This window comes from Mirounga leonina, unplaced genomic scaffold (genome assembly GCF_011800145.1).
Source record: "Mirounga leonina isolate KUSES-001 unplaced genomic scaffold, KU_Mleo_1.0 Mir_127, whole genome shotgun sequence".
Classification (NCBI taxonomy): Eukaryota; Metazoa; Chordata; class Mammalia; order Carnivora; family Phocidae; genus Mirounga; species Mirounga leonina.
Genome location: NW_023270316.1, coordinates 50,568,015 through 50,640,103, shown reverse-complemented (window position 1 = coordinate 50,640,103; position 72,089 = coordinate 50,568,015). Strand labels below are relative to the sequence as shown.

Genomic DNA, 72,089 nt, shown 5'->3' with positions numbered 1-72,089 from the left:
GGCCTAAAGCAACTTTCCAACAACTTTAACAAGGACATTGTTAAGGATATTTTCTATCAAAGTAGGAATTTCTGATTTCTGATCTTCCAGATTGGCTGAAGACCCATGAGAGAACTTACTAAAAATACTAACTCAGTCATTCTGTGGTGGGGACTGAAAAGATGTATTTCACAAACTGCCCCAGGTGATTTTTAATATGTAGCTGGGTTTGGGACCCACACGTTGTGTTCTCTATGAAGATCCTGAAGAGAAAATTTCTCAGTCTGCAGAATATAGGGAATATTATGCTTTTCCAAAGCATCGGCTGTGTTTTGATCTCATAGACATTATAAATCTCATAAATGATTGTTCTTCCCTTTTTGATTTGAACTGTCAGTAAGCTCAGAGCCAATTTTGACCCCTATTAGCTTCTGCGTTGGATGTTCTAGAATACATTTTTATATTCTATATACCCCTTCATTCTGGCTTTATTTTAGCATTTTTCTTTTTTTTTTTTTTTCACTCCGATACCTCTCTTTTCATTTAATTTCTATTTTATGGCATTTAAAAATATTTTTTGAAGTCATCATAAATCTCTTTTAGTATAAGGCATAGTATCGATAAATATCATAACCATTGCAAAAAGACTGTCAAATAGGTCATTAATGGAGTTATTTTAGCGAGCGTTATTTAGTAATCCTGAATAAACTGCTGTCGAACTTAGTACTCTGTTTTCCATATGCAATGCTTCTGTAACCATAAACTAGGATAGGAAAAAGAACAGTAAACCAGGTTTGCACAGTAAACCAGGTTAGGAAAAAACCAGGTCATAAATTATATGGAATTATATATTCTATATCCCACCTTGCAGGGTTTACAGTGCACATTACAGCTTAAAAACTCTGGAGAAAAACCTGCAATAAAGACATTTAAAGATCTTTTTAAAAATTTTTAAAAAGATTTTATTTATTTATTTGACAGAGAGACACAGCCAGAGAGAGAACACAAGCAGGGGGAGTGGGAGAGGGAGAAGCAGGCTTCCCGCAGAGCAGGGAGCCCGATGTGGGGCTCGATCCCAGGACCCTGGGATCATGACCTGAGCCAAAGGCAGATGCTTAATGACTGAGCCACCCGATGTTTAATCCAGTGCTTTCCAAACTTTTACAAACCAAATACTCCTTCTCTCCCTCCCCCCCAGAACACATGTTAACATTTCCGGAACAGTATTTAATATGGGAAGAACTGTATTATTGCTATGTTTGTAAGTGTTGAATGTCAATATGGATGAAATAAGGAAAGCCATTGTGTGGGGTGAACAGACATGACCAAGCGTAGCTGGTGGAAATTAACTTAGCTAAGTGAGTAAACGTTAGGAAAAGTATTCTATCAACTGGCACTTGTGAATAAACAGGTATAACAAGGAGAAAAAAAAAAGCCTATAGGATAGTTGTGTTCTTGCAAATGCAGAAGGAAAAGCATGAAAAATATACATTTGAAGTAGAACCAAGCAAAGAATAGATTTCCCAGCTGATCTGAACTGGGGTTCCATGGTCCAGGTGCTTGTGGCTCTATATTAAGATCCTACACACATGGGGCACCTGGATGGCTGAGTCGGTTAAGCACCAGACTCTTGATTTCGGCTCGGGTCATGATCTCAGGGTCATGAGATTGAGCTCTGTGCCAATCTCAGTGCTCAATGAGGAGTCTGCTCGAGATTCTCTCCCTCTCCCTCTGCTCCTTCCCCCACTTGCTCTCTCTCTCTAAATGGATAAATAAAGTAAAAAAAAGATATTATGCAAAGTAATAGCTGTTTAAAGTGAAACAACCTCCAATAACAGAGGGAAAGTGGGGGGTGAAGTGGGGAGGTCTGGGGAGAAATTTCAGTGAGTTTATGCGTCAGACAGAGGATAAAATCATAAAGAACTTGTGGATGTATGAAGAATTAAACTTATTTTGAGGGCCCAAGGTCTCCCTAGGTTTTGCAAGCATGTCGTACCTCCTGACGACCTTCGTAAGACTGTGAATTAATGGAATGTTTCATGTGTCCACACTACCTCAGCTTTGCCCATCTGTATTGCCAGGGGGTACAGGGAGAAATAGTTTTATTCTAGAGAAATTTTGCTCTATTGAAGGAAATGTTTTATAAGTGACATCCTATTAATTGGTTACTTAGTCGCCCCAACTCAGTTCACTTTACATGTTAAACATGATCTTTACTTTTGAATGAATAAAATTAAAGGGAGGTGGTGAGAAACCAACTTACTCTAGTTCATTTTGGAAACACCTAATGTGTGAAGGTGTATCCTAAATTATCCATGGAAATGAACACCAAGTCCAGCACCTACATCATTCAGGGTGGACCTAATGAGAGATGGTCATGAGCTTAGAAGGCCCGATACAGTCTGTCCTCAAGGAAACTGTTCATGGAAAGGACTCAGTTCCTGTAAGGAGATGCTATCTTCTTGTGTCCATAAGAGCAAAACCAGTCAATGCAAATTCTGTGGCCCAAAGAAGTGAGTGGGCTGAAACAGTTCTAGTAATTACTTGCAAAGCAATTTAAACTACTAACATCCCAAGAAGGTCAATTCCATGATTTCTGTGTCATCATTACATTGATCACCTAAACCCATTCTTTCTAGGTGGCTGTGTTTATTAACTGGGGATCTTCTCTGTCAACATTTCATTTCTACTTGAGAAAATCTGCTTCTTCTGAGACCTGTCAACTTCTCTCTCTTTAAATTAAATTAAATTTGTGGTAAAATTTTATCCAAATTGTATTTTTTCAAACGCAAACATCTGCCTTTGCTGTTATTGGACATGGAAATACTTTGTAACGGATAGTTTGGGATTTTTTTTTTTCATTTATACATTTATTTGGCATATGATTTTCAGAGAATGTCAGGGTTAACTTAATACCATAATTGTCAACACATTTTTCTCATTTTACATATACTTCTTACCTTCTTCTACCTTATATTTCAAATGTTGCCTGTGCTACTTTAAACTATTTTGGTATTTTTCTCTCATGATTTGGGAAGAGTAGAGATTTAATATCATGTTTAGACCAAACAAAACATTTTTATATTTCTTTTTCTTTTTGGTGACAACATTTAAGTTTTACTTTGTTAGCAAACTTCAATTATGTAATACAGTGTTATCAGCTGTAGTCACCATGTTATATATTAGATACTCAAAATTATTTGTCTTATAACTCAAAGTTTGAACCCTGTTACCAACCTCTCCCTATTTCTCTGCTTTTCTATTTTGTGTTTCTGTTTTCCTTTTTTTTTAAAAAGATTCTACATGTAAGTGATATCATGTGATATTTGTCTTTTTCTGTCTGGCTTATTTCACTTAGCATCGTACCCTCTGGGTTTATTCATGTTGTTGAAAATGATAGGATTTTATTCTTTTTTTATTTTTAAATTTTTTTCATCATGATAAATATACTTTTTAATCTCTATCCCCTTATTTCCCTCATCCCCCCCACCTCCCCTCTGGTAACCATCAGTTTGTTCTCTATAGTTAAGAGTTTGTTTGTTGGGGGCACCAGGGTGGCTCAGTCAGTTAAGCATCTGGCTTCAACTCTGGTCATGATCCCAGGATCCTGGGATTCAGCCTTGCATCAGGCTGCCTGCTCAGCAGGGAGTCTGCTTCTCCCTCTCCCTCTGCCCCTCCCCCCTCTTCACCACCTCCTTCCCTTTTCCCCCTCTTTCTAATAAATGAATACAATCTTAAAAAAAAAAGTTTGTTTCTTGGTCTGTCCTTTTTATCTTCTGCTCATTTGTTTTGTTTCTTAAAATCACATATGAGTGAGATCCTATGGTATTTGTCTATCTCTTAATTATTTCGCTTAACATTATACTCTCTAGTTTCATCCATGTTGCTGCAAATGGCAAGATTTCATTCTTTTTTATGGATGAATAATATTCCATCGTGTATATATACTACATCTTCTTTATCCATTTATCTCTCAGTGGGTACTTGGGCTGCTTCCATAGTTTGGCTATTGTAAACAATGCTCCAATAAACAAGGTGCATGTATCCCTTTGAGTTGTGTTTTTGTATTTTTTGGGTCAATACCCAGTAGTGTAACTCCTGGATTGTAGGGTAGTTCTACTTTTAATTTTTTGAGGAAACTCCATACTGTTTTCCACAATAGCTATACCAGTTTGCATTCCCATCAACAGTGCACGAGGGCTCCTTTTTCTCCACATCCTCACCAACACCTGTTATTTCTTGTGTTTTTTATTTTAGCCATTTAGGCAGGTGTGAAGTGGTATCTCACTGTGATTTTGATTTGCATTTCCCTGATGATGAGGGATGTTGAGCAACTTCTTATGTGACTGTCGGCCATTTGGATGTCTTTGGAGAAATGTCTGTTCATGTCTTCTGCCCATTTTTAATTGGATTATTTGTTTTTTGCTATTAAGTTGTATGAAGTCCTTTTATATTTTGGATATAAATCCCTTATCAGATATGCGGTTTACTAATATTTTCTCCTATTCCATACATTGCCTTTTCATTTGGTCGATAGTTTGCTGTACAGAAGCTTTTTAATTTGATGTAGTCCACTTGTTTATTTCTGCTTTTGTTGCCTTTACTTTTGGTATCAAATACAAAATATCACTGCCAAGACCAACGTCAAATTGCTTAACCCTATGTTTTCTTCTAGGAATTCTATAATTTCAGGTCTTATGGTCAGTCTTTAATGCATTTTGATTTGATTTTTATGTTTGGTGTAAGCTAGTAGTCCAGTATCATCCTGTTGCATGTGGCTGTCCAGTTTTACCAACACCATTTATTGAAGATACCATCTTTTTCCACTGCATATTCTTAGCTCCTTTATCAAAAATTAATTGACCATACATGCATGGACTTATTTCTAGGCTCTCTATTCTTTTCCATTGATCTATGTGTCTGTTTTTATGCCAATACCATACTGTTTTTATTACTAGAGCTCTGCAATATAGTTTGAAATCAGGAGGTGTGGTGCCTCCAACTTTGTTCTTTTTTTTTTTCCTCAAGATTGCCTTGGTTATTTGGGGTCTTTTCTTATCCCACACAAACTTCAGGAATTTTTTTTTTCTATTTCTGTGAAAAATACTATTGAAATTTCAATAAGGATTGTAATGAATCTGTAGATTACTTTGGGTAGTATGGACATTTTAACAATATTAATTCTTCCAGTCTATGAACAGGGAATAATTTTCCATTTATTTGTGTCCTCTTCAATTTCTTACATCAATGTCTTATAGTTTTCATCATACAGATCTTTCACCTCCTTGGTTAATTTACTCCAAAATATTTTATTCTTTTTGATGCTATTTTCAATAGCACTGTTTTCTCAATCTATCTTTCTGGTAATTAGATGTTGGTATATAGAAATGCAATTGATTTTTTTTTTTTTTTTTTTTTTAGATTTTACTTATTTATTTGACAGAGAGAGACAGCGAGAGAGGAAACACAAGCAGGGGGAGTGGGAGAGGGAGAAGCAGGCTTCCCGCGGAGCAGGGAGCCCGATGCGGGGCTCGATCCCAGGACCCCGGGATCATGACCTGAGCCGAAGGCAGATGCTTAACAACTGAGCCACTCAGGTGCCCCTGCAATTGATTTTTGATGTTGATTTAGTATCCTCAATTTTACTGAAATTGTGCATTAGTTCTAATAGTTTTTTTCTTTTCTGAACTCTTTAGGGTTTTCTATATATAATATCATGTCATCTGCAAATAGAAACAATTTTACTTCTTTCTGATTTGGATGCCTTTTACTTCTTTATGTTGCCTAATTGCTCAGGATAGGACTTCCAGTACCATTTTGAATAAAAGTGGTGAGTGGGCATTCTTGTCTTGTTCCTGACCTCAGACTCAGGATCCTCCTCTCACCTCCTCACAATCTTACAACTTGCATTCTTCTATATAAAAGAAAAATCATACACTGAAAAAAACATTTCCTAAAGAAATCTTCTTGGTTACCCCACTAGCCTACCTCAAGCCATTAGTGTAGCATTTAGTTTGCTGACTTAGGAATTTTTGTATGCAATCGGAATGATATATAGCTCCAGCTCTAAAATTTAAGTAGCTGAGGGAAGAGGAAACTTGAAGATCTGAGTTTACTGATTGTTGAAAGACTTGTCCAGGGTGGGAGCTGGGGTTGTGGTGTGGGTAAACTGTCCTAGCAGTGTGATGCCATTTCTCGCCCATCTGTTACCATTCAGGAAAAAAAGCAGGCACTGTAAAGGTAGGGAATGTGAGGTCAGGTGGTGTCATGGAAACAGAACTGGCCTGGGTCTCTGAAGAATTCATTTCTAACAGTAATAGTAGGAAATAGCAGTTAATTGAGTACTTCAAAAATTTTAGGATACTCTGGTATGCTTGCTGTATCTTAGCTCATTTAATCTTCATAATGACCCTTTCAAATGATCCTATTACCCCTACTCTATAGGAAACTTAGAGCTACACATATAGTAGTGATGGGACTGTAATTCAGACTCAGAATGCTGCATAGCCTCTAACTCTTGACTTTTATTGCTGCTGCTTCTTCTCTTTGCAGATGCCAGATAAGAAATGAAGTAAAGTAACTATGCAGCAGTGGGATGATTATAGTGGTCAGGGTGGGCTAAGTTATAATGCAGTTAACAGAATTCCCCAAATGGCAACATTTAAAATAACAAAGGCTTATTTCTTTTTTATTCTGCAGATCCCACTGTATGAGGGAGCTGAGACTTTCACGTCATGTCTTCATAGTCCTCCTCAGGGACTCAGGTTGGTGGGTTACATGTCAGTTCCAACTCAGTGGAAACTCAATGGAAAGAACAGGTATCATGGCCTATAGTCCTTAGCCATGCACCCAGGTGACAGGCTACCTGTCATTGCCAACCCAATGGGGAGAACCAGTTGCATCCCCCCTCCCCACCCCCCGGGCCAACCACAGGGAAAGCAAGAAGCACAATCCCACAAGTGCTTGGGAGGAGAGAGGAAGCAGATAGAGTGGAGCTGTCAAATGGTGGTCACAGCTGCCACCAGGCTTGGTTTCCTTTGATCAGTATGATGTCACTTTCCTCTTCACTGTGATCAGTCTCCTGTCACATCAACTATTTAGTACTCTTAGCTTGGGCTATGTGCAACTTTGTTTCCCTGCACAGATGGTCTCAGGCTCCGCCCTGCTCTGCTACCTGTGTTCTGGTAGATGAATTCCCTGACCTCTCCGGGCCTGGTTTTATCAACCGTAAAATAAGTAGTCAGATTAGGAAATCTTCAAGAGATCTGCCAAATGAAAATTTTTATGACTTCATGAAAAGCAAAATAAATCCTTCTTTGATTATCTTACACTGACCAGGCAGGTAACATAGGCTATATTTGGCTGTGGAGGCAAAATCCAGCAATAGAGAGATAAGCAAGCTGGTGCTGAGCCAGGAGAGAGATTAAGGATGAACTACTGAGGTAGACCTTAGGCTTCAATCTGAGAATTCAGAGATAGCTAAGAAACAGTGAGGAAATGATCAAATGTAGGATCCTCTGATTTTGTTTTTTAACTTGTTGTTTGCCATTAAATGGTAAGCCGTTTCATTTATATATAGGTATATGTAAAAAAAATATATAATACATATAATATGTATAATAATTATATATGTATATGTATAATTTATATGTATATGTATAATATATGTGTATATGTATAATATAATATATATAATATAAACATTTCACTTATATATGTATATGTATAATATGTATAGTATAATATAAAAATATAAAATATAATATATATGCATAATATATATGTATAATATATAATATATATGTATAACATGTATGTATTAATATATGTTGTACACATATACATATTATATACATATATACACACACATTTTTTTAAGGAAGACATTTAATGGTTATCTCCAAACTTTAAGCAAAGAGCCTCTTTTTTGAGATGTCAACAAGCTACACGAAGGCATATGTGTTTTGGTTTGCACAGTATAATCAAGATTGTTACAAATGTCTTTCACCCAGTGCCAAGGTAACCAAACTACAAGCATGAGGTTTCTGAAAGCTGAATAAGCCCCCATCCGTTGAATTAGGAAAACTGGATAAGTGACAGCAGTTGTTTTAGTAAGACATGTTTTCAAGAATTCAGACCATTTTCATTGTTCTAACATGCTTTTTTAACTATATCCATCCTTCTCGAATTATGGCTCGCTAAAATAAATACACCGGTTCATACATCTGGGTACATGGATTTGCAAAGAGAGGAAAGGCAAGAGCAAATGCGTGGGCCCGATGCACCATCTATCTACTTATCATCTGTCTACCTATCTGTCTCCTACTGGTTCAGTTTTTCTGGGGAACACTGACTGATACAAGCTCTTTCAAGTTATTTGCATGGTGGTGTAATTGACCAATAACGAGACTTAAAAGGGAAGGTGACCACCATTTGTGAAATAGTATCATTTTTTAAAAAGAGAAACTTAAATTGTCTTCATGGTGTAGCTCAAAGGTAGGTGCTGCCTATTCCCCCCTGTTCAAACTGCATCTCACCTGGTGTGAAATTTACACAATGAGAATTAGTGGCATCTATTGATGGAGTAATCCTAGATCTGGTCCAGAGTGTAAATGCCAAAAACTATTGGCTATCTCTTAAGTGCAGAAAAAACAAATAAAAAAACCCAAAAACCTTTCCAGGTAGAAAGCAGAACATTTGCATCTCAGAACGAAAAGGGATCCCAGCCATTGTTCAGTCCAACTTCCTGAGTTCGAAGGTGATGAAACAGGGGCCCAGGGAAAGTGAAGTGTGCTTTGCCAAGCCACAATCATAAGAATAACATGTTCTTAAACATTTGTTTTATCACTTGAAAATGTTTTAGTGTTTTTCGGCATTGCTAAGTACTTTGCTAAAGCACATTGTTTTGGCTAAATAGAGTATTCCGTCATGGATGTGCCGCATTAAGCTAAATACCTATTTGGTGCATTTAATTTATATTCATATATTCACTCAATAAATACCGCGAAAAAGACCCTGGTACACAAGTCTTTGTACACATGCTTATCACTCTTTTTTTTTTTTTTTTAAGATTTATTTATTTATTTGAGAGAGCGAGAATGAGAGAGAGTACATGAGAGGGGGGAGGGTCAGAGGGAGAAGCAGGCTCCTCACTGAGCAGGGAGCCCGATGCGGGACTCGATCCCGGGACTCCAGGATCATGACCTGAGCCGAAGGCAGTTGCTTAACCAACTGAGCCACCCAGGCGCCCCATGCTTATCACTCTTAAGGTTGAGTTTCAAGAGAAGGGATTTCTGGATCAAAGGGTATGTGTGTCCTGAAGTCTTTAATCCCACTTGCCAAATTGTTCTCCAGAGATGCTTACCAGTTTCCAACACTCAGCAGTGGATGAAGGTGCCTGTGTCCTGGCACCCTTAGCCACACTGGATATTTTCGTTAACAAACAATACAATGGACATTGAGTCTTGTCTTAATTCACATTATTTATTAGCAAGGTCAAACTTTTTTTCTAATTTTATTGGCAATTGCATTTTCTATATGCACTTCATGCCTTTCTTTATGCACCTCTACTTATTTTGGAGTTTACGTTTTATTAATTTGTAGAAATTTTTTAAAAACAACGAGATTGAGTCCACAAAACAATGCCCCGGTGAACGATGGGTGATATTATTATTATTACGGACGTTGTCCTTGTTTCACTATGGTTGTTGGTTTTATTGTGTCTGCTGCTGGGTGCCGGCTCATACTTAGAAACTGGGAAGGAGGCACTGCCTGGGGTCAAATAGGTAAAATATCTCTCTCTTTCATTGGGAAAAATTCGCCGAAACATATCCCAGTTATGCTGTTGGTTTTAAAGTCTTTCATCTGCATCCATTAGCCAGGCCCTTTTCTCCCTGGAATAAAGTAAAATGTGGTTTATGCTTCAGGCACATACATAATAGCATGCAAGCCACTCCACCTCTTTCGTTCTCCCTTTAACTAGGCACTGAGATTCTTTCTTTTTTGGGAAATTATGGCAATTGACCTCAGAGAATACATAAATTGCAAAGTGTCTCCCCTTTTTATATAGTATTTTACATTCCTCCTCTTATTTCCCCTTTAGAAAGTGTAAAATAACATATCTTAAAATGTTGAGATGTCAACAAGCTACACGAGCTTGGAATCTGTGTAGCAGTTTTTTATCTTGTTAAATATTTAGCAGTACCCAGTGTTTACTTTTTATGTTTTGTTCTTGAATATTGTGTTTTATAGAGGACTATCAGGGAATTTTCTTTTTCATTTGTATAGTAGGCCTCAAATTCTTGTGGGCTTGTGTTCATGCATTTCCGTGCTGCTGTGTTTGGACTCTTTCCCTAGGGAGAGGTGGCACTTGTGATGGGTAACCACATCACACAGCATTAGTGACGAAGGCTGGGTGATGATTTAGGGATATTTGGAATAATTCATTGTGAGGGACAGCTGAAAAAAATATATGTATCAGTTTTTTAATGGTTGCTTATAGAAGGTTTTACCCCCAGAAGTGAGGTAATATACATAACTTGATATCATGGTTCTTGACATGTAACAGATGCTCCAAAGATGTTTGTTGTCTTCTGTATCAATCAGAATTCTCTAGAAAAAGAGAACCAATAGGATACACACACAGATGCACGAATGTAGAGAGACTTATTTTAAGGAACTGGGAATTGGCTCATGTGATCGTAGGGCTGGTAAGTTTGAAATCTGAAGGGCAGGTCAGCAGAAGAAACTCAGGTAGGAGTTGATGTTGTAGTCTTGAGTCCAAAATCCGTAGGGTGAGCCTCACTTGGAAAGTCAGGCAGGATTTCTATGTTAGAGTCTTGAGACAGAGTTTCTTCTTCACCAGGAGACCCTAGTTTTTGTGTGTAAGGCATTCAGCTGATCAGATGAGGTTTATCCATATTCTTCAGGGTAATCTCTTTCACCTATAGTCAACTGATTATAGATGTTAATCATATCTACAAAATATCTTCACAGTAACATCTAGACTAGTGTTTGGCTGAGCAATTGAGCACCGTAGCCCACAAGTTGACACACAAAATTAACCATCACACCTCCTTTTACCCTCCTCCTTTCCTATGCATAAAAGGGAATAGGGCTCTGTCAGGAGACCAAGGGTCTTTCCTACCTATCTCAATTTCATGAAGTCACTGAATCCATTTACTAAACATAGATAGCAAGAAGCTTTGGGAACATGCTAGGGTAAGAGAAAGAAGAGTAAGAGAAAGAAGGAGGGAGTTTGTGTTGGTTGGGAAAGTAAGGGCAGCAGAGGAGAGGTAAAAGCATCCCAAGGAGGAGGCCATTGTTTTCCTGGTATGGCCTAGTTTTGTGTTTCTATGACTTTCCAGTAATAATGGAAATAGTGGGTCAGAGGGAGAGCAGAAAAAGGACGGGCTGCCTCAAAGCATAATGTTAGGGGACTTCCCTGCTACAAAGTGGAGGATGTCATGGACTGAGTGAGGGAAGGCATTCTGGATTCTCTAGAAGCATCCTCTATGAGTTCTCAAGAATGTCCAGATCCTTCTTCAATATAGCAGTATAGACACGGACCAGGGTGCTCTATGAGTCCAGGTGGAGGAGGGGCATGGGAGACACAATTACTACATAGAAGAGAATGGAGTTCATTCTCCAGGTGCAGAAGGAGAATGGGCTTGAATGAAACAAAAGAGTTCATCATGTGTTGCCGGTGAAGTTACTTAACCTTTCAGCTGCGCTAAGTATTTAGACATGTAGGAGGATAATAATATCAACCCACAAACCCATTTAATAGGGCAAATGAGTTAAAACTGTGATATGATTTTAAATTTATGTCAATCAGTAAATTCAAAGCACAGCACTATAATTAGAAACTCACAATTCCTGTAGAATATCCTTGTGGGCATAATTAATGCATATTGAAAATTTTTAGCAGTTATTTTAATCCCAAATAGAACCTGGTTCAGATGAGTTGATTTCTCTATTATGAGTATAAAGGGCTACCTACATGTAAGGTAAACTTTCTTACTCTTTTTCTTTCTTTCTTTCTTTCTTTTTTTTTTGGTAAACTTTCTTTAGTGATGGACTTTTCTGCTATTTCAGAAACTTGGTGCCAGTCTTTCCTAGGTGACCATTAACAGATTAAATCAGAAAACTTGGAAGTGACTGAGGGAGGTTTCCTAGGTGCAATTTGTTAATGGAGAACACAAATAAATGTTCTAGGGGACTGAGTTGGCCACTGGCTTATTAGATCATGCCACTTTATTGTATACTTACTTTATTGTATACTTTTGTAAGGCCCGTTCTGGTATCACAAATAAATATATATATATATATTTGGGCAGATTAACTGTTTTGAGCCAGATAAGCAGAAAGAAATCTAATAGCTGATCTTTAAGAAGGATTCTCTTAGAATTTGCATTTGGGTGGGAAATACATTTGCTAATACACTGGATTCATTGCTTTGTGAAATACTTTCTTTTTAATGCTTGTTTATTTGAGCAATAGAGAACAAATGCACAGTAATCCCCTTCTTTTCAATGGAGGCTTCTCTGTTTTTAGGCCAAGAATCCCAAGACACCCCTAAGCTTTCCTGTATTGGTGTTTACAAACAATGGTATAAAACACTTAAATGTTTCTTGGAGAGTTTACATAAGAGGCAATGATACAGTTTGGTAACAATGAGGGCAGTGAATTTTGGAAACTGGAAAGTCAGCTCTGTAAGTCATCTGTGGAAGGCTAAGCACTACATCTTTGCTTTGTTAGGCTGGTGTTTGTTTAATGTGATTTTTCAGAAAAAGTTATCAGAAAAGCTTCCCCTGTAAGCAGCCCTATGACCTCCAGGAGGCAGGTCAGAGAAATGGAACAGCCCTACTAGTTACAGTGTAGGTTATATCTTTGGCAGTGATCCAATTTTCTCTAGTCTTTATTTACTAGGGAGTAAAATTATTGCCTCATAAAACAAGAGAAATGTCCAGTTACTTCTTAAGTAGGGCCCTATTAACTTTACCACTGTCACCAGTTCCTTCCACAACATTAAAATCTTTCAGCCCTATGGCAGGGAGGATGTTCCATACCCAGATTTAGTGATCCAAGGACAATTATTTTGAAAACATACATTTCCTTGAAAGACACAATTTTGAAAGAACTAATTTTTAGAATGATGTTCCAATGAATCACTGGATTCATAACAGCATTTTTCTTTGGAAACCTTTTGCCTACGTCAAAAATATCAGCCAGGATCTAAAAAAAGTGAGTCTTAATGCTAAGGAAGATTGATTATTGAGAAAGAGAGTTTGATTATCAGAATGTATTACAATGTTTCACTGTAAAGTTGTTGAACTAAAGTTTCATTTATTTGAAGAATCTGGATAATTGTCTTCAGTTTCTATCTGATTATTGCTATTGTGTAGATTATCCTTTTAGTCCATACCAAGAGTCAGAATCCCATTTCTGCCTGGTATATAAATAAAGATGTTCTTCTTGCCTATGTTTTCTGGGTGAGAATAAGTTGGACCCATTTGAGGAGATGTGATGGTTTCTACAGAAGAGAGAGAGGCTCTTTCAGACTTTGCTCTAATCTGCCTTGGTTATATATTGTCAAGAACTGGCAAGGGACAAAGATCAGACTTAATCAGGGATGATGTTAGTTTCTGATACATGTCTGTTCCCTTTGGTTCTTAAGTTGAGCCTCTCATAACTAAACATTTGTATCCATTTGCACATTTCTAATTCCTTTCCTGGGATTTCTTGCATTCGGCCAAGTTGGATCTGGTGTTTGTAGAGCAGTATCTGAGCTGTTTTTGGCCAATCTGTAATCAGCTGATTTGGGTTAAGCTACATTATCTGTGGTGTGACTTCATAGTATGTTAGCTAGGTTCCTCCAAGAGTAGATGCGGAGACCAGGATTTTGGTGATTCTAGGAAGCTCACCTGGGGCTCAAGTCCACTGGAGATGTCTGAGAAACCAAGAGGAACGAACAGTCTCAGAATTGTCTTCTGGAAGGACAGGGACTATTTCTCATTAGTGGAGGATAACCTCAAAGAGTGCCAACCACCCCCTTGTACTGAGTTGTGTCTATGGTCTGCTGAGCAAGTTTCCATGGGGCCAGAGAAAGTCCTCAGTCAGAAAAGCTGAGAGACACAGGCTTTTGGGTGGGAAAATACCAAAACTGTAGGTAAACTCAGAGATGAGAGGCGCAAATGGGGAGGGGTTCCGGAAGTGTCTGCTACCAACAGTAAACTATAACAGTGCTTTGGAAGAGTGGAGGGCTCCTTCTTTCACATCAAAGAAATGCAGAGGTAGACTTATTTTGGAGTCTTCACAATCCTCAGATGCCCCAATTCTTCCCCGGCCACTGTTTTGCTATCTCTAGGATGGTTTGTCTTCAAAATCCAAAATGACAACAAAATCTAGTAATCATATTCATATATCCCAGGTAGTAGAATTTAGGATGGGACAAAGAAGGCCTGTCTTTCCCTTTTAAGGAGATATTCTAGAAATACAATGAACTATTTTTATCTATCCCTCATAACCCAGAACTTAGCTACTTAGTTATATGGCCACATTCTGCTATAAAACATTCTGAGAAATACAACCTTGATTGCATGTGGCCATATGTCTAACTAAAAATCATGGTCCTATTACTATGAATGGACGAGAGAGTAGGACATTGGCAACTAACCATCTCTGCACTGTAGGATCTTCATTAGTCAGGCTCGCATGGCTCTTGCAGTGGGAGAAATGGTAGAAGGAAGTAGAGTAGAATTATATTGACCCTGAAATTACTATGTCGTATTCCTTTGGTAAGACTGATCATCTTCACAAAACTTTAGATACGTGACCTTGTTAAAAAAAAAAAAAAGTTATAATGGATAATTTGATTTAAATGAAAAAATTCATCCACCTGTATTTTGCCTAGTTGTTTTGATAGTGAATCTGAGGTGTAATCCTATCAATGGCAATAGTGATTGTCTTAGTCTGCTCAGGCCACCGTAGCAAAATACCACAGCCTGGATGGTTTAAATGACAGATATTTATTTCTCCCAGTTCTGGAGGCTGAAAGTCCAGGATGAAAGTGGCGGCAGGTTTGGTTTGCCCTGAGGCCCCCCTTCTTGGCTTATAGTTGGTCACTTTCCCACTGTGTCCTCACATCGCCTTTTCTTTCTGTGGGCACCTCGCTCGTGTCTTAATACTCTTACGAGGAAACCAGTCCTAATAGATTAGAGCCCCACCCTGGTGATCTCATTTAACCTCAATTACCTCTTTAAAGGATCTACCTCCGAACATAGTCATATTGGGGGTTAAGGCTCCACATGTGAATTTGGCAAATGCACAGTTCACACCATAAGAGTGATAATAATAAATATTTATTTAATGTTTTTATGTATTGGGCCTGATGCTAAGTGCTTTACATAGATTCATTTATTTAACCTTCATAATAACACTGAGTAAGAGATTATACTACTCATTTTTAGAGAAGGTGACAGATTTAAGGAAACTGAAACATGCCTAAATTTGCCTGGGAACAAGTGAGGACAACAGGCTGACATCAGAGCCTGGGTTCATAAACCACCGTGAGATGGTGTTTGTCGTATGAAGCAGAAGACAGGGAGTCCCTCACTTGAGAGATGGACAAGCGTTGTTGGTCCCAGACAGAGAAGCAGTTACAAGCTGTAGGTGATATTGGGGGAGTTCTTTGAGGGGGCCCTTGCGAAGTCGAATCCCCCTCTGCCCCTGAACAACTGGAGATGTGTATCTAAGAATGGTTACAAGATCACTTTATTATTGGTAGACGCTGCAGGACGTGGCTCTGGGTCCATGGGCCAAATGAATCAGTGAATGAGGTTAGGCAGACACAGTTACCTGTGACAGCACTCTGGCCCAGGGCAGGCCTCCAGTCCTCCCGTGGGACAGATCCTCAGGAGGAGAAGTGGAAAGTCTGCCTGGGTAAATTTGAAGCTCCCAAAAGGAAGAACATTGGGAGAACCACACTGAGCAAGACTGTTAATTTTTCCAGGTCTAACAGAACCCCCTCCCCATCTCCTCAGCTGGTGCAGAGAGTTAAAAGGGCATATAGCTAAGGAAAAATCCTCTCCTTGGAAACCAGGCGTGAGAAAAAAAGTGTTCCCAAGCAATAGGGTATAGGGAAGTGCTCTTGAGCTTGCCTGGACAGCGGCGTTGTGTTTTCCCAGGTGTCAGCTTTGAGGCTGGGGCAATGGGGATGAAGTCTTTCCCTTTGTTATTTGTGAAAACTTGTTTATGGGATTAATTTTATATTGCTTGGGAGCAATACAAATCATTCAAATAATGTTATGAGGCAATCAGGCTTGGGATTGCATGTCAAGGAGTGGCTACGGTTTGGAAATAAATGGATGCCTTGGTAATACACGTAAGACATTACATTGTGAAGAATAGAAAAGACCAGTATGTAAATATGTAAATCTCCCCCAAAAGAATCCAGGAAATTTCACTTAGAAAAACAACACTGCTTTCAGTAAGAAAACCAGTAGATTTAATCAAAGCAGTAGGTCTAAACAAAAGAATCCGAGCCAAATAAGAGAGTAGGATTTTAATCATTCTGCTTGGTATGTTCAGCCTATGATGAATATTCATTAACAACTGATCAATACACTATTTTTCTATTTCTTCAAATAGAGTTGAAACATAAAAATAAAGGAAAGTAAACATTTTCTCACTCTCCAGAAGAATAAATCCCACTGCCAACAAATTCTGCCATCTTCAAAAATAATATGTTTCAGCAGAATAATTTCATACAGTTTTATTATCAGGCTGCCTCCCCACCCTCCCAATATTGGGGCACCACAAAGGCAAGCCAGAGTGGAGACTTGAGGCATTTATCCAGAAGAATGAGGCCAAAAATCCCATTTCCCTCCACCCCCCCAAATTGGTTATGTGAAACAACATTACATTGTTGGCATTGCCCTAGAGAGTGGACTGATTGAGGATTCACTTCGTGGGTGTAGAGTTGCCTCTGGTTTCTCCTGCAGAATAGAATGCTTACATCTATGCTTGGGCCCATGCCAAAGTGGAGTTTTAAATTTGTTGTGTGTCAAATTGAGTTTCTCAAAAATTTTTTTCAATTGGTTTCCTCTCCTTGACCACATTTTGGAAATGAAATGTGATGATGAGGTTTAGTCATTTTGTTATTTGATCGTTCTAAATAGCTAACCTGAATAATCCTGCTTCAAATAAATTTTGAGGACTTTTTAATTTTGTAATTGAAATATTTGGTTGTCTGTTAAATAAATTAGGTAGCTAACAAACTTCTTTTCTCTCTGCTGTATATAGATGCAATGTTAGAGATAGGGGATGGGCCAGGCCAGGCCTTCAGAGTTTTGTTTTGTTTGCTTTACTTTTCATTTACCTAGGTAATTTGAGGGAGATAAAATCTCTCTTAAGGGAAATAAAATACCCCCTCTTTTTTTTTTTCTTTTTCTTTTTACAAAAAGGGTCATCTGGATTACACTGGTGTATAGGGTTGAAAATATGTATTGAACTCTTAAGATGTTACCAGAGAATCATTCAAACTCAGGATACCGGGCAACTCTCTCTCTTTTGAGGTTCTTTAATAAATATTTTTTTCCTTGAAGTATGTTTCCCTTAGAACTATAACATTAGAAAAACTCTTGTAATTATGGTTTTATGGTTATTTTGTTACTTGTTCATTTATATAAGCTTGAGGTGTTTTGTTACATGTTTTTTGCTAAATAAAAGTAATCTTTTTCTTCAGCCTGTGGAAATGGAAATAGTGAATTCTTTGGCAGGAATACTACCAAAATAATCTTTATATAACTGCTTTTCTGTTTACTCTCAGTATTATCAAAACTGGTATACTAGGGCTTAGTAAATTTTGAACTTCACAATTTAAATCCAATCTTTTTTTTACTCAAGACCAATTTCTCTATTCTTGGATTACCGATTTTTGGAAGCTTGGAGAGAAAAATGTCCTTAAAAGTAGGGCTCTTTCAACTGAAAATGGTGGTTTTATGTATGCTATCACTTAGCTTTTCCTAATGATTTTCAGCAGAAGGATTTAAAAGCAAGTGAAAAGATTGAAGTGACTTTCACTTGCTTAGTTTGGGGTGGAATGTCTTCCAAACACAAATATCTTTCTTCCTCTGAATGTGAATTTGGTGCTGATGATGAAAGGGATCATGACCCTGTAAAGAGATTTCTGGAAAATAGACTTTTTCTATTTACCCCTGACTTAAAGCATTCCCATTTTGTAGCCCAAAGGAGCAGTTCTCTGGGAGTGACCAGAGGTTCTTGAAAAACCTCTGCCACAGCTTTCAGAAACATGTGTGATGCTTGAAGGAGGCGGCTGAAAGCAGTAGCCTTCTGAACCTCAGGAGCTGGACATCCTCAGAATTTTCTTATATGTGTGAATAAATGTATTTCCTTTAAAATGCATGCTAGGGGGGTGCCTGGGTGGCTCAGTCGTTAAGCATCTGCCTTCGGCTCAGGTCATGATCCCAGGGTCCTGGGACTGAGCCCTGCATTGGGCTCTCTGCTCGCCTGGAAGCCTGCTTCTCCTTCTACCTCTGCCTGCCGCTCCCCCTGCTTGTACGCTCTCTCTCTGTCAAATAAGTAAGTAAAATCTTAAAAAAAAATTGCATGCTAGGGGCACCTGGGTGGCTCAGCTGGTTAAGTGTCTGCCTGCCTTTGGCTCAGGTTATGATCGCGGGGTCCTGGGATCCAGCCACGGATCTGGATCCCTCCTTCTCTTTCACCCTCTGCCCCTCCCCACTCCTCGTGTGTGCGCGCTCTCTCTCTCAAATGAATAAATAAAATCTTTAAAAATAAATAAATAAATAAAATGCATGCTAAATGTATTCATAATATACTTATGTTAACATCTATTTTCTTGTTATTTTAAAAATTAATTTTGAATGAACAAGGAGTTGGGCAAATATCTCTGATGAAGAACTTTGGTTTAAAGTGTTTTCATGTTTGTACAAAAGTCTGAAAATCAGGATGACTAGCTTAGAGACATTAAAAAACTGTCAAGAGTCCTTATCTTCCCATGTTGAAAATGCTTACAGTTAAGTTGGTCTGAGTACTTGGGATTGATGTCCCTAGCATTTCCAATGGTCTTTCTAATCCCATACACATATTTTTTTTTTTTTTCTGTGCATTCTTTTGTCTTCTGTACTGACAAAGGAACCTATGCTCCCCAGTTATTCATTGTGGTATTCTGTTGGGATTTGTATGACAACCAGTTATTCTGAAAACAAAGGGACATTTGCATCTGGATTCTGGGGGCCTGGTAAAATCCCTAGGATATATATTTTCATTCCGGGTCTGATCGAGTATGTAGCTATTATTCTTTGTAAGATACTCATGGCTAGGTGGGTGGTTCAAAATCCCCAAATGGAAGTGGAGAGACTAGAGGTTTGGCCTGGAATATAAAGCATGAAGTTTAAGTGTTGTTCAAAATGGTTTCTGGCTAGTACTTTCTCCAAAATTAAAATAGCTATACAGACATTGCAATAGGTGAAATCCACGATAATATGTATTTTTAAAAGATTTTATTTATTTATCTGACAGAGAGAGACACATCGAGAGAGGGAACACAAGCAGGGGGAGTGGGAGAGGGAGAAGCAGGCTTCCTGCGGAGCAGGGAGCCCGATGCGGGGCTCGGTCCCAGGACTCTGGGATCATGACCTGAGCCGGAGGCAGCCACCTAGGCACCCCAAAATCCACGATAATGTTAAGAACTAAGACTGACAACTGCCAAAATCTTGGTGGCAATGCCACTAATGGCCAAATTGGCACAACTCTATTGAAAACCATATTCAGTGACAGAACAGCTGAGTGACTAAGATCCTAGGACAGACGTGGTTCAAAACCTGGTTCTGGGATTGTGCTGCCCTGTGACTTGGGCAGTCCATTTACTTGGCCTTTTGGTGCCTCCACCTATGAATGGGGGGCATCATGGACTCCTCTTCGTGAATGTGCTGTGAGGCTTCATGGAACCAGCGCACGAGAGGACCATGCCAGCACGTGGGAAGCCACAGAAAGATGTCAGCTATTCATATTCAATAGCCCAGCCATACTGTGTCTGTTGGCATTAGGTCAGAATACCCTTTATCACTTTCTGTCTGCTTATTTAGTAGAAAAAGTCCAAATCTTCCAGAAAACCCAGCAGTCATTTATGTGCCCCATTGTCTTCCCCAAGCAGCCACTTCATGGCCTTCTTCCAAACGTGTACAGTTCAGCAAAGCCCTTATTGCCAAATGTAGACAAAATGTACCTCTCTTGACAGCATTGATTTCTGTTGTTTTACTACTGGCTTATGCCCCCTGGGACTCTTAGAAATGTCTCCATTCCTATTATCTCTTCATTAAACAGGCATCTTTTATAATAATTCCGTATCCAAGCTGTGGCAACTCCCCATTTTACCCGAGGAGGACTGAAGCTCAATATACAGAGTGAATCAATGTCAGAATTGGGAAAAGAACTGACTCAGCGTTCAGAGATCTCCTCAGGGTGTCGACCTTAAAGGAATGTCCGTCTTCACCTTCCCGCTCTTCCGATGTTTTTTTTTTTGGTGCCTTTCACTACAGTCAGGTTGAACGTCTTTTAGGTGAGCTAGTAATATTTCCATTTAAATCTCTCTCTCTCTACCTGTCTATCTAAACTATCTTTTCACTTTTGTGAAATGTAAAGTTTTAGGAGTGCAACAAGGGAAAATGCAGTCTACTTATGTAAGTGATAGAAATTATAAAGAAAAAGATAACTCATTAAGAAATACAAATTCTGCCTCAGTGTTTTGATTGTCTTGAGCATCAGCTGTATCTCTCATGGGTCCAAACACCTGCACGCTTACTTATATCTCCATGACATTAATTAAGCATATATGTTTTTATTTATTCCCTTGACATAAAATACATGCTGTCATTTAGGTGCAGATTAGTAAAAAGGTTAAAGATGGCGATGGTTACATATACTTAGATCTCACATTATCACATGTCAGTGGCTTGGCACCATCTCTGCTCCTCCTCTGTGCTGATCTTTTTGTAGGCGTTGAAAGCCTGTGAGCTACATTTTTCAGAATCTCTTGCCAATAGGGTTCTAGGTTAGATTTTGCCAATCAGAGGCACTAGTGAAAGATTCTTTAAAGTGGGAGAGCAGCAGAAAACATCCTGTTGTTCCTCAGGTAGCAGAAGACTGGGGGTAGTATCTAGAACATTCCTCTGGGCATTTCCCTAGGAATCACTTACTTTTTGCTGTAGGCCGCTCTTACTCTTGCTGGTAGTTTCCCACTTTCCTGAATGCTGGCAGCAGGCCTGAGGACTAGAAGCCGTTTCCCCAGGCCTTCACTCTTTTCAGCCCTCATTTCCTTTTACTGAATCTCTTCTTTCTTGAAAAACTTAATTATTTGGGGCTTTTCTGACCCAAATCTCATGGCCACTTTGAAATTAACCAAAATTAATTCACTATGACCTTTGTCAAGACGCTTCAGCTATCTGGCTTTCATTCTTAAAATGAGTCAGCGGGGTCGTGTGATCTTTTCTAGAGAATTTTGATTCTAGCTGGAATGTGCTCTAGAAAGATGTTTCCTTGGAAGTAAGAGATGCGAGAGAAGTCTATACCAGTGGATGTGAACTGTCCAGATATGCTTATAAGTGAGTTTTGCTCTGCCTACTCAGTCCCAACAAATACTTGTACAACATTTAGAGATTTCATTTTATATACAAAATCTGGCATTCTGGACTGTCCCTAAAACTCAGAAGGTCCTCCATGCCAGCAGTTGCCTGGTGTCTTGCCCGGCCTCCTTATTCCTGCCAGGTGTGTGCTCTCCCTGTCTCCACATCCTCTTCTCGTCTCTCTGCCTTCTGCAGCTCTGCCCATTGTCATGCGCCAGCACACAAGTGTGTTTTTTCCCATACAGTAGAGAGTCATTGCTTTGAACTCATGTGTCTACCAAAAGTAGCAGAATTAAAGATGGAGCAAGAGGGCAATTTTTTTTTTTTTTTTTAAACAAGGAAGAGCATGGTGTTTTGTGTAGAATATTCTGCATATTTATTTGAAGTTCCCCACCCACTTCTCCCATTTGCTTCATTTGGCTGCCTCCTATAAGCATTTCAGTTGATGAGCCCTGGTTTAAATTCTAGCACTGTTTTTTTTTTTTTCACCTTATTTGGGTCACAAAGCCTTTGAAGAGTATCATGAAAATTCTTGGACACCGCCCAGAAAAAAGGCAAGAACACAAACATATAATATTCTGATCACAGGTTTCTTTGAAGTCTTGCATGTAACTAAATTTAATAAGGTCCTTGGCTCTAGAGCAGTACTTCTTGTGAAAATGAAGATTCAGATTCAGTAGGTCTGGGTGATGTCTGATTCTGCATTTCTAACAAGCTCTCATGATAGTGTTTTGGTCTGGGGCTATACTTTGAGTAGCAAGGTTCCAGTGGTTCTTAAATTTTCTTTGGACATTAGAATCCCCTGGAGACATCTTTAAAAAAAGATTGATGCTCAGGCACTGGTATTTTTAAGAAGCTTCCATCTATAGGGCTCGGGAACATTGTTCTCCATCAAAACTCATTTACTGAAATAAGCAGAGCCAGGCAGAGAAGGCTGTAAGAGAGGTCTAGGCATCAGGTGGATGGAGAAATGGAGGTCAGTGGTGCCAACTCAGAAGGCAGGGCATTGCCAGTGCCTAACAATTTTGTTTTTCCAGTTCCTTTTTTCTGCAGTGAAAGCAAGAGTGGTCACTTCACGCTTCAAAGAAATTTTGAAATGACCTGCTGTGTTGGGATCATACGGGTGGCTTTGCAGAGCCTACCCATCTTGGGCTCACCTGTTGGTTGGTTTCACAGCCGACCATGAATTGGGGGAAAAAAAGGAGTGTTTGGTAGAGCTGAATTTTCTAGTCACTGTTTATTGTTTCCAAGGCAGTATTCTCCTCTTTGGATATGGCCTTGTCCAAAGCTACCAAAAAGTCACAAAATTTGTCACTGTAGACTTTATGTCAAATGAGAAACTAGTTTGGAGCGGTGTCTACTTCCAGTGTCGGGGTGGATGGCTCCTTTCACAGGGAGTCCATAGCAATTTAGGAAAAAAAAAAACATGAGTGTGTAACACAAAAGACATGTGTCCACGACACTACTTGATTTGGGCTTCAAAGACAGAATTGAAAGCTGAACTTCAATGGGTGTCAGATCAGTAGAAAGAAGTTCTCACAAATGATATCACAGCCTGGGTCATTAATGTTCCTCTCCCTTCACCTTACATTGTAACCTCTGTGTGCATGCCTCTAATTAGTGCAGCTCGAACAGAGGAGACTTCTGATGCCAAATGTGTGGAAAATTTCCAAAGAAGCATTTCCATTTTAAAGAGATCTGAAAACATTATCTGAATCAGCTCCCCCTTTAAAAATTCTATTCCTGCAGGGAAAAAGGTAATTATATGCATTTAGATATGGATGGCTTTTGCAAAAAAAAAAAAAAAAAATAAAAATTAAATTTTAGTTGACATTGCCTAATCAGAAGGAATTATTTCTTAATCATGAAGTAATAGCCCTAACATCCTTAGATTCAAAGAAACCCTTGAGTAAAATGTAGTTCCTGTTGCTTATGTGTACTCACGAAATGATGTTTTAAAATCTCTTTTGCGCTGTTTTTATTAATTTCACAATGACCCTTCTCTACCATGTAGCCATCATCTTTTGCTCTGTGGTTCCCGACCATCCAATAGAGGTGTATACAAATGGGCATGAGATTTAAAACATATCTCAAAAAACTTTCGGGATATCGCCCTTCTCTGTCTGATTCACATCTCCAAGGCGAGGATGCAGGAGATGGGATCCCTCTGAGCAGTAACAAATGGGGCTTCTGGGTGACAAGTGGTGAGGTTTTGAGGAGCCAGCAGCTGCCAATGATCCTCTTTATCTGCGAGGCCATCATCTATGAGACACACCATTTTCTTCATATAATAGACCTGCACCTGTCATTCAGTTGGGAATGACAAAGAAAATACTTTTCTGCTCTCATCTTCTCTGTTTTCTTGTGATTTTTCTCTTTTCTCCTGCCCTAGAGAACAGATGTTCTGTGCCCACTCAGGTCGGTTTTACATTGTTTTGCTTTTCAAGGAGTGTTTTTTAACATTCCTGCTGATGATTTAGCATAAGTTGTTCTTGTAATTAGCGTGGTTAATGAACTCCCCACCTATCTTTTAGTAGGTAATTACGAAGCCGCTGTATATTAGCTGGTACTGTATAAAGAGGCGGGAAGGGCTGGTGATTATGGATTCCATCCTCATGTCTCTAAGACCAAATCCCAAATGGTTTAATCATCATCAATGTCAACCTTTGCCATATCTTCATTCTACATGCCATATATTATAATGTTGCATTTATATTCTATCTTGACTTTGATATTTGCTCCTTCAGAATAGAGGTAACCTGATTAGACAGGGCGACTGGCAGTTGGAAGAAATGTTTTTAAAATATGCATGTACCATCACCAATTTTCCACTAGCGGTTCTCCCTATAGCCTACTGTCTGCATTTACCAGAGGCTTGTTTTGTTTTGTTTTGCTTTGTTTTTTGATATAATTATGACTAGGAAAGATTGGGTCTGTGGCAAAAATGACAATTACCAGCAGATTCTTTTTGTATGAGTTCTGTTCTTTTAGGCAGGGGCAGGGAGACAAGGAGGGAAGGATCTCTTCATACAAAATGTGAAGTCACTGAGTATTTCAAATGCACAAATACTCTGTGTGTGTGTGTATGTGTGTGTATTCATATTTAACATAATCCTATTATAAGGATCCCTGTCCTACCTATAATTATTGCCATCCTTTTTCTAGAGTCCTTCTCTCTGGCTACTTCATGTCAACTGCTACTTCAGTAATATTGGGCAGTCACTGATGGCAGAGACTTTCCTGAGCCAATTGACCACTGATTTTCATCTACTAGGTATGTTACTACACTAGCAGATGAGAACATATAAAAAGAGGTGGTTGCAAGGTATAGAAGGAAACAGAATAATTGGTTAGTCTCAAATTAGAAGAAACAGTTTGGCATCAAATTTACAGAGGAGTAGGTACCTTTTATAGGCACAGGCTATAAATTCAGTATCCAGTCCCTGACTTCTTCCAATTTGACATAATTCTAATTGTAAAAAAAATGGACAGTAGTATATGAAACATTTAAGAGCCAAATTTAAGGCTATGTCTAAGATAGGAAACTACTGCAGAAATTGTTATAAGACAATAGGTAGTTGCTTGCCAAATGATGCTCTCCACATTAAGTGTTATGAGTTCCAGTGGGGAGGCACTTTCTATATGTTAGAGTGGTCCTGGACAATTTCAGCAAAAAAAGACAATAACTGGTCCTTCTAGCCTCTTTTTAGATTAACTCCTATATAATGCCAAAGGACAAAAATTTAATGTATACAGACTTCAGGTTAGAAGTTATGTGTTTCTTGATAGAAGGCATGGCCTAATTCCCCATCACAGTCAAGTCACTGGACGTTATATATGTACAAATGTGCCATAAATAACAATGCCCTTTGCAAAGCTTATAAGAAATTCCTTACCCAGTCGGCCATCACCTCTACTTACTGCCCTTTTCCTCCCACGCCATTTCTCTCTGGTCAAAGCACTATCTCTCACAATTGTTTCAGTAAATGTCTATAGTCACAGATATCAAAGAAACAGAAAGGGGTTGATCTCCTTCTCCCAGTTCTCTGGGATTAGGGTACCAGCCCATGACATAGACTTTGCCGATCACAGGTTCCTCCTCTGGTCCCTAAAACTTGAGGGAGGAATGAAAGGCAAAGGGAGCATCACGTGCCACCCAGAGCAAATGGGGAGCTCTGTGCCCAGCACAGTGGTGGTGAGGGTCAAGTGGGGAGACCTCTAAGCACAAAGATGAAACCATCCAGCTGCCTGGAGCCCAGCTACTGTTTATTGCATGAGCTACCCAATAGCCCTGCAATAATCCCCTGTCTGCTAAGTTAGCCATGGTCAGTTTCTGTTATTTGCAGTGAAGAACCCTGCGTGACACATCCAATTGTCCAATTTCAGTATCAGTGGTTTTTCCAACACCCTCAGCCTCTTATAATAATTAAATTTGATATTCAATAAAGCTCGAAATACCTAATATACGCTGTCCTAAAAATCAGAAAAACTAGTGTCTCATGTTCAGGAGAGATAGTGCTTTGACCAGAGAGAAATGGCGTGGGAGGAAAAGGGCAATAAGTAGAGGTGATGGCCGACTGGGTAAGGAATTTCTTATAAGCTTTGCAAAGGGCATTGTTATTTATGGCACATTTGTACATATATAACGTCCAGTGACTTGACTGTGGTGGGGAATTAGGCCATGCCTTCTATCAAGAAACACAAAGTAGTGCACCCCGCTAGTGCTGATGAACAAAAATGGCAAAAGTCTATTGCATGTGGGTTCAGTTGTGTCTCTTTTTCCCAATTGTGTGAGCTGTGGCAAGCCACTTAAATTTTATGAACCTCAATATCTTCTTTAAAATTGATAGTTTCTGGGGCACCTAGCTGGCTCAGTCAGTGAAGCGTGGGACTCTTGATTTCCGGGTTAAGTTTGAGCCCCAAGTTGGGTGTAGAGATTGCTTGAAAATTAAACCTTGAAAAAAATTTGATAGTTTGTGATGCTGTGAAGATTAAATAAAGTGACACATGTAAAAACTGTTTGCAAACTAGAAAGCGCCACAAAATGTAGAAATAATGACTACCCCAGTGAAATATTTCTGTAATCTCCCAGGGTACCATGAGCTTAGAAATTCACAAGGTCTGAAAATAGTAGCTCCACCTGACCATGTCAAGATTTGATTGCATGCTCTCAGGTGTCTCCAAATATGAGATGTTAGGGCAATGTCACTAGGGATGGGCTTTAAATGATGTTGTATGCTGATTAAAAGAAAGCACCTGGGTAGCTCAGTTGATTGAATGTCCGACTCTTGATTTCAGCTCAAGTCATGATCTCAGGGTCATGGGATAAAGCCCCTCATTGACGTCCACACTCAGCGGGGAGCCTGCTTCTCCCTCTCCCTCTGCTCCTCCCCTTGCTTTTGTGTGTGTGTGCGCATGCTCTCTCTCTCTCTCTCAAATAAATAAATAAAATCTTTAAAAAAAAAAAGGAATTTGCTTTTCTGCCTTTCCCACTTATTCAATGGAAGGCAGCTGGAGAAGTTCTCTGTCACCATACTCTTCCCTGGAGCTGCAAGAGTAACTATTTGAAGCAGGAACAGCATAGGAATAAAAGTAAGGCATTTGGGGATTGGCCAATCCACTTTAAATACTGTTCCTGGAAAACGGAGTTTCCATAGACATTTCCTCAGGACCCTTCTGTTGGCATGACTCCCGTGGAATTATCACAGATGCTCTCCCTGAATGTCCTTTATTACCGTGTGCATCTTGTTCCCAACCTTATGCTTTTCACTGGGCACAGGGTATGGGAAGAAAGCAGGAAGACACTGTATCACCACTTGTGTTTATTTTCTGGATTGACATGGTGGCTCTCATTTGCAGCAGGGTTCTATTATCCCCTAGAGGCATTCTTCTAGGAAGGGGATGCCTTCTGTGAGGTGCAGCCAGAGCAGACGTGCCTTAGATGACGGCTTCAGAGCATGGACTTTCGCGTGTCGAGCGACTTGGTACAAAGTGGGCCATCACGTGACACAGTTGAGCTCGTCCCCTCACTGAGGATGAGATGAGGGGCCTTCAGTCCACCAATGCCTGCTTAATTTGTTTTGCAGTGTCTCCTTCCAGGGGCTAGATAACTGAACTCTGTGTGGGAGGCCTGCACATGATGAAATGTGGCCCATTACCGTCTCCCCAAAGTGGGCGATGCTTAGTCAGTGGGTTTTGTCCCTAATAAAAAGATGAAGAGACAGTGAGTTCCCCTTTTGTGAAGACCTGAAAAGCTCTGGGAACTGGCAGGTTCTCAATTTTGATTTTTATTCTAATTATATAGTGACAACAATTCACAGAATTTGGTGTCTAATTTGAGATATTTTAATCCCAGTCTCATCCATTAATTTGTTAAGACCATGTGGAGAGAGAAACTTGAAAGCAAGTTCTCCCTGGCAGGAAAGCCTTTTCAGGGCCTAGATGAAAAATCTATCTTAATCACATATTCACTTTTCCTGGAGCACCCTGAACAAAGAAAACCACAGCACAGGAACGAGCCTGAGCACAATTCCTATTTCACGTAGTGGTAAATCACGCCGGGTGTAATCTCAATCCCTTTCTATGACTAATCATTTCTGCATCCCACAGCAATTAATTGTGCAATGTTAGGAATCCCAACCACTGTGGGTCTCCATTTGCCCATCAATACAATGATAGTGTTGCACTATTTGATCTTTAAGGCTCCTGTCAGATTTTTAGAGATTTCTCTTTTAAAATTTTATCTTATTAAAGACAATGTCAGAGAATAAAAACAATGCATTGTCATTTATTCAAGTTTGTCTAACGTTGATGTCTTAGTACTTCAAGCTTAGAGTCGTTTATTCTCAGACTTTATTACTGAAGACTTACGAACACAGATTCATGTGTATAGTGAATTATAACTCCCCCCCCCCCTTATTTGGGGATAAACTGGAAATAAAGTACATCTATGTTGAGTAAAAAAAAAAAAAAAAATCCAAACTTCCTTTTGTCTTTTAGATTTTAAATGCTTGTCTGTGCTCTCCCTCTCCTCCCCTAAACCAGGCAGGCATGTTCTTTGTGTCAGTAATATTAGAAGCAAATGCATGGTGTGTGTGTGTGTGTGTGTGTGTGTGTGTGTGTGTGTGTGTAGGAGATGCGCGGCATATAGCGCATGAATTAAATAACGAGTGAATATTCAAACAATGTGTTTCTATCTTACAGATGGTCTTTGATAGAGTCACATAAGAGCCAACTGAGCAAGGCAGTTCTTGTGATAATAAACCATTATCAGTTCTATTATATATTCCCTTTTTACTCATGGGTAAAACATATTTCCATGCGACAACATATTTCTTCTCTGCCATTACCATTGGTCTTCACCCGCACCCTCAAAGGGCACTAAGTGTCTTTTAAAGTTGGAAAGACATGACATGTGTAAGCCTGATATCTGAATTTTTGTAACTCCCTGCTCCTCTCCCCACCACTGCTGAAACCTGTACAAGTCTTTGTGCTCTTACTTTTCGAAACAGCAGCTTGTGATGTGATGTGGAATCTGAGGTGTGAGAGATGGGCTGTATTAGTGGATAAGCTCATGTTTTTATATAGAAACAGGTCATGTATTGGTAGGAAATCTTATTTGCTGCAGAATCCAAGCAGAGTTGAAGGGCAGACGACAAAAATCAACACAGAACTCTCTGTTGTTTTCTTTCCCCTTGTCGTTTTAGGAAATTTCTCTTATCACTTTGATCATGCTACTTTGTGGAGCTGTTTGGGCAAATCCCCACTTTTAGACAGGACCACTAACTTCAGCCTAATAGGGTCATATTTATGGGGCTGGAGGCTCTGCCGACTGGCTTCATTCCCCCAGGAAGTAACTCTTGGCTCGTTCTGGCAGGGACATTATAAGCTCACAGGCTTTATCAAATCTGTGAAACCAAGTGTGATTTACAGCTCCAGCTGGGGCAAAGAAACATACAGCAGTTGGGTTCTAAAATCAGTAGCTTCCTCCCTGAAGAGGTAGAGGGAATTTGAGTCAGAAGCCAACAAATAAGACCAATTTCAGCTTATCTTGAAAATTTCCAGACTTATTCATAAATTTGACAGGAGTGGTATCGGAGAGAAACACTTTGAAATGATGAAAAGTAAACACTCGATATAAGACCCAGAGATGGGGATCTCTTTCAGACGGCTGGGCTCGGTGCAGAGGGCCACGGTGACAATGGAATATGATGCCACATCCTCTCCCTTTTATGTTCCTTTAAACAGCCTGTGGCAGTGTGGATAGGGTGGGAACTAGTCAGTCAAAAACGTACTTTGAATGTTTAAAATTAAGAAATAGGGGAGAGTTGAATGGGAAGTAATGAGGATTTTCTTTCTCGCTCGCTCTCTCTCTTTTTTTTTTTTGACAAAGAAAAATGTTCAGGAGGACACAGTGGACAGTTTCCATTTTTATTATTTCTCTGAGTAGTAAATGTTTACAAAATAGAAGGGATTTCTTTGCCCTTTGACATCTGCTCTATTGGCAAAATCAAGTTGAGATGGAAGACGAGCAGAACTCTCCCTGATTATCCCATTTGATAGTTTGACAGCATGACCAAGAAATTGTTTAAATTATCTTGGGATACAATATTAATATCTCCAGAGAAAATGATAGATTTTTCTTAATTTTAAGCATCAAGGAACTTAATTATTTCCCACTGCCCAGAAGGCCCACTAACTTTTAAAAAAATGTCTACCGAAAGTAAACCGTATTCAGTAACCATTTATCCTTTCTCATGTTTTTATTAATAAAAACTTGGTCAGAGCCAAGTTTCTGGTTGGTTAAACTTCTGACCAGCTTGTAAAAGGTAACCAGCTTTGCCATGATGAGTTAAAAACCCAACATAAAACAAAGTGCTTTGTTATGTCTGCTGACCCATTCAGTCTTGCCAAGAGTAAATGTGTGTGCGCACGCATGTGTGCATGCATGTGCACATGACACACACATGTGCACCATTTTGAAATGCCAGATGTTGTTGGAGAAGCCTGTTCATCACCTTCAAGGATACCTAAGTCACTTAAAATACATCGTGGAAGCTGTTGAACAATCTCAACTAACACAGGAATAAGTAATCTGTTTTAAAGTAGTCCTAAGCCAAACATTTAAAAAATACTAAGTGAGTAATTATGGTAGCAAGCAATTTCACAGAGTACTGTGGGGGTAATCTTTATCTTTTAAAATAGGGGATTGTTTCTGTCATAAAGGAGGCAGGGCAAAGGAAAATTTAGCCTTCCACCAGGAACATGTAGACCATTCAGGCAAAAAGAACAAAATTAAGAATTCTGCTCTATGTGGAAAAACAAAGGAACCTTGACCTGAGAATCTTGGATCCCCATTTTTAGTCCTGAAATGTTCAATGAAACACTGGGAAAAGGAGAGGTGAACTCTGTGCTTGACCATTTCCCTGAAGCATGGGTGTCCTCAGTGCCCAGCATGACAGACTTCCCCTCTGCCAGGATTAAGTGTGTGTGTCAGGAGGCGTGGCCTAGGAGAAGCACCAGATTTTGTTGCCACACTTGGCCCGGCAGCCAATGCATCTCCAAAAACTGACATTCATCCCATGGTGCACCTTTGAGGGTGAGACGACAAAGCTTTTTTCTTTCTGACATTTTAATTTTCACTTCTCCCAAGGAATCCTGCCATGTTTCTAAGTGGGTACAACACATAGTACTTAATTTATGCATTTAAGTAAGCATATCTGACAAAACCATAAAAGCTGCATAAGGTTTATGTGAGTAAATTGCCACTTCTTGAACTTTGAAATTTGCATGCATCGTAAGTTGGGAGTTTGCTAATTAACTCTATGCACATGCCCAGAAATAAACTCACAAATATTGTTTCTTGTCACTGAGAATGTGTTTCAAGTATGCCAAACAAAATGCACCTTCCAATGATATATCTAGGTCAAAAAATACTGTGTATCATAATATTTTTAGCTTTGTGGTCTCACCGTTTTTCACTACTTGGCACAGTTGTCTTGAGAATATTTTCTATCGGTGGTTGTCATCTGTGTAGAATAACAAAGCAGAATACTTGTTTTAATCCATACAATCCCTTTTGGGGGAAAACTTGCAACTAGTATACCCACTGGGGACAAATCATTAGATGTTTTGCCTATTGGACATAAATGAAATCCCAGAACTTTAGAATAAGGAGTATAAAATTTAGGCATTAGCTAAATTTCTGAAAGACAAAAATCACAAATATAGGGACCCGAGGAAGAAATTTATTGTTTTTCACATAACAGTCCAAAGGTGAGCAGTTTAGGCTTATGGGGCAGGCTTTGCTCATGACAGTCATGCTGGGACCCAGGTTCCTTCCATCTTGTGGCTCCACCATCATTCAGGGTGGTGTCCGTGTCTGAGTCACTGCCACGTCCACATGCCAGCCAGCAGAACGAGAAAATAGAGGGAGGCATAGACTGGCAGCTTCATTCCTAAGATGATAATGTGGAAGTTGGCCACAGCACTTCTGCTCACATCTGACATGGGGCCATGGAGGGGCCACAGGTAGTGAAGGCTATCAGAAATCCTGAGACCTGATTCTACTTGTCACTCTGGCTGGCAAATCCATAGAAACAGGTGAATCATGGTGGATATGATGGGGAAACACCATGAGGTTTCATACATCTTCATTTCTATTGATTTAATAGAGAATTGATAAAATAAAAGAAGTTAACCATTCAAGAAACTTAAAATAGCTTTCTCTCGATCTAAGAATCATGTAAATTAATGGCATTCATATAGCTTAGATATAGATGTAGTTTCTCTTTAGTGTGTTTTTATTTTGAAGATAATTGGAAGAGGTCCCCCCCAAATTTTCCTCATAACTGATGAATCTGACTTCTCCTAATGATCCTAAGAAAGGATACATTGATTTGTTGAACAAATGTTATTTATTGTACATTTATTGTACACCTCCTGTGAACCTGTCATTGGGATAAGCACAAGATACAAAGGAATAATCACAAAGGTCTCAAAGGTCAAGGTGGGCAAGATTCCTGGGTCCAGTTGTTCTGAGATTATAAAACTTGGGTATGAAGTGCTCTCCACTCTGATCTTTGCAATACCACTGGATATAGTATTTCTAAATCTTCACTCTTACCTGAAAGAGAGATGAAACAATAATTTGGGGGCCTTCTGATTCCCTAATTAGTTGAATGTTTCGTGATCACCCATTATCTATCAGGCATGGTGCTAGGGTCTAGGAAAACAGTGGTGGAAGATAGTACATGCCCCCATGAAGCTCATGCTCCCTGTCACTGATTCCCAACCACTGACCTCAGAGCTACTATGCATATAAGCCTGCTGAATTTCTCATTCAGCAATAGTAGCAGATGCTACAGCTCCAAACACAGTGATCTTCCAAGTGTTTTGTCATTCAAATGGGGGCCCCATACCTCGTACTCAACCATTGGTCTAAAAACATGTTGATTCAGCCGACAAAAGAAGCAGAGATTCTGAACTCTACGAAATATCCTGGGGTCCAGTCAGCGATTTTAATTCCATGTCAAGGGAATCCTAGAATCTCTTCTCTCAGAAGCTTCCCACGTGATTTTCACAAGTAGTCAGTTTGGAGAATTACATTTATGCATGTAATAGGATTCGCTTCAACACTTTTTCAGCTTCTGTCTTTCTGGTGCATGATAGCCGGTGGGTCTCCTGGGTTTTATTGATGAGAACTTGAAACCCGCCTAGTGGTTTGTGGCTATGATGACCCATTACCGGCCCTCCCCTCAGTGTTTAGCCACAAATTTTGCCTTTGCCCTCTGCCACCACCTTTAGGTTTAGCTTCCCAATGAATTCCAATATTTAGAGCATTTTTTTTCTTTACACTAAATACATAGATGGTTCTTCACCATCAGCCTATCCCTTGGTTTTGGATTAATTGTAAAAGCACTTTTAAGTTTCTACTTTAAGCAAAGCACAGTACATTACAAATGCATTTATGTATTCTCTTAAAAAGGTGACTCCAATTAATCTCCTCACCATGATTCAACATATATCTAAAAGAAAAACCATCACGCATTCATCAATCATCTGAAGCCTCCCAGCTGGAGAGCTGATCAATTTAAGGACATTCACTTATTTTTCTGTGCACGGAGAATATGAACTTTTCATTGCATTTTAATTCATGTTTCTCCCCCTTTTATTGTCACATTACCTGTCAAATATGAACTTTGTATCCAAAGGTTCTTTTCCCTTATAAAGCAATGTGAATATTTGGTTAGCGATTTTTTTTCCCTTCTAACATTATTTCCCCCCAAAGATACCGTCGAAAATGACATTTTGACTTCCTTTATTTGTTTTATAACAGATATAGTGTCAAATTGAGAGCAAATAAGAGTCGTCTTCCTGAAGCTCCTTTTAGAGACCATCGAAAATACATGGAATCTGTTTGCTTGATTTTAAACCCCCAAATGTGAACATCATTCTCAAGTTAAAGCTGTCCCTGAGGACGGATGACATGTGATCTAACAGCTGTGGTACTCGGGTGAGGCTGTTCTTTCTATACGGTTTCAAAGCTAGAAGCTCAGAAAATCCATTAAAGCCAGAGTCAGAGCAGAAATAAAGGTGATGACATAGCCATTTGAGGTGAGAAAGGTGAGCTTCTTCAGAGGGTTTCAAGAAAGTGCGAAATGAAAACAATTTCGGAGCCATGCCTCCGTGGTGTCCCCAGCTGCCTAACTCAGACCTCCCAAGGGTGAGATGCAGTGCGACCTGATTCAACCCTCGTGATGTTCTCACCGGCTCACCTCTCTCAGATAAACACCCCCCTTTTAATGGTGCCCTCATTTCACAGGGCCGATTGAACTCTGCTAATATAAGGGCTGCTTCATGATGCCATTCTGAGAAGGGTGCTGAGCACCAACGTGCCCGATGCCTGCCCTCCAGAGCACATCACAGAATGAGGGAAAAGCATCTGCACCGTGGCCACGGAATGGGGAGGGATTCAATGTACTGGTAGTATCGCTGCAAAAGTTACCTATGAACTTTCACTAGAAATCATTAAGAAATGCCGCCCCCCCCTTTTTTTTTGCCCCTGGCTCCCGGCCTCCTCGACCGCTTTTAGCTGAGCAAGATCTCCATCTGTCCTCAACAACCTACCTGCTCCACCAGCCTAGGCATTTAGACTCTTCTCCACTAAGCACAGGGCTATCTTGTATTTCTTATTCCAGACAACTGGTATTAGCCATCTTTGGGCTTACTGTTGGTAGTCTTGTCACTCAGATTCAGCAACAGACATGAAGGCTCCTTTGATTATATTTCAGTTCCTTAACAACTGTTCTATTACCTCATCTGATTGCTAAAAAGCCATAGAGGTTCTTCTCTTGTTAAATGTAATTCTGTTGCAATTACTGTCAAATATTGAATTAAAAGTGGTTAGCTCATTAACAGCTCACCCCCAACAATCGATTAAAAACGTTTTTTTTTTTTTTTTTAATATGAAGATGGTTGGCATTTACTTATGAAGTCCCTTCTCCTCTTGGAATCTAATTATAGTGGCTAGGAATGCTCATTTTTCACTTGGTCTCTGAATTCCTGGGGTATGGGGGCTATGCCGTAGGAACAGAGAGGTGTGGCCAGGAACCACCTCTGAGGAGAGGCCCGGTCTGGCGGTGAGCCAGCTGAAGGTGTGGGGTGCACAATCAAAGGCAGGGCTGTCTCCAGCCTCCGAGGGGTTCATCAGGATGTGAGAGGGTGGGCTTCCTGATGTGGTGGGCAGAGCTGAGGTCTGGGGAACACAGGAACGGGTGATACTTGAAAATACAAGGCAGGGGGACAGTGGCACTTAGCAGTGGATAAGCAGAGAGCAGGGCAGTAGCCTCTGGGCTGACTTCAGGTGGAAAATGGCCAGATTACAGCAGGACCCCGCCTTGGAAGGAGAAGGCATGGTAAACTAGGCAGGTAACTTGGAAAGTAATCATAAATAGCAGTAAAAATATGCTCTATTTCTCCTAATCCATTTTCACCATAGCATCTGGAGTGAATCTTTTAAAAATGCAAAGCACATCACACCACTGTGCCACCTAAACTTTTCAGCGGCTTCCTAAAGCAGTGTTCTTAATCTCAGAACGTGCAAAGGCATTGTCCAGGGATTTTGTTAAAATGCGGATTCTGGTTGGGTGGTCTGGGGTGGCGCCTGAATTTCTGCATTTCCGACGAGCGCCAGGTGATGCCAGGACCACACTTGGAGGAACAAGAACTCGAAGCACAATCAAAATTGTCCCACCCCCCTTCACCCTGTTCTCTCCCTTGGATGTCCACGTTCCAGCTGCTCTCCTGTCTTTGCCGCCTCGTAGGTCTTGTGGTTTCTGTTCCCTGTGCTTGGACTGCCCACGTCCGGCTCTTCTGGCTTCTCCTTGTCTGGCTGCAGCTTAAATATCCCCTCCTCACAGTGGCTCCCCCGACCACCCTCCTTCCTGCTTATTCTCTATCAGAGTCACTGTTTCTTCCGTCATTGCTAGGCCTTACTCAATATATAACCATTTATTTATTTGCTCCATTACTGTATGTGTCCCCAGTTAGGTGTAAACTCCCAGGGAGACACGACCCATTATTGATATGTTTTCCACTGTATCATTTATTAAGTTCAACCTATGTGCTAGACACTACGCTACCTGATTTACGTTTATCTCATTTATTGCCAGCATCATCAGTTCTGTAAGTTAGGTCTTTTTAATCGCTAGTTTTCAGACAAAATAATTGACACCCCTTAAAAGTAGCAAACAGAGACTTCAAACATTTGAGCCTCATGGAGATCCGGAGAAAGGGTTATAGCTTGTGCTGCTTCTGACTCTCTTCCTGCCTTTCACCTGTGGGTGGAGGTACGTAGATGGTATGACCTCTCCCATCTCCACGTGGTCCCCGTGGGTGCGCTGCTTAGGAGGGGACAGCAATTCCATTCTTGATCCTTCCTTGCATAGCCGAGCTAATCCGATGCCAAAGACATCTGCTAAATACTGCAGCAGAGCAAAAAGAAATTCAATAAGGCAAGTAACTAGACTTTATCAACATTACCTACTACCGCCGACTGCTGTGTATTGTGCTCCCGCCCCAGGCCACCTGCTTAAAAGGTAAAATCAGTCAAAATGACTTGGGAGAGATTTCTGTTCCCAGGGCAAAGGTGTAGCTTACCTTGGATGGGCATGTGTGCCTCTGAACCACCTCTACCATCAGTAACCAGGGGCAGGAATGCTCTGGCAGTTCCTGTTTTCTCCTTTCTGTAAATAGAAATTCCAGGAGGAGAGCATCTTGACAGTATTTGGCACCTGGGGTCCATATATAGCTTTTCCGTGCAAGACAGAGCATTTGTAGGCGTTGCTTTACTGGGGAGGACATTTCAGGGTTGAGAATTTGAGTATTCTGTCTTTGGTGCTCTGGATGACCTTGAAAGGGGGCAGATGAGGTCTCTTACATAATTTTGTGTACAAGTAAACATTTCGTTTCCTATGGTGGAGGGAAGAAAAGAGGAGTGGGAGATTTGGGGCTCTGATTCTAAAGCCCTTTCAAAGACCGCCTTAGCTGCTGACCCTCCTCGAAGGCAGGAGTGCACAGGGGCCTTCTGTGTGCTTGTTATTTTTGATGGATTGCAGTCTAGCTGCAGGGCAGGAAGCTCAAACCCCTGGGGTCGCATCACTGTAGCTGGCAAAGAAGTGGAGGCTTGAAACGGCTTGGCTTGTTGTAGCCAGACCAATGAGAGTTTCTGGTACTGTCTTCAGGATCCCCTACTCTTCCTTCTTCACGCACACCCCAGATGTAAAGAATCACGCCAAATTGCACTCCTCTCCCACACCCTTCCCCACATACCCTCACGCTGAAGATGAAAATTGGTCTCTAATTGTTGGATACAAGCTTGACTAGCTTTGAATTAACAGCTAAAGCTGTATTCATTAATCTGAGCAGGGAAGAGCAGGCAGACTGTCACAACACGGCTCAGTTCAGTAGTCATGCAGAGCAGGTGAGGGAATGGGAGGCTCTCTGGAAGTGCGGCAGCGATCCCCATCAGCCCCATCAAGCAGTGATGAAGAGGGGAAGGCGGCCAGCCACAGGACCGCCAGGAGATGGATGGCATACCTCAAAGTCCACTGTCGCAGGGGCATCCCAGCAATGATCGATGGTTATCTACAGCAATTAAACTTCAGAGCTTTTAAATGTCACTCTAGAATGGAATGCCATCTCATAAAGGTGTTGTTTAACATTTATCAAACATGGGGACCGGGTGGGGGTGGGGGGCCGTGGAGTAATTCTTTGGGGAAATGTTAGAGCTTTTGAAGTGAGACAACCATGAGAATGAAATTTGATACTGTTCTAATGTGTTGTCTTCAATATTGAAATAAACTGGAATAGAACCTCTTTGGACACTGTGAGATGGTTTATAATGTTGGGATTTAGTGGGGGTGTGGTGGGAAGAATATACGAGAAAGGGTCAGGAGAAGCAGTTGTCACCTGTTGCTTTTTCACTTGTGACGATGTGTCTTGGATAAATGACAACTCACCTGTGTAAATGGGGGAGGTTCACCACCCCCAATGTGTTAGAATCACCTAAGGAGCTTTTAAAACATATCAGTGATTGGGACTTACCTGATCCGTTAGTTTAGGGTAGGATGGATTACATATGTATTTGTAAAATCTCCCCAGGTGATTAATAGGTACAGTCAAGCTTGAAAACCACTGTATTAGATAACCTTAAGTTTTTTCAGCCCTACATTTCCATGATTTTTCTGTCTTATGGGGATATTCTCAAAGTAGATGGCACTTGCTAATTAAAAAAAAAACAACTTTCCATTGGAACAACATACAGTGTTAAAGGACAATGAGATGGTGGTTAATGTTTTTTCTGTCACCAATTTGTATTTATTCATTCATTTAATCATAGATTGAATAACTCTCGGCAATTATCAAATTCAAGGTTGGAAATACGAGGGTGCTTGCACATCGAGCAGTGGGCAGAATGAGGAGGTGTGAGGTGTGTTGTATGGATACCAGCCTCTATCAAAGGCAGTTGGAGCAGAATTCTCAGAATATCAGAAAATTACCAAAAAAGTTATTGACACTCCATCCTCCATTTTGGCCTTCTTGTCTGTTTATTTCTCTCTTCTGTTTCTAGCTCGATGGTGGCATGATATGACTGAGATATTACCAGATGCTTTTAAATGTCTTTCATGTTTCCTTGCTCCTTCTTCCCTTCCAGCATTCAAGCAGTTAGCTGGCTTTGTAGTTCTCACCTCAGGGGAAGGATGGGGGTGAGAAAAGTCATATGCAGGGATGTACGTTCCCCAAAAGGGCCCTTTTAGAAGATTGTTCTAATAGAGGCTATGCCCTCCAGAATATGGATTCCTCAAGGTAGAATGATGAGGAAGGAAGGGGAAGGGAGAACAGAGACCTCAGTGTGCCCAGGAGATGGGGAGTGGCCTGGCTTTGTTTGTAGGGAGCACTGTGGAGGCAGAACCACGTAAGTAGAGGGTGTGAGACCTAAGGGCAAAACACTTATGTCCACTTTGTCAGGGAAAAGCCCAGTGAGGGGAAGGCTAACTTCTGGGGTCCGTCTGAGAGCACATGCCCCAGACAGCTCATCAGATATTCCCCCGTCCACAGGCAACAGAAAGAAATCAGCAGAGCTGAGGGGGCCACTGGGACAGGGTCATCGCTGTGGCATAGCTGACAGCAGAGCACCAAGATGGACGATAGGTAGCTATTGGTGCTTGCAAAGATGAGTGACATGAGGCCAGACAGCCCACCCCTTTGCCTTGAAACCATGTGACTCCAAAGAGCAAACGGAACTGGAATGATGTGGTAGGATAGGGTACTCGAATATAAATTAAATTGCCTTTAAAAATCTTCGGAGATGTAAACCTTTATAGTATGTCCTTTTGATAGAAGTAAGGGATAAAAATGAATCATGTAGTAGAGTTTGACAAAGACACATAGCCATGTGTGATTGGCACGACAGTCAAGATTCCGTGGAATTGGGCGCCTGGGTGGCTCAGTTGGTTAAGCGACTGCCTTCAGCTCAGGTCATGATCCTGGAGTCCCGGGATCGAGTCCCACATCGGGCTCCCTGCTCAGCAGGGAGTCTGCTTCTCCCTCTGCCCTCCTCCCTCTCATGCTCTCTGTATCTCATTCTCTCTGTCTCAAATAAATAAATAAAATCTTTAAAAAAAAAATTCCGTGGAATATTAAAATGGATTCCCATCCAGACTAAGGCCCCCCCCCCCGCTCTGCTCAGAGAATTCTGTTGCTTTAAATGAAAGGCGAACAGGTAGAGAAGCAGATCTGTAAGAGATAATTCCATTTGCAAAAGAAGAAGTCTAATCTATTTTCATGCCAAAGTGTAAAGGACTCTTCACTTTATTCATCACTTCATTAATCTCATTTCAAAAGGGAGGGCCAGGGCTGAAAACAGAAGTTATTCACATTTCAAACAAGCTCCTTAGGCATAATGAGTGAGCAAAGCATTCAACTGTTAGACTTTGTTGCTTTCCTACCAGCTGGAGACAAGTACTAGGAAGGTCATGCTATTTAATCTTACATACAGAGAGATGCATATAGTTGGGGTTGGAGAAGAAATTATTTTGAAAAATGGCAAATTAGAGATCTGTGACGCACTGAGGAGCAGGGCAGAGTTTGGAAGAACAGGAATAGTTCAGTGGTATCTTTTCCCATCTTGTTTTAGTCTCAGAATGACCGAATGAAAAATACCATGGTAAGCCGTGAGAAATAGCGAAAGTCGTATATCCCAAACACCATTCTGCAGCGAAACGGAGGGGTTTGGAACGACTGGAAATACTTCCACCCCAGGAATTTCCAGGACATCTGGTAAGTCAACAACATTATCACAAACATTATGGCCAACAATGTGAGTTCTTGCAACAATGTATTCATTTTCCAAATGTTCCAGCTGAGAAAGCCACACAGAACATTCCCACCATCTAGCAGATGGCTAATGGGGAAGCCAATATTTTCTGTGGAAAGCAAAGTTTCTTCTTCTGACATTAGACAATTTCAGCAGAGAGAACAAATAAGCATTTGTTTTTGTATTCTATGCTCTTGCACTCATAAAGAGAATGCATTATAGACCATTAATTTTAAAAGTGCATAAGAAAATGAGTTTTTCTTTGAGATTACAGAACTAAGACACTTTTCAGTCCAGAAATGTCTGGTGGTGGGGACAAGGGCTACTGCTTCCGCATCTAGCCGGAGAGGCAGGGGTTAGGGAAAACCTTAAACATTATTTATTATTATTGCTGATTGGTGGGCAAAACAAAACAAAACAAAACAAAAAACCTTAAACTGTGTGGGTGGAAATGAATTTGCGCCTACCTACATCAGATTTACAAGTGACTTGTAGGATGTGGAGATTATGAATGAGATTTTACTTTCATAGAAAATGAAATGAAATGAGCAAGGCATGGTTGCCAAGTTTGTTTTAGGAAAGAATGGGAGCAGGTGGTAAACAAAAGATAAAATGTGTTATTTGAATGACACTGAATTACTATGTCTAGTTTCACAGACCTTATTTACTGTGCCAGGAAAGTGGGTCGATTTGCCTTTAAATGTTTTACCTTCACATTATTATCAAGCATTCAAGTAAATGTATATGTAACACATATAACAGGTACTGTAAAGAGTGGGAGCTTGTTATAAATAGTTTCACTTGTTTGTTTTTGTTTTGTTTTCTGAGCTGTTTGGAGGACTAAAATGAATTTCTACTTTTCCAATTTTGAGTGCTTTATGTCCCTTCTGTCTGACTAGAACCCTACTATTTTTAAATTAATTTTGATCCTGCCATGCAAAAATACTGGCATATCAAATTACACCTATTTTTATAATAGGCTCATTAACTCTTTCAATAAAGATAAAAGTTACTATATGCCTACCCTGCAGGAGGAAATATGCTCTGCTCTGCTGGAGCTACAAGAAACTTACATAGAATCTAATGGTGCAAAGACAGGCTAACTTTCAGCACCTTATCAATCATATCTGCCTCCTTCCTCTAAAGACATGCGTGTCTTAGCTGAAACACTCCTTTGGTGGTTTTTAAGAGTCTGGCTTTCTAAAGCTCATACAAACTGGAGTCTAAGATGTTGTCCAGGGTTGACTAAAAGATGAAGATGTGGTCTTCCCGGAGTAGTTTGGTTCAAGAAGCAAGAGAGCCAAAACCTTGTAAACAGCTCCTTACTCAGTGTGGTAGGTGAATAACGTCTCCCCTGCCCCCCCCTTTTGTCAAAGGTGCCCATGCTCCAATCCCCATAACCTATGAGTGTGGCATGGCAAAAGGACTTTGCTGATGTGACCAAGTTAAGGATCTTGAGATGCCAAGATGATCCTAGGTCATCTGGGTGAGCTTAATGCAATCACAAGGACCCTTAGCAAAGGAAAACATAAGGGTCAGAATCAGCAAAGCTGTGACAATGGAAGCAGAGATTGGAGTGATGTGCTCTGTAGATGAAAGAAGGGGCCGCGAACCAAGGAGGGTAGGCGGGCAGCCTCCAGAAGCTAGAAAAAGCAAGGACACAGATTATTGCGGGGAATTTCCAGGAAGGAACACAGCAGCCCTGTTTGATATTAAACTTGATTTAGCCCAGGGTGACCTGTGTTCTGTTTCTCACAACAAAACTGTGCAATAATAAGTTTGCATTGTTATAACTGACTAAGTTTGTGATCATTTGTTACAGCAGCAATAGGAAACTGAAACGGCCAGAAATTCATAAATAATTGCTGTAAATTTTTTTTTTTTTTGAAGGAAGGAAGGAAGATGTAAGCCTAAGTATAAAGAATCTATGGCATAGCAAGGATTGGTCATCTTCCTTCACTCTGGCAGAGTCCTACCTGCACAGACTGGCATCAGCTTTTATACACGAAGTAAGGGGCAAGGGGAAAAATGTGTAAAGATGCTTCTCCTCGCGCTCTCAGCTGCCACCTTACCTTTCGCTCTGATTGATATCCCTTCTAAATAAATCGGTAGCCTACAGGAAATAGCCACGTACGGTCTCCTCTTGACAAGTTGTGGACACCCCTGAAATGATGCAAAAATAATCCTGGCAAAGGCTCAGTTGAGCAGTAATGGGTCCTCACTTCTGATTTTAACATGACCTGTTTCTATGTCAAAAATACTATCCTGGAGGACTGGAGGTGATGATGACTTGGACCAGATCATCCTGAAGTTCTTTGATTTCTTTGAGCTCGATAATGTTTGTTTTTTTACAGAAATTTAAGATGTTGCTCCCTGTTATTGGATAGCTTGGTGGACAGATATCAGAGAAAACAGAAACTAGGAAAAACAAAAACACTTAACTTGTAAAGGGAACGAATCCTCAGAAAACACATAATCCCCTAGCCCTAGATATTTTCCGTGCCTTATGCGTGCGTACATCTGTGTAATAAGCAGGAATAAGAACCGTAGTCCTGGATCTGGGTCCTGTTTGTACCAGGATTGAATGTTGGTCCCACCTCTGATGCATATTTTTTTTTTTATTATGTTCATTTAGTCAGCATACAGTACAACATTAACTTTTGATGTAGTGTTCAATGATTCATTAGTTGCGTATAACACCCAGTGCTCATCACAACACGTACCCTCCTTAATACCCACCACCCTGTTACCTCACCCTCCACTCCCTTTCCTTCTGTGACCCTCAGTTTGTTTCCTGGGGTCCATAGTCTCTCATGGTTCGTCTCCCTCTCTGATTTCTCCCCCTTCAGTTTTCCCTCCCTTGCCCTATGGTCCTCCATGCTATTGCTTATATTCTACATATGAGTGAAACCATGTAATTATTGTCTTTCTTTGCTTAACTTACATCACTTAGCATAATCCCTTCCAGTTCTGTCCATGTCGATGCAAATGGTGGGTATTCATCCTTTCTGATGGCTGAGTAATATTCCATTGTATATATGAAACACATCTTTATCCATTCATCTGTTGAAGGGCATCTCGGCTCCTTCCACAGTTTGGCTATTGTGGACATTGCTGCTATGAATATTGGGGTGCATGTGCCCCTTCTTTTCACTACATCTGTATCTTTGGGATAAATAGCTAGTAGTGCAATTGCTGAGTTGTAGGGTAGCTCTACTTTTAACCTCTTGAGGAATCCCCATACTGTTTTCAGAGTGGCTGTACCAACTTGCATTCCCACCAACAGTGTAAGAGGATTCCCCTTCCTCCGCATCCTCGCCAACATTTGTTGTTTCCTTTTTTGTTAATTTTTGCCATTCCAACTGGTGTAAGGTGGTATCTTATTGTGGTTTTGATTTGTATTTCCCTGATGGCTAGTGATGTTGAGCATTTTTTCATGTGTCTGTTAGTCATTTGTATGTCTTCTTTGGAGACGTGTCTGTTCATGTCTTCTGCCCATTTTTTCACTGGGTTATTTGTTGAGGGTTGAGTTTGAGAAGTTCTTTATAGATCTTGGATATCAGCCCTTTATCTGTAATGTCATTTGCAGATATCTGCTCCCATTCTGTGGGTTGCCTCTTAGTTTTGTTGACTGTTTCCTTTGCTGTGCAGAAGCTTTTTATCTTGATGAAGTCCCAAAAGTTCATTTTTGCTTTTGTTTCCCTTGCCTTTGGAGATGTGTCTTGAAAGAAGTTGCTGTGGCCACCTATGTTCTCCTCTAGGAAAGGTTACTACCTATGTTCTCCTCTAGGATTTTGATGGATTCCTGTCTCACATAGAGGTCTTTCATCCATTTTGAGTTTATCTTTGTGTATGGTGTAAGGGAATGGTCCAGTTTCATTCTTCTATATGTAGCTGTCCAATTTTCTCAGCCCCACTTATTGAAGAGACTGTCTTTTTTCCATTGGATAGTTTTTCCTGATTTGTCAAAGATTAGTTGGCCATAGAGTTGAGAGTCCATTTCTGGAGTCTCTCTTCTGTTCCATTGGTCTATGTGTCTGTTTTTGTGCCAATACCATGCTGTCTTGGTGATCACAGCTTTGTAATATAGCTTGAAGTCAGGCAATGTGATGCCCCCAGGTTTGTTTTTTTTTTTCACCATTCCCTTGGCGATTCGTGGTCTTTTCTGGTTCCATACAAATTTTAGGATTATTTGTTCCAGCTCCTTGAAAAATGCCAATGGTATTTTAATAGGGATGGCATTGAAAGTGTAGGTTGCTCTGGGCAGGATAGACATTTTAACAATGATTATTCTTCGGATCCATGAGCATGGAATGTTTTTCCATCTTTTTGTGTCTTCCTCAATTTCTTTCATAAGTGTTCTGTAGTTTCTAGAGTATAGATCCCTTACCTCTTCGGTTAGGTTTATTCCTAGGTACCTTATGGTTTTTGTTGCTGTTGTAAATGGAATCGATTCCTTAATTTCTCTTTCTACAGTTACATTGTTAGTGTATAGAAAAGCAACTGATGTCTGTGCATTGATTTTGTATCCTGCCACATTACTGAATTGCTGAATGAGTTCTAGTAATTTGGGGGTGGAGTCTTTTGGGTTTTCCACATAAAGTATCATGTCATCTGTGAAGAGAGTTTCTCTTCATAGTCAAACTCTGATGAACTTTTATTTTGTAGGATAAGATGTCTATAGATGTTTTTTTTTCTTAGTGTAAGCTTCTGAAATCACTTCTGCATGATGCCAGAGGAGCCCACCATGTTCCCCTGGATTCTTCCCATAGATCTTGGTCATCTTAATAATTATTGCTCTCATCAAATTGTATTATTGTTTTTTATCTCTTTTCTGCCCAACAGACCATGAGCTCCTTGGGATGTGGCATGGAGTCTCACCCACCTTTCTGTTTCTGGTACCTGGTGTGGTGCCTTGCCTGAGTGAGCACTTCATACATGTTGCTTTTCATTGTTGAAAGGGGAAAAAAATCCCTTTCTCCCTCTGGAATCATTCAGCTTTGTCAACAATCTTGATGACAGGCTTGAATCCTAAAGCCATACAGGATTCCCCTCTTTACATTTCCATTCACTGAAATATTCATTGTATGGTTCATGCACTCATTCTCCACGGTTGTACCTCCCTTTGCATTGCTAAGATTTTCACTAAAATCGGATTCTTAGCTCCTCATGCCTGAGTGATTGCAGGCAGAGCATTCCAACTGCTCATAATATCTGTGACAGAAGAAACTCTTCATATCATGTCCTTGGGTTAGAGTGGTTATTTCCAAGTACAAGTCCATGGACCAGTTACAGAATAGCTGGGCCATAATTACTCAGGAAATTTATGGCAAAGCGGGCATCATCCCTGGAGGTTCTAAATGAACATAGAATTTCCTTGCTTTTAAGAGCTTTCCAAGTATTGGGTTGACTTGTGTACCCCTAAATTCATGTAACGGTGTCCTAATCTCCAGAAGCTTAGAATATGACCATATTTGGAAACAGGGTCCTTGCTGATGTAATAGTTGAAATTAGATAAGGCCATACTGGAATGGGATGTGCCCCAATCCAGTTTCCTGGTGTCCTTATAAAAAGGGGAGATTTGGCCTGCACACAGGGAGAACAACATATGAAGATAAAGGCAGAGATTGGGGTGATGCTTCTGCAAGTCAAGGAAGGCCAGAGATTGCCAGCAAACCAGCAGAAGCTGGGGAGGCTGTGGCACAGATTTTCCTCACAGACCTCACAAAAGGAACCAGTCCTGCTGATAAGTTAATTGCGATGTCTAGGCTGCAGAACTGTGAGACAATAAGTTTGGGTTAGGTCATCTAGTGTGTGGCACTTGGTTACAGCAGCCCTAAGAAAATAATACACCAGATCATTCTTGTATATGGGCATAGTTTTTGAACTGGACTCTTATCCCTCCCCTGTATTAAAACTGGTAATAGCTTAAACAGTGATTATAAGGATTAAATGAATTAACATTTGTAAAAATGCCTAAAGCAAGACTTGGCACATAGTAAGTACCTATATGCATATTAAACTTCCAGAAAACCTTCTCACCGAGAGCACTGATATTACTGCATGTGTGCACTAGGAGATGATTTTAGATGGCATGAATATGAAAACAGATTCTTAATGATAATGAAACTGGCATGTCAATTCCATAATTTCTCAAATTTAGGTTGAGGCCAAGATCAGTAGGTCAGTAGTAATCCATCTTGGGAAGACACTGCATCTTCGAGATCTATGCATGCTCATGAATCTTCAAACCCTAAGTCACTGGAGCTTCTGGGGTATATTGTTTGGATAAAGGAGGGAGTCCCTGTGATGTGGGTCACCAGGATGGAGTCTTGTTAACCGGGTCTCCATAGGTGTGAGGGCCTTTTCAGGAAAAACATGGCACCTGCTTTTGTTTATCAACACACAACACAGGGAAGACCCAACCCAACCGAATGCAATTGACATACAAAGGCCAACGGAATTAATGAGAACAGATACCAACAAGGAATGTTACTATCTTCCATGCATCCTTTTTTTTTTTTTTTTTTTAAAGATTATTTATTTATTTGAGAGAGAGAGAATGAGAGAGAGAGCACATGAGTGGGGGAGGGTCAGAGGGAGAAGCAGACTCCCTGCCGAGCAGGGAGCCGGATGCGGGACTCGATCCAGGGACTCCAGGATCATGACCTGAGCTGAAGGCAGTCGCCCAACCAACTGAGCCACCCAGGCACCCTTCCATGCATCCTTTTAAATGGTTTGTCTGTATTCTTTCATTTCATTCTCATGACAACCCATGAAGTTGGTAGTAAATTATCCCTATTTTTACCAAGGAAAGAACTGAGGCTCAGAGGAAGGAGGGAACATGCTGTAGAATACACAGGTGGAGAGTGGCAAAGCTGGGATGGAAGCCCAGCCATTGTAACACAGTGCCTACCCTCCTAGCCTTCATGTTTTACTGCCTTTTAAAAAATGTGTGTTTGGGGTGCCTGGGTGGCTCGGTTGGTTAAGTGTCTGCCTTCGGCTCAAGTCATGATCCCGGGGTCCTGGGATCAAGCCCCAAGTCAGGCTCCCTGATCAGTGGGGAGTCTACTTCTCCCTCTGCCTGACACTCCCCCTTCTTGTGCTCTCTCTCTCTAATAAATAAATAAAAATTTTTTTAAAAAAGATAGCATATGCACATATGTATACAATTAAAAGAATATCTGCAAAGCAGGTATTTGTATAAGCAATGGCCCCATCAACAAACAGAACATTGCCAGTGTTCTAGAAGCTTCTCTGGCAGCCTTCTGTGACCATGTTGTCTTTTGATAACACCTCGTTACCTAGAGGTAACACTTTCTGATCGTTGTGATGACCGTTTTCTTGCTCTTTTATAATTTATCAAGGCTTTTAACCCTATGCTGTTATTCTACTTGTCTTGCTCTTTTGTAATTTTATCATCAATGCTTATAATCCTATACTACCTTTTTTTTTTTTTAACTTAGCATTCAAAGCCTTCCACATAGAGGTTCTGTTCTCATTTCCTATTGTTTTCCTACTTGAACCCTCTCCTTTATCTTGTGATGAATTTATATGCCCCCTAATATATTATATACATTGCTTCCTCCTTTACACTTGTTGTAGCAGATCCCTTCCTCCAAGCCTCCTGTCCCCAAATTCACCCTTTTCTTATGGCCCAGCTGCCTAGGGGACCCCTTCTGTTGGTTTTATTCCAAAGGGATTCCTCTCCCCTGAACTGCTCTGGTCCTTGTATCTACTCCACCCGTTTTATACTTTCCTTACAGTGCTGTGTGATGCTGTGCTCTATTAATATAAAGCCTTCACGTGTTTGTCACTATCACTAATGTTTATTCATCGTTAATTTATTCATCCAGAACTTCTCTATTAAGGATACAGTGTGGCAGACATAGGGCCTGTATACGCAGCAGAAAATAAGATGTACCAAGTTCCTGCCCTCATGGAGCTTACTTCCTGGAGTGGAAAGGCAAATAAAAAACCAGTAAACAAGTAAATAAGATAATTTTAGTAAGAGATCATTGTGAGAAGCCTGAAGGAAATGAAACAGGGGTGGGGGTGGTGGGGACAGGGGGATCCTTGGAGCTGAGATGTTTTCTATCATCTGGGTAGTAAGCATCAAGTCAGAGAGCCAACTCAAAGGCGCTGAGGCAGAAACAAGCCTGGCCTGGAGGAGATGAGGAGTGAGCAGGAGGACAAGAAGGGTTAGAAGTGATCATGGGTAAGTCATGTGGAGTCATTTAGTTTTGAATGGTAAGTAGTAATTGTAACTGATAACTAGTTTTAAATTTTTCTAGATTCAATAGGATAGCACTGCACAGTTTAAAGAATGGAAGGGAGATACTTGTCCTTACTTATGCGCCCTTACTTCATATTGTCTTTTTGCTTTTTATATACATGTTTTTTTCCCTCTAACTAGAGCATTCAGTCTTTGTAGTTCCTTGGAAATTGTTACCGTCGATACTGCTAGTCATGTTACAAAGCCCGTGTGGATGCCCTTTCAGGGCTGTAATTATCCTAACACTTTCAGTTTTTAGCAATGTCAAACTTTTCGGAGAGTGCTGAGTATATTCAAAAACCCATCAACTCCATAAAGTTTCAATTGGACAACTGAAGTACCTTTGTGTGGTGATTACACTGTCAAGGAACATGACCCACTGTGCGGGCAACTCAAGAAGTGCCAGAATAGTTGTGAGTTGTTCAAGACCTAACGTGTGCCCTTTTATGATGAGGGCTGACTTGATGAGACTGCATTCCAACTGACCTTTTGCGCATTTCTCAAAGCAAGATGTACAGAGCGAGGGAGAAGAACTCTGCTTTCCGATAAACCTGGCAGACGTAGCCGTTGCCTTTCTACTTAAATTTCCCAGGGACTCTGTGCATTTCATCTCCATACGGCATGGGCCGTGCTTCTGAGAATTTTAAACAAGCAGGGCGACTGTCACGAAGTGAAAACGAACCCTCACCAAATTTTTTTTTTTTTTAAAGATTTTATTTATTTATTTGACACACAGAGAGAAAGCACAAGTAGGCAGAAGCAGGCTCTCCACTGAGCAGGGAGCCCGATGCGAGACTCGATCCCGGGACTCCAGGATCATGACCTGAGCCGAAGGCAGTCGCTTAACCAACTGAGCCACCCAGGCGCCCAACCCTCACCAAATTTATCCACTTATACAAAACTGAGACGTGAATGCATAAGGGGGGGGGGATCCGTTAATAATAAAGAGCTGAGAGCACGTGTCTGGCACTGGACATTGCACGTGATTGATACTTGGATCACTCTTTACTATTTAAAGAAGCAAAATGCACTTCAGAATTGGAAAGAAGGATCTGTAATTCTGTGAAATAAGATAGGCCAGGAGCAAGGCATATGGCTGTTAGCCTCAGGCAGGTTTCTCAGGACTCAGAGGAGAGGCTCCTTTGCTAGCAAGTTGAGATTAGTTATTAGACAGTGGCCCCAAGGCACGGCTGCCCTGGAGGGAAGCACTGATGTTCTGATCACACTCCATTACTCCTCAGTGTTGCTAATGAGCCAAATTTCCAAAAGGGATTGCTCCCTTTAAATACAAGTAATTTTATACTCAGCAAAATGACCTAAAATTGTACTTACAAATGGATCATATTTAAATGGCTCAACTGTCCAAGTAGCTGGTCACTTGATCCTCATATTAGAGATGTAATGACTCCTTACTCCAAGGATAGCCTGAAAAACGTGGGTCAGAGATGCTTTAAAACAACTATACTTAAAAATGTTCCCCAGAGATGTAGTTTCAGGAGGAAATAGTAAAGTTCCAGTTGCCTGGTGCCTAACTCTTCAATTTTAAAATCAGTAAGTATTTACTGAACTTCTGTCATTTTCCAGGCACTGTGCTAGATGCTAGGGATACAATGGTGAACGGGACAGAAGGGGACCCTGCCTTCATGGGACAGACTTCCCAATGCAGAGACAAAAACATACAAACACACACATACGGTAAAGACTTACATAAATAAATGATTGGAAAGTTATATTTAAGGCCAGTAGAGAAAACAGAAAAGAGGCGAGATTATAAAGTTGGCAAAAACAAACAAACAAAAAAACCCCATAATGTTTGGCCTGATTTACGTAATAAGAAAAGGTCTCAGTGAAGGAGTGACTCGGTGTTGAGATCTAAAACAAAAGAAGGACTTAGTCTTAAAAATATTGGAATGGGGCAGGTGAGAGTCCTCCAAGCAAGGTAACAGCTAGATGGGTTCTGAGAACCGAAATGTACCAGAGTGTGTAGAGTGTGTAGGAGGAGAAGGAAAGAACTATGCATGATAGACAGAGGGTCTGAGCAGGCAGAAACTTTTTAGCCATGGGAAGATGCTTGGATTTAACCTAAATGCAGTGCAAAGCCATCGAAGGTCTTTAAGTAGGGAGAGGTATGCTCAGATTTATAGTTTGCAAAGCATGAATATTTTTCTCTGAATTTCCCAATATGCCTGGCATATTGATATAACTTGGGGAATCTTGGCAAAACCATACTGTTCTTTTTTTTTTTTTTTTAAGATTTATTTATTTATTTTAGAGAGTGTGCATGAGTGGGGGGAAGGGCAGAGGGAGAGGGAGAGAGACTGTCAAGTAGACTCCTCACTGAGCACTGAGCCCGACTTGGGGCTTGATCTCACAACCCTGAGATCATGACCTGAGCTGAAACCAAGAGTCGGACACTTAACCAACTGAGACACTCAGGTGCCCCAAAACCATACTGTCTAAGTTCACAAATTTCGAATATTTCTTCCTTTCCTATTATTCATTTTTACATATTTTTTGAGTGTCTATGATATGCTACATAGTAAATGTGGATACACAGGGAAGATAGAAGATCATTATTTAGGGTGGAAGACCATACAAGAATGGGAAATCTTCATCCATGTGTTGCATACTCCCCCAGCCTGAAGTTCAGAGACTCTAGGAGTGCGAAGAGAAGCAAGTCCTTGAACCTGTGGTCATGAGAGCTGCCCTTCGGGTGGTTGCTCTACTCCCCACCCCCACTCCCTACACCCTGCACCATCCCAGGATTCTGTCAGCATATTTTAATACTTTGGTGCTTTGGATGGATGGTTACATAAGCCCATATAAATAACAGGGAAGTTCTTATGTATTTTACTTTCTCCGTGTGTGGTTAATGGCAGGGTAGGTTCAGAGTAATAAAAATCAGATGATTGCATAAAGGCCAGCCCTAGCTTTGCAGCTTGATCAAGCTATGAGAGTCTTTGTAACAAAGCAGTGCTTAACCTCACCCATGATGCTTAGAAATATTATTGCAGAAGTGGTATCGTCATAGGTAGTCGTACATACAGCGAATCAAAACTGTCCATGTTAAAAATATTGCATTATGTAGCATAGAAGAGTGAAACTCCTAGCAGATTTTGAAAGGGAGCCCAGCAGGAACACAGGTCTTAAGGGGATTTTTGGTGTTATTTCTGATGACTTAAAATCTCTTTCTGTTACGTCAACTAGAAAACAGCTCTCTAAAAAGCTAATGGATGGGCTTCCTGCTATCATAGAGCAAAACATATGTGCCTAGAGCATAAAGACTTATTTTCACCTTTATTCTTATCTTGGTAAAACAGTCCACTGACTGTATCAGCCCTCGTCTGGCTGAGGTTTAGTGCGTCTGTAGTCAGCATTGAAGCCAGAGGAAGAGAGGGCACCAGATACTCTAACTGCCACAGGCATAAGCCATTATCTTCACCCTGTGAAAAATTGCCTGATTTCCTCTCTTGATAAAACTAGGCATGGGTTTAAAAACATTACTTAGAAACATAAACCTCAAATACTGGAGTCCGTCCTTCTCTTCCTTTATCACTCACCAGAGCCTTTGAGAATTGGCCCGGGGGAGGGGTGGGGGGCACGGGGAGGTAGCTACTTGTAATGAAATGCACTTAAGGAGGGGAAAATGTAAGGTTCCATTTCTTTGACGCACAGCTGATAGAACCATTATCTCTGGAGGGCTTATTCAATCAAGAGCCGGAGATGCTGAAGCAAGCAGAGGGTAAGAGGTGTGAAAAGGCTTTCCTTGAGGCATCAAAGCAAACCCTGTGAGCCAGGTCCTCTGTTGGCTCCCCTTGGCTCTGGCCCCCTTAGGGCATGCACCGGCCCTGTTAGGGCACGCACTTCTGTAGGGACCATACGGCATTCTCTCTGCGGAGGGGACCATTCTCGGAGTGTCCCCTAAGCTCGGTCTGAAGACCTTGGCAGAGCAGTGATGCTGTCTGCTCTCTGTCCCCAAGCCACCTTGCCTGTGCTCTTCCCATATCACTTCCTTTTCATCCACCCACTGCTGTGTCGTCCCAAACTCTCCATTGTTCTGCACAGCCTCTTGTACCTGTCTCCTCCTATGCCTTTGTTCCTGAGGTTCTTATCATACTTTCAGATTTCACCCTTTTTCATTAAATCTCCATAACTCTATTCTGGTCTTTACTGCCTATTTTCTGTCTCCATCCCCTGGTTTTGCATTTTGCTTCCATGCCCTGTTTTAGCATTTTCACATTCCTCTCTTATTCTACTTGTGTTTCTATCTTCTCTTCCCTTTAGTCTGTGAGTTCTTTGAGAACAATGAATCATGTCATCACTGCATCTCTCTCCGAAACTTGCACATCCAAAGGATATTTATTAAGTACATTCTAATTGCATTGTTCTAGGTGCCAGGGAGACAAATAGAACAAAAGAACAAAACCCACATAGTCCCTGTTCTCATGGAATTTGTTGGGAGAATGACAATAAACAGGAAACATAGGCAAACAAAATAATTACAAATTGTGATTCAAGTTATAAAGCAAACAGGATAATGGGATAAAAGAATCTCTGAGGAAGGGAGATATTTCATTAGTTGGGTATAAGAGCAGGCTCCCTTGTAGTGATGACCTGAAGGCTGAAAAATTGCCATTCTGGGAAGTGGCAGCAGGCAGGCCAAGTAGAACATTCTGGAGAGTAGGATCAACAAAATCCTGAGGCAGGAAAGGCTTGGCATATTCTGGGAATGGTCTGAAGTCATATTGTGGTGAGGGGGAAAGAGGTAGGAATTGGAACTGGACAGATGGGCAGGAGCCACATCTCTCAGGACCAGGAGTGTGGGTTCTGTTTTAATGAAGTAGGAAGCCATTGGAGGGTTTTAAGCAGGAATGTGATATTTTTTTATTTCGATTTTTCAAAGCTAATATAGATGTTGAATTCAGCTGTCTCTTTTAAGACCAGGGCTTATTTCATCTAAACTGATGTTGATGGGGTTTTTTTCCCCCCCACTGAAAGCATTTGTAAGAACTCTGTGTGTAAGACCAGAAAACCATTAAAAAGAATACTAATTTGTATTTTTCATGTTCATTGTCTTGGCCAGGTAGTTTTAATTGTCTCATTTCTATTAATCTATGAAAAAAGTTTTGCTGAACACACTTCTAGTATATATAGAACATTGGGGAATGGGGTGGTATGTGTTTATGTGAGTATGGTACCCCTTTAATTGAATTCTGAGAACAAATATTTAAAAATCAGCACAATAACTCGTCCTTATAATTAAAATCTTTTCCCTTCACTTTCTCTCTGCGTCTAGGATCCCTCTTCATAAATGTGAGAAATCCTCTTATTGTTTTAATTCAAGAATCCGCACATTTTGGGGAGTGATTAATTTAACTTTTAACAGACTTCTTTGTGGTAGGTGAATCTTTGCTGGTCTTCCTTCCAGGTAGAATGAATAAGTGAAGTGGTCTGGGGTTTCTGTAGAGCAGTTACAAAGAGGAGAAATGTGATGGGAATGGCGACTTTTAGACCCAAGTGGTAGAAAGGCTGAAGAACAGACTTTATCAATTCTATTGCTCCTATAAAACTTTCCTGGTACTAATTCAACTTGGAATAATGCAGCAAGATTTAATTGGTAGCCACCTATTTGTAGCTGAGAAGACTGGAAATAGTTTCACACAATGAAACCCAGCTATAAGGCAAACTGACATAAACCAAATGTTCCTGATAGATCCGCCTACTCTTCATAAACAGAATGGGGTCTGCAACAGTGGGAGGCTGGTCCATCTCTAATTTTATTTTCTTATTGGTGCTCATCCTCCCTAGATTGGGGGTGGAGTACATGTTTCAATTAACTTAAACATATAACCACTCCAGTATGGGTTTCTAGATTCCAGGTTTCATTTAACAACTGTGATGGGCAAAAGCAAACTGTTTAACAACTGTGATGGATAGTATACTTGATCATGCAGTTTCTAATAGTTTCGAAAATGGTTTTTGGAATGATAATAGTTGTAAGAGGTGAAACTATTGTATATTTATTAATAGCCTTTAAGTTTTTTATGAAGTAATCCAATAAAATTGACTTCTACCCAATCCCCACTATCCTCACTTTATTGGCAACATTTCATCTGTGGGTTGTTGTTGAGACATTTTTACTGTTTACCAGATGGGGTAAGATTTTACATAACTTAAAACATCTGCTCTCATTGCAGTCCAATATGATCATCTATTTATATTTTTGAATTATATTATTCATTTCCTTTTAAATGATCATGAAACTGTTTTCAGAAGGATAAGTTTACATGATATTTGCCAAAGACATTTAACTTTTCTCTCTCTTTTTTTTTAATCTGATATTAGGCTAAGCCATATTGTGAGCCATGAATGTAGTAAAATATTTAGATGTAGCTTCACTTTGGAAATATTTGATTTCATAATTAATTGTTGTTAACATCACCTCTACTTTCCTGCCTGTATACACCTGCATATAGTCATTTCAATATAAATATAAAATATAGAAAACTATTTTAGATTGTCCCACAGGTCTGACATAAAATAAAAGTTTTCAAAAAACTTTCCAGAAACTAGGAGAGAAACAGAGAATGGATTCTCTCCCAGAGCGTCCGGAAGGTAGCAACCCATGCCAACACCTTGAATTCTGCTTCCATGCTCCGGAACTACAGAAGAATGAATTTCCATTGCTTTAAGCCACGAGGTTTGTGTGATTTTTTTCATGACAGCCCTAGGCAACTAAAATAGCTGTTCTCTTCTACAATCTACATAAAGAACACTATTAAAATATCATAATTTTGGCTACTTTTTTCCCTTGGATATAGGAAGCAGGATAAAAGGGCAAGGTGACTAGAAATGCCAATAGAAAAAGCATTAGGGGATGGCCATTCTGGGATATCTCACTAATGAATTATGTAGCTCTGGAAGAGTCACTGAACTTCTCAGAGGCAGTAAAGCCACCAGCCGTCTTGAAGTTTGCTAGCTTGGCACTGCTGTTCCCCCAGGAGCGGAACATGGCTTGGCAGAACCAGGGCCACCTGTGTGCAGATCCTACCCCTACCATTTGGTTGCTAACCCTCAACTTCTTTTCCATACGATAATGGTCATTATGTTTACTTTAGAGGGTTATAGGTGGGTTAAATGGGAAAATGTATGTAAAACATATTTTTGGCACATAGTAGGTGCTCAACAATGATTTATCTTCCATCATTAAACTGTAGCTTTTGTTTCAAATACTTCAGGGCCAGTTTACCATCATGTTGACTCAGTCCTGAAGGCCTTTCTGGTTATTGTCAAGCAGGTGTCTTAATCTTTTTAAAAAAATTTCCATTATTTTTTTTCAGTTTTCATTCTTGGCTCTGCCTTCTATGTATCACCAACAGACAAGGACATGTGTATTGAATACTCTTAGTTTGTTCTGAAAGAATAGATTGAAAATAAGTTTTTTTTTTGTTTTGCTTTGTTTCAAACTATGCTCTCATCCCACCCCCATAAACCCATAGCCTGAGAATTTAAAAATCTCTGAACTAATATTTTAACTGTGACTCACTGGAAATGGTACTCTGCCATTGTCTGACAAATACAAATGATTGACATTTCTAACTGATTTTGGAGGAGGGCTTTTTATTTATTTATTTAATTTTATTTTATTATGTTACGTTAGTCATCATACATCATTAGTTTTTGATGTAGTGTTCCATGATTCATTGTTTGCGTATAACACCCAGTGCTCCATGCAGAATGTGCCCTCCTTAATACCCATCACCAGGCTAACCCATCCCCCACCCCCTCCCCTCTAGAACCCTCAGTTTGTTTCTCAGAGTCCATAGTCTCTCATGGTTCATCTCCCCCTCCGATTTCCCCTCCTTCATTCTTCCTTTCCTGCTATCTTCTTCTTCTTTTTTTAACATATAATGTATTATTTGTTTCAGAGGTACAGGTCTGTGATTAATCAGTCTTACACAATTCACAGCGCTCACCATAGCACATACCCTCCCCAATGCCCATCACCCAGCCACCCCATCCCTCCCACCCCCACCACTCCAGTAACCCTCAGTTTGTTTCCTGAGATTAAGAATTGGAGGAGGGCTTTTTAAATGAGACAATCTTCAGTATATAACTTAAAAACACCTAGAGCCACCACTTGCATAAATTCAGGCCTACTTAAGAGTGATACTATATAACAAAGCAGGGACTCAGAATGATAATGCATAATATACCCTTAAAAGCATAGATGAACTGGGGCACCTGGGTGGCTCAGTTGGTTAAGCATTTGACTTTTGATTTCGGCTCAGGTCATGACCTTGGGTCCTAGGATCAAGCCCCACGTTGGGCTCTGTGCTCAGCTGGGAGTCCGCTTGAGGATTTTTCTCCCTCTGCCCATCTCCCTGCTCACTCTCTCTCTTTCTCTAAAATAAACAAATAAATCTAAAAAAAAAAAAAAAGCCTGGATGAACTATGAAATTTAATCCCCATTGGCCTTTTCCGGCTAAAAGAAATAAATTTCACGGGGCGCCTGGGTGGCTCAGTTGGTTGAGCGACTGCCTTCGGCTCAGGTCATGATCCTGGAGTCCCGGGATCGAGTCCCGCATCGGGCTCCCTGCTCAGCAGGGAACCTGCTTCTCCCTCTGACCCTCCCCCCTCTCATGTGCTCTCTCTCTCTCATTCTCTCTCTCAAGTAAATAAATAAAATCTTTAAAAAAAAAAAAAAAAGAAAGAAATTTCAGAAACCCCTGAATTTTGAAATAGCAAATATTTGTTACATTTTTCAGACTAGGATGGATAGTCAAATGCACGGTCCTGAGCAGCACTTACTAAAACCCTAATTTCTCTCCTTTCTGGTTTTATCACACACTAGAAGCTGCTCTGCAGCTCCCAGACTTACTTCAACCTCCAAACCCAGCATCCTACCCACCTTTCTCTGGCTCCCCCACCATTCCTTTACAACGCACATTAACCTGTCCTAGCTCTGGCTACATGAGCTCCATCCTGTTTGCAAGCAGGGAGGAGGGACAGGGTTGGCCTGGGCAATGCCAGGAGGATTCTCTTTCTTTCCTTTCCTTTTCCTTTCTCTTAATTTTTTAAATTTAAATTCAATTTAGTTGACATATAGTGTATTAATAGTTTCAGGGATAGAATTTAGTGATTCATCAGTTGCATATAACACCCAGTGCTCATCACAAGTGCCCTCCCTAATGCCCATCACACATTTACCCCTTCCCCCCACCCACCTCCCCTCCAGCAACCTTTAGTTTGTTTCCTATAGTTAAGAGTCTCTTATGGTTTGCCTCCCTCTCTGTTTTTTTTTTTTTAGGTATCAGTTATTTTTTTTTTATTATGTTAATCCCCATACATTACATCATTAGTTTTAGATGAAGTGTTCCATGATTCATTGTTTGTGCATAACACCCAGTGCTCCATGCAGAATGTGCCCTCCTCAATACCCACCACCAGGCTAACCCATCCTCCCACCCCCATCCCCTCTAGAACCCTGTTTGTTTTTCAGAGTCCATCGTCTCTCATGGTTCGTCTACCCCTCCGATTTCCCCCGCTTCATTCTTCCCCTCCCGCTACCTTCTTCTTCTTCTTTTTTTTTTCTTAACATATATTGCATTATTTGTTTCAGAGGTACAGATCTGAGATTCAACAGTCTTGCACAATTCATAGCGCTTACCAGAGCATATACCCTCCCCAGTGTCTATCACCAGTCACCCCATCCCTCCCCTCCCACCCCCCACTCCAGCAACCCTCAGTTTGTTTCCTGCAATTAAGAATTCCTCATATCAGTGAGATCATATGATACATGTCTTTCTCCGTTTGACTTATTTCACTCAACATAATACCCTCCAGTTCCATCCACGTCGTTGCAAATGGCAATATTCCATTATATATATATACCACTTCTTCTTTATCCATTCATCTGTCGATGGACATCTTGGCTCTTTCCACAGTTTGGCTATTGTGGACATTGCTGCTATAAACATCGGGGTGCACGTCCCTCTCTGTTTTTATCTTATTTTATTTTTTCCTTCCCTTCCCCTATGTTCATCTGTTTTATTTCTTAAGTTCCACATATGAGTGAAATCCTATGGTATTTGTCTTTCTCTGACTTATTTCACTTAGCATAATACCCTCTGCTTCCATCGACATCACTGCAAATGGCAAGATTTCATTCTTTCTGATAGCTGAGTAATTTCCATTGTATATAAACACCACAACTTCTTTATCCATTCATCTGTCGATGGAGATCTGGGCTCTTTCTATAGTTTGACTCTTGTGGATATTGCTACTATGAACATTGGGGTACAGGTGCCCCTTCAGATCACTAGTTTTGTATTTTTGGGGTAAATCCCTAGTAGTGCAATTGCTGGGTCGTAGGGTAGCTCTATTTTTAACTTCTTGAGGAACCTCTACACTGTTTTCCAGAGTGGCAGCACCAGCTTGCATTCCCACCAGCAGTGTAAGAGGGTTCCCCTTTCTCTGCAGAGGATTCTCTTTCTTGAGCTGGGGAAAATGCTATGAACTTTATGTAAAAAGTAATTTTTAGACCTGTCACAATAAGTTTATAATTATAAACTTTTCACTTAAATGTACTTTCAGACATATTATCACATTTCCTCTTTAAGATATTTTATGACATTCTCATAATACATTACTATTTTTAGGATGCTAGCTGACTTGGCTGAGTTAAGTGTAGAGGCAAAACTTGAATCTGGGTCTTTTAACTCCTAGTCCTGTGCCTCTGTCTGTCTGTCTATCTATCTATCTATCTATCTATCTATCTATCTATCTATCTATCTATCTATCATCTCCCTATCTATCTCACCATCTAATCACCTATATTTCTTTATCCATCCATCTAGTCTCATTGCTTTACCATAACCATACTCAAATGGGTGCATGTAACTCATGTTCTAAGAGCAGAATGTGGGAGGCAATGGTCATAAATGATTGGCATCCTCCCAGCCACATAGTGCTGTGTGGTGCATGCCAGTCCTCACGGTCAACCACCACTGAAGCTGCCAACACGTTCTAAAGTGTCGTAACAACTGAAGGTAAACTATCAGAATGGAGGACCATAAGGGGAGAGATATAGGCAATGAGACAATTTTATGGGGTGGGTATGCTCTAACATTTTACTATCACTTATTCCTAATTCCACCTTTCCTGAGTAATGTGTCTGATCAAAATGTAATGCAATAAAAATAAAATGAAATAATTGCTTTCCTAGTCCATAAGTGGAAATCAAAAGTCAGTGGAGAGGCAGTTTTTCCAAGTTAAAAGCCATTCAAACTATGAATAAATTGTATCAGATCATTGCTATTAATTAACCAATCTATTCAAGAAACTTTTGGGGTAGACATAGCAGAGGTTAAACATTAGAAAGCCTTCCTGAAAGGCCAGCAGGGTCTGATTTCTATTCTAGGCTCATTGTAATCCTCATCCCAGTTCTCCCAGTAAAAATGATTTTCAACACACATGCTTTCTTAAAGACGAATTAAATAAAATCAGTAAGATTCCTTTTCCTAGTTTAGGGGTCACAAACCTTTTCCCATAAAGGGCCAGAGCATAAATTTAGGCTTTGTGGACTGTGTGGTCTCTGTCACAACTGCTCCCCTCTTTCTTTGTGGCTCGAATGCAGCAACGGGCAGAAATGAATTATGTGTGACTCTGTTCCAAACAACTTTATTTACAAAGACAGGCAGTGGATGGATTTAGTTTGCAGGCTGCAGTTTGCAGACCCCTTTCCTAGATCAAACTGAGAAGTCAGAAGGTGGGGTGTAATGCTAGGAAAACCTGTTTTTGCTGAATATAAAATGTAAGACAAACATCTGTACACGTTGCCTGACATAGCTGCATTAGCCCATCCCGATTTATTAATATATGCAAACACCTTCCCTCCTCTGTGATTCAAGGATCTCTTTACTTTTCTGTAAGCAGAGAAACAGTTCCAGTTCTCTTCAAGGCTAGGCCTGCTCTAAGGGGAATGAAAATGATTGCAATTGGAAAAGCAAATATTCTCCCTTACCAAAGTTTTAAGATAGAAAGTGGAGAAATAAAAACTTCATTAGTAGCCAGAACTGGGCCTTGGATCCTCATTCGTTTTGAAAGCACCAAATAGGCGAAAAAAACGAATGCATCAATCTTTCAGAATCAATGCATCTCTCTGCAAATAGAGCTAACTTTCTACTTCTACCCCATTCTCCCTTCATTCACCATAGAGACACCGGAAATCAGATCATCCCGGAGTTAAACTACGTTATGGTGCCAAGCAAAGATTCTTGGTATATAGATTCTTAGCAAAATGACAACCACGCTGTGAACTTTAGAAAATGTAACATAATGTAACATACAATCCATCGAGAAGCCTCCTAAATAGAAGGGAAGCCAGCAGCTGTGAGCTGTCGAGCTGTCGCTTTCAGCACCTGACCTCCCGAGATGCTTAATAAAATAGCCTACAAAGTATTACTCTCTCATCAGTGCCAAGAAGCATTGCTGGGGGAGATAAATAAAGCTATTTTCCAAACGGGGAATATTCTGGCGTGCCGATATTGAAATGACAGTTTCTTTATGGGATAGGAGATGGGCAGGAGAACACCAGCCAGGTAGTTGCCCCCGTGCCCACCACCAGTCTAAGGTCTATAATGAGATTCCAAATTAGATCGCTGAACCTCAGAGACGAGGTGCTTCACATCTGTGAGATGTTCAGCTTGACTTCATAATGAGTTCACCGAGCAGAATGAACCACTCTTGAAATCAAATACTTTGCATTCAGGATGAAATAAGTGGGGATCAATCATAGTCAGGGAAGTAGCATTTGCTCGGAATGTAATGCTATACTGAGCAAAAAAAAAAAAAGGAAAAAAAAGGGACAGCATGACATGGAGTGTACAAGAGAGCCAGTCCGTGGGTGACACAAATGTGCACCATTTGTCCTGGGGCAGAGCTGCACGTATTAGCCTCTGGAGATGATATCTAAAGAAGGTGGGATGGTGAGAAGGACAAAAGGGTCATACTGTCTACCAACACAAATCAACATGCCCGGGAAGCACCCCCAAAAACCGCCATCTTAGGAATGTTTTCGGAGTGTACTCTTCCCAGAGGCTTTTGTCTGGGGACAGCTTTGGGGAACCAAGCACAGCAGTCTTGGTAACAAGGGTGTTTTATTTTGCATGCAGGTGAGATTCTAGACGGAGCCAGGCAGACTGCACCTACAGATGGCATGAGTGAGTGTCAGCAAATGCCCAGGACACTGCTGTGGGCAGCTAAAGAGCTTCACAGGAGAACCTGCACCTTTCACTGGCCAGGCAGCTCACTCACCAAGTCCCTAACGTGAGTTTCTGGGGAAAGCCCTGTAGGCTGGCATGGCCAACACCCCAATAATCCAGGGCCTTTGATCCCAGCCAGCCTGCCATGATTAGTATACCTGCCAGGGCCAGGGTTCTCCCAAGGCAGGGGTTGGCTGCTGGAAATAATCAGGGGCACCCCCAGGTGTGACCCACCTCTCCTTTCTCAGAATCGAGATCGTTACCTGTTCACTGTCTAGCGGGGAAATGTCACTGGAGGCCTCATTAACAGCAGACAGTACAGAGAGTCATCCTATAACTTCTGGCTTTTCTGCAGGATTTGAAGCTTATATTATAGGAGGAAGAAAAAGAACAGGTGTCATGACTTGTCTTTCTCTTTTTTCATCCTGCAGCTGTCACTCACAGCATTCCAAACAGAATGAAAAGCACCAACAGGAAGCTCAGTGAGTTGCTTGGCTTGGGAGGTCAGGTTTGTTCCACTCATTGTTTTTTACCAGAAGGGACAGTGACCCAGTATCCCTCTCTCCTACTTTCTCTTTCAAGATTCTCTTTTGACTTGACACAACCTCTTGGCTGTCAAGCTCCATCCAGATCCCAGCAACCACCTGCTTGGATCAGTCCTGGACATGGACCTGCTGCTGGCCTTAGGCTACTTTCTGGAATCTTCCAAAAGTCACAGGGGAGCAAGTAAGTGCATTTCATTCTCTCTGTTCCTCACTGTGTCTGCTAATGAAAGCTTTTCTGCCATGGGGAGAGAGACTGGCCCATCTGGTGCTCCTTTGTTCCCAGTAAGATTGTAGGAATAGAGGGGAGATATTTTGGATGGCAGCCTCTGGTTGCTACTACAGTTCCTTCTCTGGACTCACCCTGCCATGCCAAGCTGTGATTTTCAGCATGGAAATGGACTGGAAACAGTGAGGAATGTGATGGAAGGCCTTCAGGGTCAAAGAAAAACAAGGTGGGGACATGCAGTACATAACCCAGCTAAGCAATGCTAGTGTGTGGAATGCCTCTTTAGGAAAAGGTGTTTCCCAAACTGCTCTACCAATTAACTTATTCTGGAGCGTTTCCCAAGACTGTTATTCTGGGGGGAACTTTAAGGGTTAAATGGTGAGAATGATCATTGCTGTTCATTATACCTACATACCGAGGTAGTATACTGACAGCACACACACCAAGAGCCATTGCCATCAGGAGACAAGAAGACTGTGGTCTCTCATTAAGACAGGTACAAATTGATCCAGGGTGTTCAAGGTCAAACCATGAAAAGAAGTGCTGTTGTTCTGCTATTTGTCTCCCTCTCTTTCTTTTAAATTTACTCCTCTCCAATTCATTGAATCCCCACCCCCCCATGCCATTCTTAGACTCTCTTAGGGAAAATTCTGTGTACTTTTCTAAGTTGAATCTCATTTTTCTATTCTTGTCCGTATTCTTGTTCCTAGGGGAAAAGACATGGCTAGAATTCTTGTGTGTGTATGACTGATAAAGCCTTTAGAAAAAGAGATAATGAGGCAGAGACCAACAGAGACTCAAAGACTCTCCAGCATGGATATAACACAACAACTATGTCATCTCAAAAGAAATCTTGTCATTAATATGCCGGGGATGGGAGTCCTTGTCTGAGTGGTCATGCAGGCGGGCCGCATTTTCCGAGTACCTGCCGCGCTGCAGACAACTGTCCCAGTCACAGTGGGGAATTATATAGGAGCAAGGCACTCTAATAAAAATAAGAGGGACCGAACAAAAAAGCACTGAAAAATACAGAGAGGAAAAAAAAATGCACTCTCAGAAGCACTTGTGTAATCCGGTACATCATTACCTGAGTGGTGAGGGTGTGCCTACAGTGGTGGAGGAGAAGCTGTTAGAGCCTGCGAGAAATTGTCTGGGGAGGCCTCCTGGGGTGGGGAGAGGGTGCTCTGAATACTAAGACAAATTTGCATCTAGTAGAGGAGAGATTAAACAAAGAGTTTCCGGGGGCCCAGCAGTGGGGAAGCAAAGCTGCAGGAAGGCCCTGGCCCTCTCAGCTGGTTCTTTATCCAGGCCCTCTTGGGTTAGAGCCCCTTTCTACACATATTCTCTCTTAGCTTGCTGTGGGCCTTCTGGTTTGCGAGAGCCAGGAAACTTGAAGCTTTAGGAACAAAGATTGTCTTCCTTTAAACACAGGTGCACTGCCATGTCCTCCGTCTTACAAATTGATAATGGAATAAAGAATTTTCTTTTGTGAACGGAAGTGCCAATGAGATCAGGTCAGTTATGTCAATATCCTCTCTGGCCCTTTCAACTTGGTGAGGCAGTGGAGATGCCATATGACAGCTACAAATAATAGCCCTAGGCAATGAAGGCTTTCAAAGCAACTGTCTTGGATGTTTCTCCATTTATGTGGTGTGTTTGCCATCATCTTCCAGGCTCTGCATCCCTGCTTTAATCCATGCTTCTGGCCTCTTTGTCTTCGGCAAACCTTTGGATTCCTGTAGGCTCATAGCTCCTCGGTTCCTAGCTCGGTCCCTTTTCCTGGTTTCTGAGTTTCTAACATATCTATGGGGGAAGAACCTTCATTGGCAGGAGTGCTCACCTCCTCTCTCTGCGTTCCCGCGCTGCCCTCTTCGCCTCCCACCCTGTCCCCCACTATCCTTCCCCTCCCCGTACACATCACTGGGAGAAGATTCTGACACAGATATCCCAGCGATTAAAATTCTTATGCTTACTGGGGAAAGAATACTGTTAAAATAATTTCCCAGAAGTGATGAAGTAGTTTTTACCAAGTTAAAAAAATGATAGAATAGGAAGAGCCAGGTCTAGGGGATTTGATTACCTTTTAATTACTCTAGTAGTTCTCAACCTTGGGGGTGATTTTGGCCCCACCCCAGGGGATATTTGGCAATGTCTGGAAACATTTTGGTTGTTGGAGAGAGGCAGGTGGTTGCTACCTGCTCTAGAAGTTAGGGGTCAGGAATGCTCCTTATATCCTTCAGTGCACAGGACTTACCAGGCCTAAAATGTCAGGGTGTTCCAGATGAGAAGACCTGAATTACCCTAACTGTAACAAAGTTGTGTTGTTTACATTTTGGTAATTTAGTTTACCTAGGAAGAAAAAGATACATTTTTCCCTAGCTAGTCAAATGAATGCAAATTTCTTTGGAAGAAATTTTTATTCTTGGCTCCTCCCTTTACTCAATGTCCAAGAAATTTCCAGGGATTGGCAAACATTTTCTGTGCCAGCTACTGAATGTTTTAGGCTCTATAAGGTTAAGAGGCAAAAGTGAAGATATTTATACAACAAGGGAGAAAATCTCTGCTGTTTGCCTTCAGTGGGCTGTCCCAGGTGGTGGGTAGGCTTTGCACCTGTGTGCTAGAGGAAGAACAACTGGCTCGAGAGGTGTGGCCTGGCAGTGCGGTGACTCTTGGGCTGAGAGTCCATCACTCAGTGCTAACAGCAAAGTCCCTCACACTCAAGGGGCAATAAGAGCTGGCTTTGGGTAGCAGCAAGGCTCAGCTGCCAGCTAGGGAGGGAGGTGGGGGTGGAGCATGGATCACAGAGTGGATGCCTGGGTTTGGTCTCCATGACTCTGGTGCTAGCCAGTGCAAGTTCCTATGGGCTGTAGATAAAACAGAAAGATAGGGCCTGCAAGCTGTAGTTTGTCAAGCCATGACCTGTATTGTTCTGGATTTTGTATTTCAACATCTTCATTTTTCTGAGAGGTTTCTTTTTTTTTTCCATTTACGATTTTTATTTATTTATTTATTTGAGAGAGAGAGAGCACAGAGCGAGAGTGAGAGGGAGAAACAGACTCCCCGCTGAGCAGAGAGCTTGATGTGGGGATTGATCCCAGGACCCTGAGATCATGACCTGAGATGAAGGCAGATGCTTAACCCAACTGAGCCACCCAGGCACCCCCTTTCTGAGGGGATTCTTCTGTTTCAACCTGAAGAGAATTTCCAAATGTTTCTACAGTCTTTAGTAACAGCAGAATTTAACTTAATCATGGAGCAAAATCATATATAAAGATCATTTTCCCTAAATGGGGTCGATCCTGTTCAGCTCTACCATGTAAAACTTTGGGTTGCTAGACTTTGAGGGGGGCATATTGGATTCATTAAGATGTCTATATCCAGATTACCCACCAGCAAAAAAAAAAAAAAAAAAAAAAAAGATGAGACTAGTAGGCATAAACTCCTCTTTATTCCCTAAACCTGTAAATGTACAGCTCAAAATATTGGTCTGATTTTATTGGCATAATAACTATGAGAGTTAGTCTAAATAAGTTAAATACTTTATATATTTTATATGAAAGGAAGGGAAGTAATTATTAGAAAACAATCAAAACCCTTCCCACTTCCTTTTCTCTGTTCTTGGAGAAAGAGGTACATTCTTGGAGAAAGAGGTACATTCGCCAATTTGTATGCCAATTTGTTCAAGCTTATTCCTCTACCTGTATCCTTGGTCCAATTTTTATCTCCTTGGAAATAAGCTCTTTAACAATCTTTGTCTTATATCCACTAACATTTTCAAGAAGTACCATTCTAAATGGCGAACCCTTTAGAAGCATTCTTATTATATTTGTAAACAACACACTAATGCTTGCTGTCTCGGCTATGAAACACTCCAGTGGAGGTCCTAGAAAATTGCAATAAGACAAGAAAAAAAGAAATTATCTATTTGCTAGTTTATCTTCTTCTGCTCATCCCTGAACTGGTATGTTTTCAGGCCTATATTTTCAGTGCTTTAATTTCTTATTGTATATGCTCCCCATAGGTGGACTCATTGTCTCCCATGGCTTTAGTTATAGTATATAAATTAAGTGTCCAAATCTATATTGAAAATTCAGACTTTTCTCCTGAACCATGCTCTTAACATCTAATTCTTTATTAAATAGCACCACCTGTATGCCACAGAGGCATCTGAAAGTTAACATATCCAATATATTCAACACTGAACTCATTATCTTCCCCTGTAAATCTGCTCTTTCTCTATGTACAGGGTTTATTCATGCCAAAATGTCAATAGTATCTAGATTGGGAAACCTCCATTTTTTTCTGTATTTCCTATCATGGGAACAGAGCCAGCCTTCACTCATCCCACAATCCTCAATTCTGGGAGTCATTCCAAGCTCATCCACAGACAACTGTGCACCAAGATTTTGTCATTTCTGTCCTCACTTTTCCTTTTCTACCACTACTGCCTTAGATTAGGCTTCCATCATATTTCTCCATAACTATTGTAATAATACATTAATTGGCCTCCCTGTTAATTCTTATATTCCTCCACAGTATTGCAGTTACAGGGACCTGTTGAAAATGAAAGTCTAATCATATTATTTCCTGACTTAAACTTTTTCTGGAGTTATAAAAGCCTTGACAGGTAAAGCAGAAACTATTTAGCATATACACAAGGTCTTCCACTTTCTGGTCCTGTACTGTTAACAGTCAGTATTCATCTATTCTTTGTATTTATTACAATATTTACTTAACATTATGTGCTAGGCATATGCACTTACATATGTTTAATTTAATCTCAAAACAGCCCTAAAATGAAGGTATTGTTTTTATTCCCTCCATTTACAGTTCAGGAAACTAAGGCACAAAGTCTTTAAAGAATTTATCCAAGATCACACAGCTAGAAAACCACATGTTTGGAATTTGAGCCCACATGGACTGATTCCAGAGCGTAATACTCCCTTCCCACTCCCAGGAGGACACAGGAGCTCAGGAACACCCTTTTCCCCTCCTTTTCCTTCTTTTGGGTCTTGGTTGCACAGAATCAGCTTTGTGTTTGTTTTATGACACATTCTCAACATTGCCATGCATGGATAGTTCGTTATTTTTAATAACGTTATCACACCCCCAAATGCCACCCAAAACATGACTCTTAAGACCTTGACAATAATCTAAACCTAAAAATATGACTCATGTTTTTATTTCCCTTCCCTGTTTCTCTGAAGTTACCATCATTCTGAATCTACTTTTGTTTTAATATACACTTATTGCTATCATATGTATTCCCCAAAAGTATATATTTTTATTTTAGATGATTTCCACTTCAAAAGGCTATCCTAATTCTTTGGGACATACTGTCCCGAAGACTGACCTATATCACTATACTTTGACCAGTATGTAACAAACCGTTTTGTGAATATACTACCTTTGGTTGATCTGCTCTTTAGTTGATGGGCATTGGCTTGTATCCAGGACTTGGTTGTTCTGAATAGTGGGCTGCCACTCTTAGACATGTTTCCTTGTATGTGTGCACAAGTTTTCTTTGGGCAGAGCTCATGTTCTTCATCCCTATGCTGTACAACATTGCCTCCTGGCTATACTTAGAGTCATTCAGTCATTCAACAAATATTTATTGAACACCTATGTGTTCTAGGTGCTGAGGAAATAAAGAGAGAGAAAATTCTTCCTCTTATAATGCTAATGGGGAAGACAGAAAAAACAGAGAAGTTAATGAAACACATAAGTAAGGTATAACATATCTTTTTCCATTTCTCACTTCACAGTTAATGCTACAGCAATTCTAAACTACTGGAACATAAGGTTTGATTCCTCCAAATTTTTGCTCATATTGTTTGATTTGCATGCAGTGTCCTTTTAGCCCTGGTGTTTTCTGTGTAACTTTTATTTCCCTTTGTCTTTCAGGATTCAACTCAGATAATACCTCTGTTATGAAGCTTTCGGTGGTACCTCCTTAAGGTAAGGTCCCCTCCTGTGTACTCAAATAGATCCTTATCATATCTTTATCACATCTCTTTTCCACTTTCTTCCTCCTCCAGAGTAAAAAATCAAATCTTACTATCTTTAAATAGCTCTAGTGACCAGTGTGATAGCCACAGATAAAAGGTGTTCCGTAGACGATTATCAGAAAAAAAGCTGAAATACTTCTCAAAATTCTAGGACAGTATCTTCTGAAGGAATTCACACTTGGGATTTTAAGAAAGAGACTTAGTTCTGTATATGAGGATTACAAGAAGTAGTTATGATGAGTGCATCTCTTCACTCATGAAAAACAAATGTAGTCTGGTCATGCCCTTACTCAAGGGAATGAGACAACCTTATCATTAATTAATTCAAGAGACGTGTTGTCAAAAGTTCTTCTGTTCCTTTTGCACAAGAGATCAAAAATGGATTTGGAAAAGAAACTCCAATGAAGTGGTTTGGAAAGCAATGTAATTTAGCAGAAAAAGCAATGCCCTTGAAATGAGAAGAACTTGGTGGTGTTATAGGTAGTCTTGAGCTTATGGAATGGGAAAGAGAAAAAAAAATCAAAATCATGGAGAATGTGATCTGAAGGTCTGGAGAATAGATATTCTATAGCCACCCTTTTCATTCATAATGATTTTTCTTACCTAGAAGAAAGTCCATCTTAGATATTTAAACTTTAATCTGACTTAAAGTTAAGACAAATGGATTCTTTTAATTTTTTGATATCTATTCATGAATAAAGATACAGGTTATCTCTCTCATGTCTGTATTTGTTGTTCTCCTTGTCAATGAAACTTTTGATTGTGAAAGTACTATAGGCCCTCCCCCCACCTCCTTCCATCCTTAATTCCTAACTGGTAATAGAGGATTATGTCAAAGAAGGCTACATTGATTTGCAAACAAAGAAATAGGAATTAAAGACAGTCTTTTGAGAGTTCTAAAACAAAGTGGTGTCCCAGGACCAGGAAGATGAGGAAAAGACAAGAAAGATGGGAGAATTCTACAGAAAGAGGGGACCAGAATGAAAAAGATGGGTAGTAAGAAATGTCTATGGTGTTTATGGTCAGAAATTGGACATGAAACACAACAGCCATGTCTGTCAATGGAATCAAAATTAATGATCCAGTAATCTACTACTGGTTATTTACCCAAAGAAAATAAAAGTACTAATTCAAAAATATATATGCACCCTGTGTTTATTGAAGCATTATTTACAATAGTCAAGATATGGAGGCAACATAAGTGTCCATTGCTAGATGAATGGGTAAAGAAGGTGTGGTATATGTACACAATGGAATACTACTCAGCCATAGAAAGGATGAGGTCTTGCCATTTCTGATAACAGGGATGGACCTAGAAGGTGTTATATTAAGTGAAATAAGTCACACTGAGAAAGACAAATACCATATGATTTCACTCATACATAAAATCTAAAAAACAAAAGAAATGAATAAATAAACAAAAAACAGAATCAGACCTATAAATACAAAGAACAATCTGATGGTTATGGGAGGGAAGGGGTGTAAGGAGATGGGCAAGATGAATGAAGAGGAGTAGGAGAGGCCTACTCATTCCACAACAGGCCTCTATTTGTGGAATGAATAAGTCACAGGGATGAAAGGCACAGCGTAGGGAATATAGTCAATGATATTGTGGTAGCGTTGTGTGGTGATGGATAGTAGCTCCACTTGTGGTGAGCATTGCATAACGTAGAGAGATGTTGAATCTCTATGTTGTACACCTGAAACTAATGTAACATTGTGTGTCAACTATGCTCAAATAAAAAATTAAAAAAAATAAAACAAGAAACAGAAAACTAAAGAAAAATTTTAAATGTGGAAAAGAAAAAGAAACTGATGAGAGTTAAGTGATGAGGAATGTAAGCAGTATAGGGACTCCTCGGGCCTCTGGGCTGCATAGGACTGGAGCTGGTTTATGTACACATTAAAAGAAAAGGTCTTCCAGGATGACTAGCATTTGTGAAGACATGGGAGTACATTTAGAATTGTAATAGGCATTTGGGACTGCATATACTTAATGAATTTAGGGTTGCTCATAATATTAAATAATACTGGGATGTTTCCATGTAGTTTTTTTTTAGATTTTATTTATTTTTTAGAGAGCGAGCGAGAAACAGCATGAGAGGGGAGAGGGTCAGAGGGAGAGGCAGGCTCCCTGCCGAGCCGGGAGCCCGATGTGGGACTCGATCCCAGGATCCTGGGATCACGACCTGAGCCGAAGGCAGACGCCCAACCATCTGAGCCACCCAGGCGCCCCTCCATGTAGTTTTGAAAGTATGGGCATATAGGTTTAGAGCTATCAGCATCACACAGAGTTCCTTTTCTTAAAAAAATGTACAGTTTTTTTTGTTTGTTTTCGATTATCTTAAGGACATATTTTAAGGTATAGAGTTCAGAAGAGGTGACCAGAAAGGATTATTTAATCGAATGACAAGTACAATGGAATATGTGTTCTTTTCTTAAGAGTACTCATCATACATATCCATATGAAAGAAAGATATCCGTCGAACTTTTATGTCTGTATCAGTTTATGGCTGCATGTAACTGACACCTTCAAAGAACAATGGTTTAATCAGTATAGAGATTGACTTTTCTCCCACAGATATGAAGGCAGGAATAAGCAACCAAGGGATGATGTGGTGCCCCAATTGGTTCATCAGAGATCTAGTTTCACTCTATGTACTTGCCTCATTATCACCAATATGTCTTCTACTTCGTGATTCAGCTTCTTACAATCCAGCTGCCATGTTCTCATTTCAGGGTATATGAAGAAGAAATAGGAAAAGGGGTTTTTAAAACACTTCTGGAATTTTTACCTTTTACTTCTGCTTACTTCCACTTAATAGGATGTAGGCTGGGAAATGTTACTTTATTCTGGGAAACCATGTGCCCAGCTTAAAACTGGAGACTGGGGGAAAACATATAATACCTGCCATCATGTTTCATATAGTCTTAGTTCTGGGGCTGTCTTACCCAGTGGAGATACCACTGACAAGGACCAATCAAATGGTGGGCATGATCGACAGATCTTTAGGAACTGGGTAGTATCCAGTGAATGATATAAAAATAGTAGCCAAACAGATGTTAGTGGTCACTATGTTTTAGACAGGACATTACCACTTCTTGGCATTTGAAACTGTATCACCCTGGGGAAAATTTTTTGGTCATTGAAAGGGGAGAGAGAGAGAGAGAGAGGGAGAGAGAGAGAGAGAGAAAGAGAGAGGAAAAATATTAAAGAGTAAGGCATATTTCTTTCTCTAAAATATTGAT

The 72,089-nt window shown here is 40.5% G+C and overlaps 1 long non-coding RNA gene across 2 annotated transcripts; it reads left to right on the top strand.

Annotated features, from left to right (window-relative positions):
* The first annotated feature begins 23,682 nt into the window (after positions 1 to 23,682).
* LOC118009364 lies at positions 23,683 to 62,378 on the top strand. Of its 2 annotated transcripts, XR_004678903.1 has the most exons (4): positions 23,683 to 24,918; positions 33,982 to 34,158; positions 40,342 to 40,484; positions 61,972 to 62,378. It is a non-coding gene; the product is annotated as an uncharacterized LOC118009364 (long non-coding RNA). The 2 variants fall into 2 exon arrangements; XR_004678902.1 differs by lacking the exon at positions 23,683 to 24,918 and having other exon boundaries at positions 33,843 to 34,158.
* Positions 62,379 to 72,089: the final 9,711 nt, after the last annotated feature.